This window comes from Macaca fascicularis, chromosome 20 (assembly GCF_037993035.2).
Source record: "Macaca fascicularis isolate 582-1 chromosome 20, T2T-MFA8v1.1".
Classification (NCBI taxonomy): domain Eukaryota; kingdom Metazoa; phylum Chordata; class Mammalia; order Primates; family Cercopithecidae; genus Macaca; species Macaca fascicularis.
The window spans coordinates 82,414,037-82,484,421 of NC_088394.1; the positions used below are offsets into that span (position 1 = coordinate 82,414,037).

General features: G+C 49.1%; 3 protein-coding genes across 52 annotated transcripts; 2 read left to right on the plus strand and 1 right to left on the minus strand.

The window, feature by feature from the left end:
- Positions 1-231: 231 nt before the first annotated feature.
- MTHFSD (methenyltetrahydrofolate synthetase domain containing) lies at positions 232-26,306 on the minus strand. Of its 50 annotated transcripts, none has more exons than XM_074027547.1 (9): positions 26,279-26,306; positions 24,215-24,318; positions 22,753-22,866; positions 18,986-19,099; positions 17,076-17,166; positions 13,156-13,597; positions 12,646-12,758; positions 12,211-12,336; positions 232-3,104 (listed from the first exon to the last, which is right to left on the minus strand). In XM_074027547.1, exons 7-9 carry the CDS (start codon positions 12,709-12,711, stop codon positions 2,634-2,636), a joined length of 663 nt encoding a protein of 220 aa, XP_073883648.1. In that variant the 5' UTR covers positions 12,712-12,758; positions 13,156-13,597; positions 17,076-17,166; positions 18,986-19,099; positions 22,753-22,866; positions 24,215-24,318; positions 26,279-26,306; the 3' UTR covers positions 232-2,633. The 50 variants fall into 50 exon arrangements, with proteins under 50 accessions (XP_073883648.1, XP_073883651.1, XP_073883649.1 ...); XM_074027550.1 differs by lacking the exon at positions 22,753-22,866 and adding an exon at positions 22,899-23,012; XM_074027548.1 differs by lacking the exon at positions 22,753-22,866 and adding an exon at positions 22,899-23,012 and having other exon boundaries at positions 24,215-24,321.
- Positions 26,307-37,671: 11,365 nt separating this feature from the next.
- Positions 37,672-40,573, plus strand: FOXC2 (forkhead box C2). The gene has a single exon (XM_045381713.3). It carries the CDS (start codon positions 38,179-38,181, stop codon positions 39,682-39,684), a length of 1,506 nt encoding a protein of 501 aa, XP_045237648.2. The 5' UTR covers positions 37,672-38,178; the 3' UTR covers positions 39,685-40,573.
- A 6,604-nt stretch (positions 40,574-47,177) lies between these two features.
- Positions 47,178-52,440, plus strand: FOXL1 (forkhead box L1). The gene has a single exon (XM_015443265.4). It carries the CDS (start codon positions 49,554-49,556, stop codon positions 50,589-50,591), a length of 1,038 nt encoding a protein of 345 aa, XP_015298751.2. The 5' UTR covers positions 47,178-49,553; the 3' UTR covers positions 50,592-52,440.
- The last annotated feature ends 17,945 nt before the right edge of the window (positions 52,441-70,385 follow it).

A 70,385-nucleotide genomic window follows, 5' to 3' on the forward strand; every position in this document is an offset into this window, starting at 1 on the left:
CCACAGCCCGGCTTCTAATACAAATGTCAATGTTGTGAATAGGGATTTGTACTCTTGAAAGTGTCACCAGCTTTCCTGCTGGGCTTTTCATTCCTGCTCGCTGTCCACAGGCTGTTTAGGATCCTCACCCACCTCACAGGACTTCTATTTTTAGAGCGCATGTTTTCCTGTATATTGTAAGATCAGAGCAGACACGAGCAAAAATTGACACATTTTCCTTTTTAAAAAACATTTTTCTTAATAAAGTTTCGAGGACACTTCATCGACACAACTTTTTTTCGTGCAAAACCGTATCAAATGTCTCAGGACTAAGGAGCGGATGGTGCCTGAGATTTTCTCGATTCCTGCAGTGAAGCTTTTTCACGATGTGGTTCCTTCACTTTGAGTCCCTCAAAGGCCCACGTTGATTTGTTTTCTGTTTATTCAATTGTATCATCCTAGCTACTTGGAGGCTGAGGCGGGAGAATGGTTTGAGCCTGGGGGTTCAAGGTTGCAGTGAGCAGTGATCATGCCACTGCACTCCAGCCTGGGTGACAGAGTGAGACCCTGTCTCAAAAAATAATAATAGATATAAAAACAAAAGGGATGGTCTCAGCACTTGTCAAGTGACTGTCTTCCATTCATTCTCCCCTTATCACATGTGAGTGACACAATCCCGATGCTGATGAGCACGCAACAACCGTGGGAACAAGAAGTTGGGTAGCTGAGTACCTGCCTCACTACCACCTGTCACCACAGTCCTTGGGAACTGTACCCACAGTTCTCCCTGAAAAGGACAGGGCAGTCAAAGGTGTGCAGGCTGATACATGTGGGGGATTTTATTTCACGCACTTGCTCTTTGGTTTTTCTTACACGATGTTCCACAAATATAAAAATGAGAAACTCCTTCAGATTATCTGTGTATCCATACACCTGGATTATTCTGGCTAAAGTGTCAGGGAACCCCAGCAGTCTGGCTTCCCTGAGTGAGCCTGTAGTGACTGGTTTAATCCCGCCGTCTGAGGGTGGGGTGGTCATCAGGCATGGCTGGACACAGGAGTTTCAGTGGTGGGCTCAGAATCCAGCTTCTCCCTCTCCCGGCTCCAGTGGGTCTATTCCCAGAAGCCCTTGCTCCTGTCGGCAGGGCTGTGCCCACTGCTGGCCGGACAGGGAGCGGACAAGGCAGGGATGACTCACTTGCTGTTCTCCTCGAGTTGCTATTCTAATGGCAGCAAATCCACAGAAAAAAGGTAAACAAAAAAACAAACGAGAATCTTTCAAAAAGAGAAGTGTTCTTTAAAAAAAGAGAGAAAAGAAGGTGAGGACTTCAGTGTAACCAGGTGACTACTCTGAACTGGGGGCTGAGTCGGCCTCTGACACTGAGCTGAATGCCCAGTGACAAATGTGACCAGCCGTGCGGGTGGCGGGGAGGCCAAGGACACAGTGGGCCCAGGGCCCAGGGCCCAGGGCCAGGTGTGGTGCTTCCAGACGTTTCTACTCCCCCATTTTATTCATGGCGGCTTGGGAAGGAAATCAGTCTTTAATGAGCAAATCTAAGGCCGCGTTTTCTTTCCAAAGTCTCCACGGGATTTTCACGGGAAAACCAGTGAGAAAATGCCCTTTCAAAGAGAAGACTGAGTGTCCTGAAAACATTTTCTTTAAAGTGCGTGCAAGGGCTGCCCTCTTGAGGCATAATAATGTGCTTAAAATAACACTTGGTAAAACCCTCTGGCTAAAAAATCAAAATTTCTAAAGCATATACATTTGAAGAAAATAAAATCTCCACTTAAAAGCTTATTTTGACTTGTTGCCCGGGATCAATTGCAAAAGCGCTTCTGTTGAGAAAGGACAGTTCAGCCAAACTCCAGCTGGTTTTTAGAAACAGAACTGGAGGGAAAAAACCAGAAAACGTAAGGCACTGGGCAAATATGACGTAGGCTGGGATGAAACCCGTTCTCCCAGAGCCGGTCTCTCCCACAACACCAAGTTGCTCCCCGTGCAGCCAGCTGGCTGAGGGCCCGGAGTGTGTGTCCGCAGAGGGAGGAGTGGGCTGGGGAGGGGAAGAAGGGATGCTGGCTCCCCAAAGTGTGACCTGAGGACTGATCTGAGCTGCAGTGAGCACTTTTTATCCAGGGGCTGAGCTCCCTGGGCTCCTGTGACGTGGATGGAGCTCTCTCTGCCATGCTGCCAGCTCAGGACCCTAAAGTCCAAGGGCGCTCTCTGTACCCGGCATGCAGTCCCGGCCAGGGCCTCTTGAGAGCCGGATCCTTTGTCCATCTTCTCCCGTTCAGCCCACCCCTGGCAAACCCGAGATCATCTTCACATCACCCACCCCTGCTTCGCCACTCACTCAGTCCCCGGCCCCTCTGCTCTGTCCCTCCAGAGAAACACAAACTGGCTCAAGGCCTGAGCCTGCACGAACGGGAGGCTGAAGTCTGCGTGTGCTGTGAGATGGACTGTGGGCTCGCTTCCCCACTCACAGGAGGCCCTGGGCGTTCACTGAGTGGTGACTTCTGGAAAGAACCGAGACCCGAGCAGCTCACGCGGTGGCTCTGCCACGTCTTGCCACACAGGCCTCTCGAGTGCCATGGGAACTGGAGCAGCAGGGGATGGGGATGGTGAGTCTGCAGTGAGCTCTGTGGCTCTCCACAAGGTCACTTGTCCCTCTGCTGCCTGGCCAGCGCCACCCTCAGGGTGTCGGTCCCCAGGCGCAGGCCCTGCAAGCAGGAGACGGCCTGCTGGGCTGCGGCTGAGTCTGGGTAACGGAGGAAGGCTCTGCGCTGTGGGCCCTGCCAGGTGAGCCGCAGGGGCACGGAGCCGAGTTCACGCAGGGCTCTCTTCAGGTCACTCACACGGGCGTCCCGGGGGAGGTTCCCAACATAAACGTCGGCTGCAAGCGGGGCACCCTCCCCTGCTGGGGAGCCACGGGCTGCCTCCATGGAATTGGCTTCTGGCCCGGGTGTGTCCGGGGGCCTTCTGCCAGCACTCAGGGGCACTGCCTGCTGGCGGCCTGGTTCCGGAAGGTGCTGGTGCTCACCCTGGAGGGTGACGTCCTTCCCAGCCTGCTGCTCTCGGGCGCGGAGGCTCCTCAATACTGGGATTTTCTCCATCATCTCCCGGCTGATCTGAAAAGCAAAGCAGTTGCAGCTGTTCTCAGGGACAGACTCACAGGGCGCCTGCCACACACGCGTCCACACCTCTGACTACCGGCTGTGCTACACACGTGGGCTGGATGCTGAGGTCTAACTCAGCCCTAGGGACGGGACTCCCACTGTCCCACCCACTGTCTCACACAGACGATGTCACCAGTCTGTAGCTCTGCCCCTTGCCCCTGGCTTAAGGGAAATCAGCGCTCATGGGGGCTCTCTGGAGCGTTTGCCCACACGCTGTGGAGGTTGCAAGGTTGGGCCTCCATTTTCCTGCAGGCCCAGAAGCAGGAAAGTAAAGCTAGGGCTCTCTGCTCAGGCCTCCTACCCAGAAGAGGCACTTAAGGTTGCTACTAATGGGATTACAGGGTTACCAAAGGCAGCTCCCCTAATGACTTCCCCCTCGCCCGAGAATAACGGGGAGCTGCCTCTGTATCTGCCCCCTATCTGTGCCTTTGGGTGGGATGAGGACTTTAATAGGATCACAGGGGTCTCCTCTCCACTGAGGGAACATCTGTCAGGGATCATCCCCTTCAATGCAGAGCCAAAAATGCAGAAAACAAGGCAAGTCTGAAACACAGCTTTGAAAACACTTCCTAGTGACGGGTCACCAAACTATGAAATCAGTAATACTACGCAAAAGCTTAAGTCTCAATTGTATGGGATTTGTAGACAAAGGACATCTTTGGCTTTATCCAGATTTTTCTAATCAATCAGCTACTGCAGCGGGCCCCTTGGAACAGACTTGAACTGGCTTGAGGCAGCCTAAACAGTGAAGGCCTGTTGGCTCCGTCCTGTGGGGCAGTTTGCACTGGGGGCTGCCTGTGGGTCAGGACAAGTCAGGTGACACCTGGACCACCGTGCCCTGTGCAGAAAAGAAACAGACACTGTGTAGTCCTTTTTGACAATTCTCATTCTTTAGAGATGTTTTTTATTTTTCTTTTGGGCACCAAGCTTTCACATGAGCATGGTCACCAAGAGGCAAGCCGTGGTCACCTGCAGGCCTCTAACAGAAGTGAGTATGTCACAGTATGAGGCAGCACATGAGCTAGACAACTATAAATTGTTCTACAAGATGAAACAGTTCAACTAGTATCAATGCTCTCATTACATTCAGAATAATATGTAATTTCGAGCAATGGTTCTTATCCTTGGCAGGGTGAGAGAGGAACCTTTGTGAGGAGCTGGGGTTCCCTCCCAGGAATGACTCACCCACAATTTTCTGTACAATTTCCCAGGGTCAATAAAGGCTATTCATGGGCCTCCAAGCTACAAGAGGTGCACAGGCCCCAAGTTAAGCATCAATAAATTAGAGTAATAGTTAAAGATAAACACCTAAGAACAGCCAAGTGCGTTCCTGCAAACCTAGAGGCTCTCAGTCCTCTCTCATCTAGTACTAGTACCTGGCTCTGTCTCCCAGTGCTGGGTGGAAAGTAACCTCCCCTCCCGGCGAAACCTTCTCTTTGGTCAGAGTCCTCTGTGGTGGGATGCCACTCTGCTCCCTGGCACTGCCACATCAGAAGCCTTGGCAGGTGGCAGGCACAAGGCCTCATTTTGGTCTTGAATGGCAAACAGACTCTTGGCTGTCATAGAAAGACTCTGCAAAGACTTGCTTCAACATTTCCCATTGTTCAGACACAAAGGAAAACAACTCACGTCTATGTCATGAACATATCCGCGATGTGCTCTTTTCTAATTACAAGGCATTTCCCTTCCACTGGGCCCTCAGCCATCCTTCTCAACTGACTGACTGCGAGGAGACGTAACTCATAGAGCAGTATCATACAAGCTCTGGGGCCCAGGGAATCTCAAAAAGGACTGAAGTCCAACCAACCCAACCTCTTTCCACACCTCTACTCCACCTTCTCAGAAAGTTCAGGCTTTTGTGTTCTTCTGAAGTATTTAAAAATAGATATAAACTGGTCATCATTTGATTTTGAAGGATCTTTTAAATGACCAGATTTAGTACTGAGAACAGATGATAAAATTTAAAACTGCAATTACAATGAGAGAAAAAGTGTGACTATGCATTTATCTGGAAGAACTGAAAGTTACTTGGCTCTGAGGACAGCACCAGAAGCCTTGAGGTGAGAGCATCAAGTGGGCTGGGGGTGGGGGTGAGGTAAGGAGTGCAGTAAGGGGTAGGGGTGTGGGGGCAGGCTGCACCCTCCGGGTAAACACTGCTCTTCTGATGGGGTCTATCGGGAGCTGCGCCAGCCCAGTTTCCTGCCCCCCGAGTTACTTCCCCTCCCATCTGTGTCCAGTAGCACCTCAAGGTTCCCTATGGCAGAAGCAAGCATTCTCGGGCGAGGCTTCACACTTGGGGTTTTACAGCAGAAATCTGTTTTGAAACACGCGGTGGGAAAGACAAATATATCCTTCCATGCACATCACAGGGAGCTCCTCCATTCTGAGCCAGCAAACATACAATCGGCTGAAGAATAATGAAAACATCTTAACCACACATTATGAGCTGACTGGACGGCCAGGGCACCGACACACTGGCATCCGCAGGGGGGCCGTTAGAATGGAAATGCGCAAGTGTGTTCCACTGAAGTAAAATCGCTCTTTTCACGAGCAGTGTTTTTGGGTAAAGGATGACAAGGCTTCGCATCAGCTCCCTCCTCCTCAAGCTCTAATGGAAACATCTTCCTGGCTGTGGGGCGGCTCTGCCACTCTGCCAGCTGCTGGAGGACTGGGCCGATCCCTGCCACAGCTGACAAGAAAGCCTCCTGTGCACCAGCCAGCAGGGTGGCTGGACGCCACGGTCGGGACGAGCGCATGGCAGTGCTACTGTTTCCCGGCTGGCAACGGGGAACAGCTGTTACATTCTGCCAATGTGGCACGTGAAGTGAAACATTTTGCTTGTTAATCAAACATGAGAAAACATTTTTGCCTTTTTATAACTAATTCTATTCTCAAAAAAATAGAACTTGTATTTATATTAAATATTATTATATTATCATATTAAAATAAAGTTTAAAAACCTGTCCCCTAGACATGCTAAGTCAAATATGAATCTGAAATCTGACTTTTAAGATATCTGATTGAGAGTCAGAAATTGCTCAAAAAGCAGAGACTTGGGCTCTAATCCTAAGGCAGCTACATGCTGCTTTTACCATTTTGGATAAACTGCTTTTCTTTCTGACTCCTGCATTACCTGACCTGGAGATAAGGAAACTGGATGATCTTTGAATCCCTCCCCCTTTTCTTTTTTCTTTTTGAGAGACAGGGTCTCACCATGTCACCCAGGCTGGAGTACAGTGGCACAACTCATAGCTCACTGCAGCCTTAAATACCCAACTCCAAGCAATCCTTCTGCCTTAGCCTCCCAAGCAGCTGGCACTCCATGTAGGCACTCACCACCACACCCAGCTAAGTCCTCTATTTTCAGTAGAGATGGGGTCTTGCTATGTTTCTCAGGCTGGTCTTGAACTCCTGGGCTCACGTGATCCTCCTGCCACGGTCTCCCAAAGTGCTGGGATTATAGGCGTGAGCCATGCTGGCCAAGATAAGCAGACATCAGAAGTATTTCTAATACTAAGTTCAACCTCCATAAATAGTGAGTTCTCTTGCCCGAGACTAAATGTGATTGTTCACTGATGAAAATGCCTTAAGATACTTCCAAATGGCCACAGTGAAATAACCATATGGAAGGTATGGTCAGAGGAGAGCACAGGGAAGGCCAACGGAATGTGCTGCCTTCCGTAAACATAAACGCCAGGTAGGCCTGGAAGCCTCTGCTGGCTCTCTAAAGGCAGAATCTCTTCAACATGGCTCACGGAAAACCCTTTTGTTCATAGTTGTTTGATCAACTATGCCAGTTGGTAGAAAAAGACTCAATAGGGCCACCGCTTTACAATCACGCTTCTACTGGGAGTGCTGGCGGACAGCAGGGGCGAGGCCTGGATCTCCCAACAGGGGCCTGACCACAGGCAGCACCGCGTTCGACTGTACCCCAACATCGGGAAGGGATGGCTCAGCTTGGGAGGGGTATGGAAGTCACTAAGAACTATTTAGTAAAAAAACATTTCTGTTTTCCGGTATACATGATCACCTCAAAACTGATGCTGCGAGATGCCAGCTTCCATCTGCACACCCTGGCTCCTGCCTGGCCGTCATTGCAAGGCCCGTGGGAGTGACATGCCTCCCTCCGCCTGCTCTGCACAGAGTCCTGCATGGGACCAGCAGCTCCTGTCTCACTTTCACACTTGGAGTTTGGGCCCTGGGAGAAGAGCAGCCGCATGGTTCCCCTCACACAGACGTGCTTGAGCTTTCCGTGTTGGCTGTTCCAGTGTCACCCTACCCACGTGTGTGCGTTGAGTTTTAAGGACTGGCGCATCTTTAACTATTTTTGTTTCTAAATTCTCATTTATACCAACTGAGTACACTGGGAACAGATACCTACCTTATTGCTGTGTGACTGGGTTCAAATGCACCTGGGCACAATGTCTACCTTGGAAAATGTTGAACAAATTTACTGTTTTTTTCCTAAATATTGTTGATTATAAAATTAGGATATGCTTGTTGTGGGAAATTTGGGAAAAAAGTAGAAACATTTGAAATCCTATCTCCCAGAGATACATACTGTTAATATTCTGTTGTATTTCCTCCCTGTCTTTTCTCTCTGCCTTTTAACATGAGCAGAATATGAAATTCATTATCAAGCATGTATAATATCATATTGTACCTTTTCTACTTTATACCACATGCATTTTCTCATGCCACTAAATATTCTTTAAAAAGCTGTATGCACTTAAATGGACTCCCCCCATCCCCATTTTAAGGCACTGCAAGTCTTCTATAGAAATTCAATAAATCCTTATCTGAATTTCTACATATTTCTCTAGAACTGATTCCTAGAAGGTAAATTATTAGGTCAAATATAGTAATTCTTTTTCAATGAAAGCCTCTCTCAGCCCTCTAAACGTACTGGCCCAGTTGTGGGTAGGGGTTGGTTCACAGTTAGCTGCATTATTTGCAGAGAACAATTTCGTCTTATGTGGGATCTGAAATTGGGCTTTGCTGTCCCAGGACTGCTGTCACAGAGGAGACTGTCCTCAAATCCTTTTTCTTGAAGTGTCTATAGATCAGGCAGCATACTGTGGCCATCTGAAGACCACTCTCCCAGCAGGCTGTGTGGGGAAGAACGGGCCATGCTTTGAAAGCTACAGAATTGTTTCCTTCAGTATAAGCACGAGAGTGGCTCTGGAAGAATCCAGTTTCCTTCATTAAGGAGCAAATGAGTTGACCCGGGAAAGTCAGACGCACAGACCTTGGTCTATGGTATCCTCGCCACCCCCGTGGTAATCAGGAGCCATACGCTGATGGGAGTTCCAATGAAGAGCACAGGACGGGTGAGAAGATGTGTGTGACTGACAGTCCTTCCACCTGGCAAAGGCCAAAAGGTCCTCTGGCTTGTGGGTCTGATGACAGGGACCATAGGCTTGTGGGTGCCCGAGTGGCTTCTCCTAAGCCCTCAGTCTCCTAGAGTCAGGCTGGCCTTGCCTTCGGCGCAGGTGAGGTTCTGGAGTCTGTAGCCATGCCCTACCATTCCTCTCCGTCTCCGAGGTATTCTAACATGTATCTTTCTGGCTCCCCAGCTCAGGCCAGCTCTAGGGAAACACTACAATGGTGTGGCGCGTCTCCACTGCCCAGGTGCGGCTTGGGCAGAACGGGGCTTCCAGGGTGGTGGCAGACCCGGGTCTCCCCAGAGAGGCTCCACCCGCTGCTGCTGTCCAGGTGCTCACTTGGGTCCAGCAGGTGACCATGGGTCTCAACAGGAAGTTCCGTTCTTCTGTTGCCAGTGACTCACAGGACACCACTCAGTCCTGGAAGCTGGCTGGGACTCTGCCCCACAAGGGCAGGCACTGGTCAGTGGCCGGGGCTGCTCGACACTAGCGGGTCCGGGAATTCAGCCATTTTCGGTTTGCTACTGCACAGAGCTGAGGCAGCCAAATGGCTCTCAGCCCACTGCAGATCACCTGACACATGGCTGTCACAGGGAGTGACATCGCATGACTGTCTCCAAGATCAGAAGATCACCGGAGCTGGACGAACTGCCCAGAGGTTCAGGACCACATTCCAGCTTCAGGCCCAGGTCTCTGGTACCATCTCCAGCCTGGCAGAGATCCTTGGTGTAGCTGGGGTTTCAGGGAGTCCTGGGTTCTCAGGGTGCGGTGACTGGGAGATGGAGCAGCAGTGGCTATGCATCTTGTGGCTTGGATGTGGCCAAGTCACCCTGAGTTTCACGGGTCTGTGGGTGAGGCAATCGCCCCCAGAGACAGAAGAGCCCACGAGGACAGAGCAGACAATGTGCCTTCTAGAAAGGAGGAGTAAAAGCAGAGCCTTCTGGGGAACGTCTCTGTGCCTCTCTCTTCCTGCCAGAAAGTTTCTGATGAGGGTGCAGAGCGCCGGAATGCACTTTCAGCCCCTTTCCCAACCCTACCAGGCTTCCTTTGTCGAAGAGGAGATGGAGGAGGAACAATGGCTCCTCGTGGGGGGTCTCTGCAAAGCACCTGCACGGTCACAGGCGGTATGGAGCAGCCGAAGGGCTGGAGAGCCGGGTCAGTGCCTTTCTCTCCTTGTCCTCCACTGAGAGGTAGTAAAGGGCATACCAGGGCACCACGTGACAACCCGTGGCCACAGGGAGACATGTGAAGGACCCCATCTTGGCTCAGTGAGCTACCCAGAAGGACCATCCTAAGGATTCTACCAGCAGCACAGAGAAAGAAGAAACATGCATGACGTCCAGGAAGATTTCTCAACTTTACCAACCAACCTCCCATTTGTGACAATGATGAAGACTGTGGCCATGCTCGCAAGCATCGTCCTGGGCATTCTACGTGCACTGCCGCGCACCCTCCTATTTCAAAGACAAACGAGGGGCTCGGAGGGTGTGCTGGAGGTTACAGACAGAGCTACGAAGTGGGAAACTCTTGACTGCTAAACTGAGCAATACGCTCACTGGCCACTTGGTCTCCTTTCTTCAAAATCATGAGACACAGGCTGAGAAGAGTCCACGTGTATGTTGGCGGTGAATCAAGGAGATGCGCTGTTTACAGTAACTGCACTCAAACGGAGCGTGTATTAGACTGCTCTGTAAGACAGGGCAGGACGTCAACTATTGGAAAGGTGGAACAAAGGCCAGGGAATCAGATGCTGAACTATCTTTGTGTTTTGAAAATGAGTAAAGGCAAGGCAGTTTGTGCTTCCTTCACATCCTTCCACAAGCGATCGACAGTGCATCGCAGATATCCCAGTGAGATGGCCAAGAGGTAAATTCTTGGATTCTAAGACTATACAAACCTATAGTGATAAATCATTACCACTATAATATCATGGAGGGGTATACCAAATATTTGCCAAAAAGTCCATTTGAAATGATATCATAACTTAGCACTGAACAGTCCCCCCTTCCACATCCAAAATCTTTCCTGGAATTTAGGGATTTCTTTTTTCTCCCAACAAATGTTGATAAAAACTCATTTGAGCTGCATGGTTAGTGAGACTAAAACAGAAACGCTGGGGGATGGAGAAAGTGACTGATTTCCTCTGACCATGCAAAGGGATTACCAGGTGGTGAAACTGAGAACACAGGACCCAAAATGAGAGACATGTTTTTAAAAGTTTGAGATTCTTGCTGAGGCCTCATAAACAGTGACCATTTTCCTGGAAGAGGGTCTGGACAAACAGTGACACCCCCAATGCCCTCCCTCCCCCACAGTGCTGACCCTGTTTCAGGAACCTTGGTTTGCTTTTCTGTAAGAGCATATATTCACCTAACATGTCCGATGACTTCATTTGTTGCTACTTTTCTACTTTTCTTGTTAAAATCTTCAGAAAGTAACCAGGCTGTTCCTAGCTCTCTTCCGGGAGAGGCTGTCCAGGCTCCCCCTAATATGGCTGCAATGGGCCCCTTCTCTAACGTGCTGGCCTGGAGGGACTGCCAGCAGCCTCACTGTGGCTAATGCCCTTGTGCAACTTTCCCACCATCCCTGTTCTTGGCTCTGAGGAGCCACCAGCCTCGCACTCTGTCTAGTGCATTGGCTTCCACTTACAAGGAAGCTGTGGACCAGAGTTCCCAGGTGAAAGACTCTGAAGAAAGACACCAAGGGATATTTTCATTTCCTGGCAGAGCAGTGACCGCCTTCTCCCCAGTGCTCCTGGTGCGCTTGGAGGGCCGCCCATCCACTCTGGGTCACACAGGCTATTCCCTCTGCTTTCATCAGCAACCAACTGAGGAGTGCACACCTGAGAGGCCCCAACAGTGCCTGCCCGGGACGCCTGCAGGGAAAGTCCCTGCTGGGCTGTGGCGAAAGTAGCAGGTATTTTGTGTTCATCCTTAGAGGTGGATGCTGTTGATTTTCTATGCCCAAAGGAAGGATACTTTCAAACACTGAATGACTTGGGTTTAAATGGGAGACGTGGACACATATGCTTATTTGACCAATAGTTTTGTCCACACGAAGCACAAATGTCTTCTCAGTAATTCTGGCTGTTTGCCAGCAGACACAGCATCATAGCCTACAGGCTGCCTCAGGGTCAAACTCCTACTGCAGACTAATTTGCAACATGTGCCATTACCTAATCTGGAGATAAAAACCACACATGTATAAAATGTACAAAAGCTTGGTACTGCCTTCTACTCAGGCTAGATCTGCTTGAAGATCGAGATCTTCAGTTAAAAAAAAAAATCCGGATTTAAAAAGGGAAGACCAATGAGATAATGCCAGGCAGAGTTTGCTGCACCTGGGATGGCAGAAAACAACTCTTAAAAATGAAAAACAGTGGGCAAGTAAAGCTTCAAGGCATTCGCCCTCCTAGCCCATGTGGCCATTTCTGCCATCCACAGAGGTGGATTTTAAACCCAGCTGCTTTTTAGAATGCCAGAGATCTGTAAGCAGATTCTTGGGCCTGGGCCTGGAGATTGTCATTCAGGAGCCAAATTGTTCAAAAGCTCCTTGGGTAATTCTAACGTATAGCCACGCTGGGATTGCCAACAGCTCCCATGCCAGACAGAAAACACTTAAAAGAGGAGGGGCCGCTAAGCTACAGGCCAGAGCTGGCCACGGCCGTGACCCACCTTGGACCAGGTGATTCCCATTGGCTGTGGGCGCTCACAGCCTGTGGTGATGACTCTGGTTGGAGTGAGGATGTAGTCAACGGCGATGTCGTGCTCCTCAAGGAGCTCTTCAGGGATGTCCACGACCTGGGGGAACGGAGGTGGGATAAAGGGGCTGGTGGGAACGCCACTGCAGGATAAAGGGGCTGGTAGGAATGCCACTGCAGTCGTGCACACTGCCCCACCCAGTGGGAATGTGAGGCTGGCTAGAGAAGCACCCCCACATTCACTCTGGTGCTGAGGCTTAGCCACTGCACCACTAGCAAGTCCAGCCCTGGCTGATCCACACCACTCATGACACAGCATGGTTCAGAAGCAGACGAGTCCCTTTCCCCACCCCCTGCTCCCTCAGAAGAGAGTGGCAGTGGCTCTGCTCAGCCCACTCATAAGGAGCACCTGGCAGTCGTGGACGATGGTGACCACCGGCGTCTCCTTGCTGACGGCACCTATGGAAACCATCATGGCATATTCCAGATCAGCGTAGCCTTCTCCCTTCCCGATTCTCCAGCCTGAGAGACAACCGAGAATCAGTGTCGCTGTGTGGTCCGGGGCATCGCTGAGAAGTGGATTTTCCATCAGGTCCAGTGGAAGGAGAAGCTTGAACTCAATATCCCGAGCTAATCTATAGAAATTTTCACAGAAATGCCCACCAAATGCCCACAAGCAGCCCTCCATGAAGATGGACTTCTGGGCATTAAACAGGAATAACAACACAGCAAATGTCAGGTGGTGAAAATACAATGATGTGAACACTGGACCGTTTAACCGTGTCACAAAGGGAAACAGCTCACATTCATGTCAGCTTTATGTTAGCAAGACTCATACTTAAAAAGAATGAAAAGAGCAGTTCTCAAAAAGACTAAAAACAAATTCCTACTGAAAGCAAAATAGGTTTAATCAACTTACCTCGGGGGAGAATTGCCGCTGTGAAGTCAGGAGCCCGTGACGGCACGGCCTTGTTTCTTTAAAAACACTGAATAGTCACCACTGGACACCAGGTCCCGAGGGACGGTTTAAGCAGTACTAATGTGTTTTGCAAATTTGTAATGAGTGGCACCACAAAAGGATTATCTGAGCCTAAAAGAGCAGCTAAGATGAAATCGAGGTTTAACAGCCTCTCTAGCCAAATCAGCTATTCAGAGACAAAAATGCAGGAAGACAGGAAACATCAAATGCCTTCTGACCCTCACGGAGAAGCTACAATTCCTCTTGTGAGAAGCCTGAGGCCCTTCAGAAACGGAGGCCTGCGTGTGGCACCACCAGCATCACCCGCAGAACACCTGCATTACTGCCGCTGTGCCTGAGACTCACATCTGATCGTGCTACTTTGACACTTCAAAACCTCCAACTGTGCATGCAAAGAAACAAGAGAAAGAAAATTCAACAGAAAAAATAGCAAAGGATATGAACAGTTCACAGAAAATGACAGGCAGATAAGCAGCAAACATACAAAATTCTTGACTGACTCCTAATTAGGTACAAATCAAAGGCAAAGGAGATACTATTCACTGCTCACTAGCAGACTGCAAAAAGTCAAAGCTGACTCATTCCAGCTAGGAACACGGAAGCAGAGACAGAGGCCGGGCACCACTGTTGGGGCCGAAAGTGAGCGGCCCTTCTGGTGGCAACATCGAGGCTGACAAAATCCATCCTTCAGTTCAGCAACTCCCCTCCGAGGCCCTGGCCCATGGAGAGCCTCAAACACGCACCTAGACTATCCCCCAGAACATACTTCACTCTAGCATGATCTGTGAGGGAAAAGACCAAAGCCAAATCTGGAAATAACTCATAAAGTATACATCCATCGGCCGGGGTGGGCTTCAGTTATTGAGGGGCAGTCACGAGAGAACACCATGCAGTTCCTCAACACCAGCCGAGGAGGCCGGCCTGCTGTGCTGACAGGAGGGGCTCTAAGACACATTCTCCAGCGAGGCACGGAGCTCTGTGTGTGCCACTGTCCCTTCTGTGAATGTGGAAAAGGGATGTCTATGAATCTAGACCTATAAACTATAAGACAGGGGTTCCCAACTCCCGGGCCACAGACCAGTGCCAGTCCGTGGCCTGTGAGGAACCAGGCCACACAGCACGAGGTGGGCAGGGAGTGAGAAAAGCTCCATCTCTATCTACAGCCGCTCCCCGTCATTCTCATTACTGTCTGAGCTCCGCCTCCTGTCCGATCAGCCGCGGCATTAGATTCTCATAGGCGTGCAAACCCGCGTATGAACTGTGCGTGCCAGGGATCTAGGTGGCATGCTCCTGATGAGAATCTAATGCCTGCTGATCTGTCACTGTCTCTCATCACCCTGAGATGGGACCGTCTAGTTGAAGGAAAACAAGCTTAGGGCTCCCACTGATTCTACATTATGAGTTGTGTAATTACTTCATTATTTATTACGATGTAGGAATAACAGAACTAAAGTACACAATAAATGTAATGTGCTTAAATTATGCTGAAACCATCCCCTCCGTGGACCATGGAAAAATTGTCTCCCATGAAACCAGTCCCTGGTGCCAAGAAGTTGGGGACCATTGCTATAAGATATCTGTGTTTCAGCAAAACAAACTGTCATCAGAGTGAACAGAGAACCTACAGAATGGGAGAAAATTCTGCAACCTATCTGTCTGACAAAAGTCTAATATCCAGAGTCTGTAAGAAACTGAAACAAATTTACAAGAAAAAAACCCAAACAACCCCATTAAAAAGTGGGCAAAGGGCCTGCACAGACAGTTCTCAAAAGGAGACATTTATACGGCCCACAAACATGAGAAAAAGCTCAACATTGCTGATCACTAGAGAAATGCACATCAAAACCACAATGAGATACCATCTCACACCAGTCAGAATGGCGATTATTAAAAAGTCAAGAAACGACAGATGCTGGCAAGGCTGTGGAGGGATAGGAAGCTTTCACACTGTTGGTGGGAACGTAAATTAATTCAACCATTATGGAAGACAGTGTGCTGATTTCTAAAGGACCTAGAACCAGAAATACCATTTGACCCAGCAATCCCATTACTGGGTATATACCCAAAGGAATATAAATCATTCTTCTATAATGACACACGCACATGTATGTTCACTGCAGCACTATTCACAATAACAAGGACATGGAATCAACCCCAATGCCCATCAACGATAGGCTGGATAAAGAAAATGTGGTACATATACACTATGGAATACTATGCAGCCATTAAAAGGAACGAGATCATGTCCTTTGCAGGGACATGGATGAAGCTGGAAGCCATTATCCTCAGCAAACTAACACAGGAACAGAAAACCAAGCGCCACATGTTCTCACTCATAAGTGGGAGCTGAACAATGAGAACACATGGACACAGGGAGGGGAACAACCCACACTGGGGCCTGTCAGGGCAGGGGCAGAGGGAGGGAGAATATCAGGGAAAATAGCTAATGCATGCTGGGTTTAATACTTAGGTGATGGCTTGGTAGGTGCAGCAACGCACCACGGAACACGTTTACCTATGTAACACACCTGCACATCCTGCACATGCACCCCGGAACTTAAAAAAAAAAGAGATCTGTGTCTCACACGCATGCTACTATGTACGACATCTACACTAGGAACTCCTAATGGGGCAGCTGGGAAAGGAACAGGGAAGACGTATGGTAGAGCTTTCTGTGCTGTTCAATTTTCGAAGCAGACACATGACTACTTCACTACTTTACACAGGGGGTCCGGTGAACAATGAAACTTACAAAGCATTGCTTTCTTCTTATACATCCCTGAACCTGATGATCTTTTTCAAGAGGTCCGGGACCTCTGCTGATTTCCCACCACCTAGAGCCCAAGTCCCATCATCTGGCCTCAAGGCTTCTGAGAAGGGGCCGCAACCTAGTAAAGGCCTGCTGCCTGAGGACCCTTCAGCCCTCTCTGCCTGGACAGTGGCCAGCATGCAGGAGCCAGCCCTGAGGCCACTACTGAGGAGATGCCCCCTCCAGGCCGGCAGGTCCCTCCTCAGACTCCCCCTCCCACTCCCGTCAGTCCTGACTTGTGTCAAGCACTGATCATGTCAAGTCCTGTCCTGGTCCAGCTCTCGTGTCTGCCCCACCCACACACCGTGTACTAAGGTAGACCACCCAGTGCCTGCCTGGCACACAGCAGGTGCAGCAGGTACACCAGAGCAGTGTGTTCCTGAGTCCCCAGCCTTGATGACACAGACAAAGCACCGGAAACGGGAATGCAATGAAAGCAAAGAATAATGTCCCCACATCAGCTCCAGTGGTGGCTGGGAAAAGAGGGTGTCCTGAAGCTGGAGATAGCGAGGAGTGGTGCGGTGACCCTGCCCTCTTGGCAAGGGCCCCCTGGACTTGGGGACCGAGAGCAGCCTGCCTCGCACGCAGCACGGCAAAGCACCAGGCCTCAGAAGTCTCAGCGACACACCACGTTGTTCAGGAGTCTGCTGCTTCATCATAAAAACAAAGCTTGGAAGGTACTGTTTTTCCGCTTGCTGGAGTCCCTCCAAAACCAAGTATTTACTGACATACTGAAAAGAAATTCAGCTCCAGCTCACTTAAGAACAGACAGAAAACATTTCACCACCTGAAGAGAGAGCTATCTCACTTTGTTTTCCCCGCTAAGAAAAGTGAAAATGCTGTACATGTGTGGGGCTGGGGCCAGGAGTGGGGGCGCTGAGCCAATTCACCACTGAAAAATGCAGTGGCTTCGGAGACCAGGTAAGCGCATCCAGAAAGCAGAAATCACCGGCGACTTTTGAAAGACAAACAGCCTGGCACTGACAGCCTGGCACACAGCCGCCTTCAGGCAGAGCTGTCACACTCAAGAGTTCCCATTTGCTAGTCTTACCTTTTTCAGAAACGGCGACGGATCCCACCACAACTAAATCCACAAGGACCCTGGAATCCAAGCCAATGGGGACACTGTAGTTCCTCACACCCTGCACACCGAGACATGGATTGGAAAACTTCAACGCCAGCTGCTTCCTCATTTTGTAATTCATGATCAAAGTGCGCTCAGGGTTTGAATCAACCTCTCGGACAACACCGATGCAGGCACACACAGCACCGCGCATGTGGCGTTTCAGGAGAAGCCGCATTCCAGAAACCGCTTTAGGGCAGTTCCCGTCTCTTTCCCAGAAAGGTTGCCAAGGGGAACTCACAGCACAAATTCATAGGCTGCCAATTTCATAACATTTAACAAATCGTTTCTCCCCATAAGGCAGAAAAGTACAGTGGTGAGAACACAGGGGCAGAGTCCCAGGGCACTGGGTTCAGGGCCTCTGAGCCACAGGACCCCAGCAGGCTGGAGCTCTCTGAGCCTCAGTTTCTTCCCCTGTAAGACAGGGACACCACCCTCTGCCTTGTCAGGCCAGTGTTGGAATTAAATAACAAAACATATGCATTTAGCACATAAGACATGGTCAGTAAACACTGTATGACATATTTATTCAATATAAAATCCTGAAAGGCACTATTTTTATGTACGATATACTCACTTCTAAAAAATTATCCCTTCACCCAAAATGTTCCAAAAGTGTATCGCTTTATATTAATGTAGTTCTGCATGTAAAGAATAGGGAAGTTGAATACATTCATGATTCTCATAACATGGTTTATGTAAATCTCAGGAAAAAGCCATTTTCAGTCCTGTATCCAGCAGTAACTGATCATTCAATGTGGCAGTGGGCTCTGTCTGTCAGTGCAGAGCTATGACAAGTTCCGTAAGGATCAGTGCATACGGGTGGCTTGGGGTTTCCCGACAGTCACACAGGGGCCTAGTCCAGGAAACCCTCCACTGCAGGCAACCCTGTGTTCTCATCATCTCACAGGAGCCATAGGGGGCAGGCACTGACCGACTGCAGAGGAGCAGACGGCTTGCATTTGTGAATGCTGACCATCACCATGGTTTTATCCCATTTTTCTACCTTTATTTTTCCTTTGCTCCTTTCTCTCTCTCTCTATATATATATTTTTACTTTATCGTATGTATTTTTATAAATCATACCAAATTCTATTTTTGGAATAAGCAGGGTGCTAATAAGTAAACAATAAAACATTCCAGTTTTATACATTAGGCTTAAGTGGCGAATCCCATAAAAAAGGGTATCTTGAATTGCCTTATTTTTTATTCTCAGTAGATTAGAAATTAAATGACTTGGAGTTTACTTTAGGATTCTTAAAAAAGCCACCAAATTCGACTTCCTTAACTGTAAAATACATGACCAATTGTATTATAATGCACCCTAAAGTCATACTTGTACACTTGGTTTTACTAAATTGCGAGGCATTCAAGAAAATCTTAAATTTATAATTGTCAGCAATTACTCATTCAGAACTGGTGAGGCAATTTCCAGTGGAGCACGTTTTGGAAATTCTATCCCATCTCCCCAGTCGCTCTGGCGGCATCTGACGAACAGGCTGGGGATAAGAAAAAGCTCCACAATACTAAACATCGCAGGTTAACACTGGGCAGCGCCGAGAACCAGATCACTCGTCTTCCCTTTTCTTACAATAAGGAATTTATAATTTGCCAATTTGGTGCAAAATAGAAATTGAATTACAGAAATAGAATCTGTTTACTCAGTCTTCCTACTTGGCTCCGTTAATGACAGAATTCTTGAATACTTTAATATCTCTGTTCTTTTGGCCCTGTTAAAAATGAATTCCAACTGCGTGATGCTATCTTATGCTAACTTGTGAGAAGCCTTCACAGGGTACAGTTCTTTCCTAGGTGGGGACGGTGCTTCTGGCGCTTACCTGAGAGGTGGCACATTTTCTCAAGATGTCTTTAGTTGCCCCAGGGGGTGGTGTGATCTTATTAAACAACCCCGTTCTCAGTCGTGGTGTTGGAACCAACAATGTTTTATTGCTCTTTTAAAGAAAAGACAATCAATAAATTACAAAATTAAATTATTCCATAGGACTTTCTTATATGTGCTTTTACCATTTCAGGAGGAGAGGCAAATTACTATTATCTGCATTCTTTTTTGGTGTGTGCCAAGGAAATTACTTATTTGAAAACCTAATTAAATAATATGTGGGGTCGATTTTTCTTAGAATCACCACTCGGCACCTCCTTACCCTGAAGAGCCACAGTGTTTACTAAACTTGCTAATTTGACTTCACTTGCCATTCAAAATCGTTACAGGTAAAAATTGACAACAGAAATCCAAACTGCCGGGCGCGGTGGCTCAAGCCTGTAATCCCAGCACTTTGGGAGGCCGAGACGGGCGGATCACGAGGTCAGGAGATCGAGACCAGCCTGGCTAACGCGGTGAAACCCCGTCTCTACTAAAAAATACAAAAAACTAGCCGGGCGAGGTGGCGGGCGCCTGTAGTCCCAACTACTTGGGAGGCTGAGGCAGGAGAATGGCGTAGACCCGGGAGGCGGAGCTGCAGTGAGCTGAGATCCGGCCACTGCACTCCAGCCTGGGCGACAGAGTGAGACTCCGTCTCAAAAAAAAAAAAAAAGAAAAAGAAATCCAAACTAAGGCTGGTTCTGACAAAATCCCAACCTCAACTTTCCTGCGCCCTCTCTGCGCTCAGCACCAAGTGCAACAGAGTTACAATAATGTTGTCATTGGAAACTGGCAAGGCATAGCTACCTTACTCAAACATTTCTATGCAGTTTGGCTGTTCAGCAAATCACAGTCAAAGAGACCAGTAGTCATGATAATCAATACACCGACACATGCCAATAGCCCTTTACTTCTACTTAGTTCTCAAATGCCTATTGTGAGAACCTCTACAACAGGGCTTCTCAAAGGGAGGGCCCTGGGCCAGCGCATCAGTGCTTCTGGCACCTGTTCGAAATGAATCAGCCCCTCTGGGGGAGCTCTGATGAGCCTTCCAGTGACTCTCATACACACGGAAGTTTGAAAACCGCTGGCTGAGATGTCTCATAGATTATGCAAGGGTAAGCCACAAGGCAATCACAAGATCTGTGAAATCTTTCATGTAAATAATAGTATATTTTAGTTTTTGAGCAGGAGATGACATCGCAAGACCAATAAAAGACCCATAACATCTGTTTGGCCTATTTCAACAAAGGCTTGTCAACCACGAGAGCAAAGGACTTCAACACAGCACTCTAACTGCCACGTGCTGCTTTTCTGTGAGTGGTGGAGTGTGGCTCCCCTCATTGGCAGTGTTGGAGTCCTGTGCACCACATTATGGGGATCACTCTCTCTTTTCTAGAAGCTGCTCATCCTCTGGCTCAGTGGATCTCAGCCTTTAGTGTGCATTAGAATCACCAGCAAGCTTTAAGAATTACCGAGGTCTAGACCTCACTCCAGAGACCAATTGGAACCTGGCATGGCCAACAGACAGTCTTCAAACCTCCTTGAGTGACACCACCATGTGGCTAGAGCTGGCAAGTGGCACCTAAGCCAGTGGTCCTGAAGCCTGCGTGCTTGGAGCACCCCCAGAGTATTGATGAAGCAGAGTCTGATGCCACTCTAGAGACTCACAGGTCTGGGGTTGAGCCTGGGAAGCTGTGCATGCCTCCCACACTGGGGACTGTGCGGTCAGATACTGGCCGCTGTGCCTCTAGGTGTGGCCTGAGGCTGTGCATGTCACCATTGCCTGCCCACACACAGCTGGGGCTCAGGAACCTGGATTTTTACCTGCATCCCAGCTGATCCTTAAGTCCCTAAAGTTTCCAAAAACCACTGAGGACCCTGTAAGCACCAGAACTCAGGGACCACATGTGTGTTGGTGTCTTTCACCACTACATCCTATGCCCAGCAGGCAGCCTGGGAGATAGCTCAGTTATTTATGCAGTTGTTTCTCCAGCCTGAATAAACGATGGCATCAAGCAACAGGGATTTGCGCAGGTCTGCATCCCTCTTTCAGGCCGTCTTGGCTAAGGCTGACCTCCACACGGTCAAGGTTTCTGATTTTTGCTCTGAGGGGCTGACAGCTGAGAACACCCTGAACTTCACACCTGCAAGGACTGGCTCTGGAGTCAGGTGGCTGGGTCAGAATCCTGGCTGTACCGAGACTGACGTGTGGTAACCTGAGGTGGAGCCTCTCTGCATGTGGTTTCAAGTGTCACAGAGGAGAAGAGATGGCTCCCACAGGACTACTGGAGAGCTAAACCACATAACACAGGGAAAACATTTAGACAGAACTGTGCCTCGAATGCAGCGACTGCTGACTACTGTCCTTCCTTGCTACTGCTGCTATTCCTACTTCTAGCTTATTCAAATGATTCATTAACTGAGAAAATAAGGCTGACAGGAAGCTACGCTTCCGGAAGAGCCTACATAGAAGTCTCTCTTGGGACTGAACCGCCATCAGCAGACAAAACGATGTCCCACACGAGCCGGGACCCAGGGCAGGCCCCTTCTCTCAGCTCCAGCAAGAATACACTCTGCCATTCCCCTTTCTTTGCCACGCAGTGTGGAAAGCGCTCCTCTCGCCAGGGCTTCTCAGGAATTTGACTTGACCACTTGGGTGGGAGAATGGTGTCAGCACACAACGCATGGCAGCGTAAGGCAGAATGTCGACGATGCTGCCGTGAGATGGCCAGTACTATACTCATGTTATCAGCTGTGATTTGCTTCAGCAAAACCACACTAACCATTACATTACATTAATGGGGTGATTTGAATGTTACTGATTTTATAGTTTTGTTTGTATTTAACTTATATGCTTATTTTGTTTTATAGTTGTATAAAAGCTATCTGCGTTAAAATGTATATCAAGTTTTATGTTTATCATATTGAATTAGATTATAATAAACTAATTTAAACCAACCCTGGGGGAGTTTTCTTTTTTTCCTTGAAAAGGGGCCTCTATGTTTTCCGTCGAGAAACAGTGCTCTAATGGATACATTTTGAGGGCACATCAGGCTTCTTACTAGTGATGGATCATGTTTCAAAGAATTATAACACTACACCTATGGCAAAAAGAACTAAATATGTTGTAATCTCCCTCCTCTGATGAAGCACATCAAAACTGAGAATGTTTCCACGCCATAGTTTCTGTGTTTGGTTGGATAGGAAGAAAAAAAATAAAAATTATAAGAGCATGCCTGAATTTAAAAAGTTCAACAGTGTTGAGAAGAAACTTCTCCAGTTCTTATCCCTGGTCTTCATAGTCTCAGAACATGACAAGTGACGTCTGTCATCCAGAGGCAAATGATTCTGTGTTCAGCCAGCTTGTCAGCGTGCTCATTTCAAATGGCAAAGTGGTGTCACCGTTTCAGCGCCGGCTCCTCAATTCTGGACCATCACAGGTTCTGCCTGCGTTCCCTCTCTTGTGCGGAAGCCATTGTTTTGAACATCCTTTATCTCTGAATTTAGACACACTTGGGACTCCCGACTGACTGAATGCTAAACAGCTAAAGGGCTTCTGAACTATTCTTGGAAAAATCACCACCAAGGACACTTTCTCTACTGGAGGGAATCAGAAGCACCGACTTTCTAAATACAAGACAGACGTGTGCGCTGACCAGCGACCTGGAAAAGGTGTCCCCCTTGGCGGCCAGGTCTCGGCTCGGCTCAGGGAAGCGGAATTACCTGCAGCGCCAGCAGCCGAACGCCTTCCAGTGGTTTATCAGGGTCCACTTTAACTTCCTGTGTTCTGGCAAAAACGTCTAGGTCTTTGATGTTTTGGCAGGCCAGATAAGACCCCTAGTTAGGCAAATAGACAGAGGTGCACTTACTTCAAGGACGAAGAAGCGAGCATTTTTCTGGGGGGCGTCAGGATTTACTTTAATGGTCCTGGCCGTTTTGAACGCCTGCAAGCGTGGGAGTTGCTCAGCAGCATGAGAAGCGCCCTGTTTCCAATGCAATCGCACGTTACTGAAATGACAGCACGCTCTCAGGCCAACTGCAGCCCAAGCAGCTTGGCCCAGAATCTCACCCAGACAGGCATTAACAGTCACTCAAAGAAACATCTAAGGAAGTAGTCTAAGTAAGGAAAGGGATTTGAGAAAAGGAGCCTAATCCCACTTGAGTTTTAACTGAAATAAAACACGCACTCCAAAAAGAATACGAATCACGAGTGCAAAATGTGATGATTTTTCACAAAATGAAGACTGCTGTGTAACCACCACCAAAATCAAGCAACAGCATGACCTGGAAGCCCCACCTCTCTCCTGTTTCATTCATTTTTAAAGATTTCTACATGATTCTCTACATCCTTCATCTTTTCCTCTGCCAAGACACCTTTCTCTCTCTGGGGTCAGAAGTATTAAAACAAAACACAGTAACAACAGAAAATCATCAAAAGAGCAGTTTTTCAAAGGGACAGGACAGTCTTGGAACCACCTCAGCTGAGGACCAGAGAAGGTGGAGCTTGTTGTGGAGAAGCCAGGCTTGGGGAGAGACAGTCCCGACAAAATGGGGTGAAGCAAGCAAACAGCTAAGTCCTTCAGGCCAGAGAGAGCATTTTTGACAAGCGCTGTCTTTTTCTCTTGGAAAACAGGCATGCCAAAGACTATGAACTGTTGCACTGCCTCTTTCAACTAACCTTTTTTTTTCTGTCAACCCTGTTAGGAACAGCCATCTTTGATTGTCTTACATTTTGATTAGCTGGGAAACTGAGGCCCAGCATCATTAGGCTGGCAAGGCATTCATTTCTTTCCAAAGGCGCTAGAGCCTGGACTTCCAGTTCAGTACCCTTCACTCCCTAACGCTCTTAGCAGGGTCAATTTTGTGAAAAGCCATCACAACAATAACATGCTTCTGGCCAGGATAAATATTTTACTTTGTATCATATAGAAAATAGCAAGTAGCACCACTTCACCTAGAGACAACCAAGCCGCCCTGCACAGAGAGGCAAGAGGCCCCAGGTGAAGGGTAAACAATGTCTCCAAACGCTAAGGACGCCCTGGCCAAATGGTTTTGATTTCACACCACTGCTCACTGCTCACCACATTCTAATCCACCATGATGCAGTACGAGAATTTTATTACGAGTGTTAGTCATTTCGGAATATCTTGTTTTCCTTTTCCAGACTCCAGAAATGTGTCAGTACCTTAAAGTTGGGAATCCTGTGATGAACAGGTCGGGGAAAGTCAGCTAAATTTTGTGATTCCATGTGGTCCCAAATTTGCTCACGAATGTCCTGTTTGGAGACACCTACTGCAACAGAAGAGTCCCACTTAATAACAAACAAAGGAATTCCACAGCCCATGCTGAAAGCCTGCTCCAGTTACACGCTCAGCTCCCCACATAGGAGTTCATGACTATGCCAGACCAGATTGAGAGGGTTTTTGGTCTCTACATTGAAAAATGTAGTAAGTTTTTTTTTTTTTTTTTTTTTTTTTTTTTGAGATGGAGTTTCGCTCTCGTTGCCCAGGCTGGAGTGCAACGGTGTGATTTCGGCTTACCGCAACCTCCACCTCTGCCTCCCGGGTTCAAGCGATTCTCCTGCCTCAGCCTCCTGAGTAGCTGGGATTACAGGCATGTGTCACCACATACTCACGAACAATTATTAAAGTTCACAGTAAATTAAACATAGCTCTAATATTTAATCCAGTTATACTAACCTTGAAGCAGTAGGGGAGCCAAATACAACTCAAGCCTTGTAACCAAGCCCTCCTAGAGTCCCTGCTTGGGGACTCAGGTTCTGCTGATGCAGAGAAACTGTCCTCTCAGTCTGTTCAGTCTTGACATAACTATGATTCCCTTATTCTTGCCGTAAGTCAGGTAAGCTTGCCTTTAAACTAAGTGATCTCTAAGACAGCTATTATTTTGGATAACTGACTGCAATCCCCTTTATTAGTGTGGGCTTAATAATTAGATGACCATGTTGGCCTCATCTCCTGTCATTCCTCACTCTGAATCCAAAAAGTGGCTCAAGGACTGTTCTTCCCTGGCCCCAACATACCTGCCTACCTCCCTCTCCCTTTCAGGCCTGTACCTCCTCTGCTCTCCCTCAGGTCTAGCTTAGATTCGACCTCCCCCAGGAAACACTCTTTGAGTGCTGTCTCAGGCAGATGACCCTCCTTTAGAAATCTAAGGAGTACCCATACCATTTGGGTTTTTTTTTTCCCCAAACTGGAACAATTACTACAAGGTTACCGCATGCCTCACTTTCACTAACAGCCCAGAGGGCCTGGAATATCCCCAGCCCTGCGCAGGGTACCCTGTGGGACACAAGAAATGTAACACTGTGGCCCCTGCTCTGGAGTCAATTAATCCCATAACAGTGATTCCCCCTAATAAAGCAATGGGCTAACTGGTAAGGGGAGGGGTCATTGCAAAAGAAAAGGGCAGGGCCTTTCCTTTGGAAAGTTACAAAAACATGAGAAATAATTAAAATAATAAAAGGTGACACATAGTAATGTGTGAAATGCCTGAACCCTATTCTGTAATTGTCTGTTTGCTCCCCCAGCAGGCTGTGGACCCTGCTGGGTCAGCGTGGGTCTCATTCACCCTTAAGTCTCCAGTCCCAGCTCAGTCCTGGCACAGGACAGGCATCCCAAAAGGTCACTCTAACCATGACGGCATATGATCACCCTCCGTCTATGTATTGTGTGCATCCTGCACACGTAGTATGGGTGGGAGTGGACCTGTTCACAGTTGGGGTTCCGGCATTTAACAGACCCTGGCACACCTTTTGTACTAGTAGTATGGGTATCTGCCAGGCAATCCTGCGAGCAATCATCCACCCCTTCCCCCACTAGCGAGTGACTTCCTACAGGCCAGGGGCTCTACCGGAGGAAGCCTCGCCAGTGCCCAGAGAGGGCCGCGCGGACAAGGCTTCCACAACCATCTGTTAAGACCACAGCAGTTAAGCGACCCCCGCGTGTAAGTCAAACCAGCTTCCGATCCTGCCCCTGAGCCTCAGTTTCCCCGACCTCACGGGGCCCACAGGCTCCCCGACGTGAACGGCAGGTGTCCCTCCCGCCTTGTCTTCCCGTTATCTTTATTTGGTTGGACCCGAACCCAGCACAGACCCTCTCCGATCCCCTCGCCCGCCTCCGGTGATTCTGCGCCATCCTCTGCCAGCCCCCGTGGCCCCGCCTCGACCCTCACCGGTCCCGGCCGTCCCTCCCCATTCCCAGCCGCCCGGGCGCCGCGCAGCGCCCCTCACCCGCCCTTGGCTCCATGGCGACGCAGTCACCGCGCGACATCTCCCGGCGCCGAGTCTGGCGCGTAGTGACGTCACCCGCTTCGCGCCTGCGCGACGGCGGGAGGGGCGGAGGTTGAGCAGGCGTGGCCCGGGCGCGCATGCGCGGGCGGGTAAAACCCGTGCCGGGGACCGTCAGGGACGCTCCCGGGCATGTCGTTCATGCTGTTAGCTGGTCATTGTCGAGCGCCGCCCGTGACAGGCGTTTTGCCAAGCCTTGGAGTTACTGAAAGAACAAGTCCCTGGCCTCTCGGGGCCCATTGCCGGTTGAAACACATCCCACCTCCTCTTCCAGTCCTAGAGGCCGCCTCCTCCGGAAAGCCGGCCTTGATTGCTCCTCCTGCAGGACGCGGTTCCCTCCTTTGAGACCCTGCAGACCCTCGTGTGCTCACACTTGGACTCAGCCGGCAGCTCTTTAAAGGGTCAGGCAGATGGAGATTCGAAGCCAGCCCAGCCCCAGCGACTGCGCTGCGGACGGCCAGAGGCCATCCTTTGAGAAACGCCCGAGAGGTCAGGGATTCTTACCCTGACCTCTGCATACCCTGAGAAAGAACGAACGTGGCAGCTTGCGTCTGCTCGTCTATGTCTTTCGTGTTTGCCAACCTAAGGGTCGGGAAGACCCTAAGGGTCGAGGAGACCAGGCTGCACAGACCATCACGTCCATGCCCTCCCAGGACCCAGTCCAGCGGGAAGAAAACGAGGGCGTTCAGCCTGGCGGTGCATTCACTTATTAGGAAGAAGACATCCCCCAGCCCCACCCAGCACACACACACGTCAGGGACCAGCCACTAGGAACCGCTCCCTGAGCGAATGAAGGCATCCCCGTAGCCACGTGCCTGGCACATCACAAGCACTCAAAACGTGGCTGCCACCTTTCGAAATTACATGCCCAAAACTTTATGAGACCCTCACAACACGCTTGTGAGACAGACAAAAGCGTCTGAATGCCTGCCCACTTGACCAATACAGAAAATGGTGTTCCGTGTTCAAGCGACTTACTCACGTCTGCTGGTAACTGGTACTGTGCCGTTTGACCTCCTTAGGACATAATTAATGATGGTAATTAGCAGTGCTACGATATGCCAGGCATTGAGCTTAGCGCCTTAAAAGTCATAGCTAAATATGTTTCACAACAAACCGTCAGAGGCAAATGTGACCCGCCTTCTACGGAGGAGGCAACAGAAGCTCAGACACGTTCAAGAAGCTTGGCCTGAGTCTCCCAGCTGGGAAGGAACAGAGCAGTGATGTAGCCCTGACAACGTGCTTATTTGCAACTCCTGTGGGTCCCATCATCACTCTGTCTCTCTCTTTCTGTGTGGTGTCCGCAACATTAATATATAGAGACACCGAGGACCCTTAGTTCTGCTTGTGGGTGGGTCTGTCTTTCACCAGGCTGGCAAAAGGAGTGCAAACATCATTTTGGAGGTGATAAAATCTCTCAAAGAGGTTGGATGTCCTTTCCCCCTTTCATGGAAGCACGGATCTGCAGAGAGTGTTTTAATGCAAGTAGCCTTGGTCCCAGCGGTGGAAGTGTGTGCAGGATTCCGTTCCCCAGATGGACAGCCTGGCACGGCCCCCAGAGGGAAACAAGACGCCAGGGACATTCTGCCAGTGGCAATTTTAGAAAGCAGGCGGTGCTAGGAAGGACATTCTCTTCAGTTCCTCCGTACCATGTTTTCAAGTTAGAAGTGCCTCAAAAAGCATTTACACCCAGCTCCTTGAGGGGGTGAGGCAGAAGGTCACTTGAGCCCAGGAGTTTGAGGCTGCAGTTAGCTATGATGGCACCACTGTACTCCACTTGGGTGACACAGCGAGAACTCCTCTCTGAAAAACGTAATAATAAATAAAAACAATAAATAGTAATAAAAGACCCCTTAGAAAAAATCAACGGGCTCTTTTATGCAAGGAAGATGCTCTCAGGATAAATAGCTAATGCGTGTGTGGCTTAATACCTAGGTGATGGGTTGACAGGAGCAGCAAACCACCATGGCACGCATTTACCTATGTAACAAACCTGCACATCCTGCGCATGTATCCTGGAACTTAAAATAAATTTTTTTAAAAAAGAAGGCGCAATTGAACTTTAACTTAAATACTTAAAACTCAGTCACATATGTAAATTTGCATTTGGGCACTTCAGGATTTTTTTTTTTTTTTCGGTAGATTTTATCATTTAGAAAAGTTTTGGTTCGGCCGGGAGTGGTGGCTCACACCTGTAATCGCAGCACTTTGGGAGGCCGAGGTGGGCAGATCACTTGAGGTCAGGAGTTCGTGACCAGCATGGACAACATGGTGAAATCCCATCTCTACTAAAAATTCAAAAAATTAGCTGGGGGTGGTGGCTCGCGCCTGTAATCCCAGCTACTCGAGAGGCTGAGGCAGGAGAATCACTTGAACCCAAGAGGCAGAGGTTGCAGTGAGCCAAGATTGCGCCACTACACTCCAGCCTGAGTGACAGAGCGAGACTCTGTTTCAAAAAAAAGAAAAAAGAAAAGTTTTACTTCACAGCAAAATTGAGCAGAAAGTACAGAGAGTTTCCATATACCACCCCTGCCACTGCATTTATACACAGCCTCCCCCACTATCAACATCCTGCAGTGGAATGGTACATTTGTTACAATCAATGAACTTACACTGATACATTGTTGCCATCCAACAGCCATAGTTTACATTAGAGCTCAGGCTTTATGTATGTTCTGGGGTTTTGACAAATGCATAATGGCATGTGCCCATCCCTGGAGTATCATGCAGAATATTTTTACTGCCCTACAGATCCTGTGTGCTCTGCCTCTTCTTCCCTCCCTCCCTCCCTCCCTCCCTCCCTCCCTCCCTCCCTGCTAACCCCTGGCAGTTACTGGTCTTTTTTCTTTCTCCATAGCTTTTTCTTTTCCCGAAAGTCATATAATTGGAATCATACACTGTGTAGCCTTTTCAAACAGGCTTTTTCCACTTAGTAATATGCATTTAAGGTTCCTCCATGTCTTTCCATGGCCGGACAGTCCTCTCTTTTTAGTGCTGAATAATCTCCATCGTTTCGGTGTCCCACGGTTTATTTATCCATTCATCCACTGCAGGACCCCTCAGTTGCCCCTATGTTTTAGCAAATACACATAAACCCGCTATAACTATTCCTGTGCAGGTTCATGGAGGATTGCAAAGCTTGTCACAGGCATCTGATGAATCCTCAGCCCTCTTTTAGAACCTGGCTGGAAGGAATAGCGTGGAAATGGGGAGTCTCCCTAGGCATGAAGAGCGTGCCTGTGAATCTCCAAGCTGTGTTCCCTTATACGGTCTACTTTAAACATCACAGTTCTCCAAAACTACATCTAGTGCCTTCAATTGTACTTTCAATCTACATTCAAAGTCATGGCAAAAACCGCAATTACTTTTGCACCAACCAACTTAACAAAATGTAAGATTGTTTAATAAGCTAATAACTGAAAAGATATTCGAAGAATTTTTTCAAATTAGAGGTTGCCAGATGAAATACAGGTTTGCCAGTTAAACTTGAACTTCAGATAAAGTGATTTTTTTTTTTTTTCATTTTTAGTGTAAGCATGTTCCATGCAATCTGTGGGTATTGTTATTTTCATTTGCTCAAGCTGGAACCTGAAAGGGCCTCCAGTCTGTTACTAACTTCTTCCAGAAACTCACACAGCCTCTGCCTCCCCTTTCTGATTCTTCTGGGCTTGCTCAGCCCGGCCCCTCCCTCCCTGCACCGTCCTGCGGCAGGGACTGCACCGCGGTAGAGGTTTGACCCTGCTGCCTGAGTGGTTCAAATCTCAGGTCTGCAGCTCTCCAGCTGCGTGAGGCTGGGGGAGTAACTGAACGTCTCCGTGCCTTGCTTTTCATTTGTGGGGTGGAGATAGAAGCACCGTTGGCATCCGCCTCTCCACATTGGTGATGGTGAAGTGCCGGATCCGTGCAGCCCAGAGAACAGCACGTGGAACGCAGGGAGAGCTTTCTATGTGCAATGGCCTAAAATAAAGTTTCAGCCTGTCATCACCCGTGCGCCTGACACAGCTTGGGAGCCAGGGAGCACTTGACGATGAGTCCCCATTTCTTATGCAGTGTCTGCCTTTATAAAATAAGTGCCGGTAAATGTTTGAAACAAATTCTGGGGTTGAACCACAAATGGGAGACAAGGCCTGTGAGTTCCGGTTCTGGAGGCAGTGAAGCCGGGGAGGGGGTGCCTATCTCTGAAGTCCCATTTGTTCAGTGTATAATTAAGAACATGGAGTCTGTGTCAAGCAGAGCCATGCACAGGGCGGACCAGGCCCCTGCCTGTCTTCCCTGTATGGGCGTGGTGAGCCGAACAACAGACAGAAGACCGAATGAGACCACACCAGGCAGGGGGGCCTGTGCCACCGAGAACATGAGCGAGGAGAAGTGGGGAGGTCGTGGGGGCAAGGTGAGCGGGTGGCTGGGGGAGGCCTCGGAGGAGGGGGCAAGGGGGCAAAGAACTGAGATGAGGGACCAGGCCCAGGGCACAGCAGGCACAAAGGCCCTGCAGTGGGTCCAGGCTGGGCTGGCCATGCAGGCGCCGTGTCGGGGTGCACACAGGCAGAGGTGGGTCCCGGCTGGGCCGGCCACGTGGGCCCCGTGTTGGGGTGCACACAGGCAGAGGTGGGTCCAGGCTGGGCCCCGCGTCGGGATGCACACAGGCAGAGGTGGGGGCCGGGGCCAGGCGTCTTCTTGGCTTTCACGGGCTCCTGAAGGTGGACAGCACCCAGTGACAGTGGTGGTTGGACTCCCCTGGGGCAGCGCTCTGCATTCTTGGCTTTATTCAGTGAGACCCACTGGGGTCCCACTCAGTTATGCCACTGTGAGCCCCAGCCCTAGTCCCAGTGGTTACTGGAGGCACTGGCTGAAGCTGTCCCAGACTATGGCTTTTGAGCCTGGCTTATTCCCTGGGGCTCAGAACACCCATCCTACAGGCTGCGCATTTGGTGAAAATTAAATCGTCCTCCTCCCCTCTTTCTCACCCTGTCCCTGTCCAAACAGTGAAGTCCTGTCTGACCGCCCCAGGGGCAGCCTGCTTTCCACAGGCCTTTACAGTGAGTCCATGTACCCCACAAGGTTAATCACAGGGGTTCAAGTGAGTGATATAAAAAACTCAGACCTCATACACATTAAGTTGTGTGTGGTCAGAAGTCATGGCTTCATGGATACACCATTGACTGTGTCTATATAGTTACAAGGTTTCCGTATAGATTGTGTTTATTTATATAGAAGTTTTTCTTTTAACTTTTTAAATCTCCTCTAATTTCCAAGTCCCTAACTCTCTCTCTCTCACTCTCTTTTTTTTTTTTTTGAGATGGAGTTTTGCTCTTGTTGCCCAGGCTGGAGTGCAATGGCATGATCTCAGCTCACTGCAACCTCCGCCTCCCAGGTTCAAGCAATTCTCCTGCCTCAGCCTCACGAGTAGCTGGGGCTACAGGCATGCACCACCATGCCCGGCTAATTTTGTATTTTTAGTGGAGACAGGGTTTCTCCATGTTGGTCAGTCTGGTCTTGAACTCCCGACCTCAGGTGATCCGCCCGCCTCGGCCTCCCACAGTGCTGGGATTATAGGCGTGAGCCACTGTGCCTGGGCCCAAGTCCCTAATTCTTAATCTCAAAGAAGCAACAAAGGAGTGGGTTAAGAGATCCCGATCTCATCACTTGGCAGCGGCAACACTTAGTTTATTATTTAAGATCTCAGTTTCCTCACCTGCAAAATGATGGTATTAATAGTACCTACCTTAAAAGAGGAGTAAATGAGAAGTCGTGGCCAAAATGCTTAGCACAGTGCATGGCACATGGTTTGTATACATCACTTTCCCCCTTATCTACTAAGGAGAGAAATCTTGGAAATGGTCGTACACTCAGTCAATAAGCACTTCTTGCACATACATCTTGTACTGAGGTACTGGGCAGTGCACTGGGGCTCCAGAGAACAGAGGACAGTGGTTACCCACCTGGAAAGACAGGATATGAGGCTGCCGAGCAGATGCCTGGGCCCAGGGAAGACTGATCTTCCTGTCCCCTGGGTGTGTTGGGGACATATGACCAGCTCTGCTATGAGCTGTGAATAGAGGTGATACATGTCACTCCCAGGCTGGAAGACTTAATTTCCAGGGCCAGATCACCTCTCTCCCCTGCCAGAATGACAGGAACCGATATGATGAGCGGTGGTCTTTGAAAACTCAGGCTCCTGAATGACTTTGATGAGCAGAGCCCCCTGCTAAGCTGGGGTTGGCTCAGGATGAAGTCACTGAGACTAACTTTCTTTAAAAAGAAACATATATGTATCTTTAATATTATGATTGCTTGAGGCTAAGAGTTCAGGCTACCGTGAGCCATGAGCCATGAGCCATTACACTCCAGCCTGGGTGACACAGTGAGGCTCTGTCTCAAAAAACACAAAAACAAAAACAAAAAATCCTATAACATCTATAATACTGAATGTCTGGCATCTTTGGTTAATTGTGGCAATGCCTGAATTATAAAACAGATAAGTTCCTCAGAGAATGTGCTTTTTTTTTTAAACCACGAATCATTGTGATAAACTCCATAGCTATTGATGGTAGTTTTCCAGAAACTTCGAGGAAAGGAGGAGAGCAGACACTGGACTAAGTTAGGCCCTCGCTAAACATTTTGCAAATTCCTTCCATGGAAAGACCTTCCTTTACTGTCACATTTCTTTTCAAGTGTTCAGAGTAAGAAAGGTATTTTACTCCCATTTTTTATTTTGAAAAATTTCAAATTTACAGAATTGCAAGAACAATACAATGAATACCCAGGCACCATGGGTTCAACAACTGCTCTCATCTTACTACCTTTTCATGGCCTTCTGCCCTCCTTCTCCCCTTGACCCCACCTTGGTTGAATCTTTTGAATCTTCTCCTTCTCCTTCTTTTTATTTTTTTTATTTTTTTTTATTTTGAGACAGAGTCTTGCTCTGTCCCAGGCAGGAATGTAGTGGTGCAATCATGGCTTACTGCAGCCTCCACCTCCCAGGCCCAAGTAATTCTCTGCCTCAGCTTCCCACATAACTGGCACTACAGATGCTCACCACCATGCCCGGCTAATTTTTTTCTTTTTTTGTAGAGACAGGGTCTCACCATTTTGCCTAGGCTGGTCTCGAAACCCTGAGCTCAAGCAATCCTCCCACCTCAGCCTCCCCAAGTGCTGGGATTACAGGCATGAGCCACCACGCCCAGCAGGGTAAATTTTTTAAAGGTTGCAGAGATGATGAATATCAGTCCCAAATATTTTGACACATACCTTCTAAAAGCAAGGACACGCTCTTACTTGACCATGTATAATTATCGCACGCAAGAATCTTACCCTTGATACAAGATTATTATCTCATACACACCCCAGATGCAAATTTCCCCAAGTATCCTCAAACCTGTCCTTGATCGCTGTTTAAAACTTTCTTCCACCTAGGATTGAGGATTGTGTTTAGTTGTTGAGTTTCTTTAATCCTTTTAACCAAGAGTGGTCCTCATTACCCACCCGCTTTTGTAGTCCTTTCTGGCCCTGCCATTTGTCGATGGGACCATGTGGCTTTCACTCACCAGAAAACTCACGCACAGTAAAATGAGCTTGAACTGAGTTTTAGAAAAGACACTTTTTTTTTTTTTTTTTTTGTCCCACAAAAGAGAATCTCCAGAAGCCGGATTGCGATGGATTTTTAGGAGGTGGCGCTGACTTTATGTAACCCAAGGGCTCCTCCCAAGCAGCTTCTGGAAGCCTGGGACTCCTCTGCCACGCGATCCCTTTCCCTAAAACCAAGGCACCTCGTGACCCCAGAAAAGAAACGTTTGAAGGATATTGAAATGAATGAATGGGAAATCGTGAGAGAAGAAACAAAACTCCTTTCACTTGTCCCCTCTTTGGGTTCTCTGCTGTGCCTCAAAAGCGGAAGTGGCCTGCTGCCAGTTTCAAAGTCTTCCTCTTGTTCAAGACAACCCTCTAAACACACGCCCAGCACAAATAGCTTTCTGATGAATTCCCTGACGCTCACGCCACACCTCGGGCAGAAGGACAGCTGCAGCAGGAAAACGAGGACGAGGCAATTTGTTCAACAGCTCTGGGGGAAAAACATGCACATTTCTAGCCACCTAAGAGGCATAGGTTTGATTTGCTGAAAACCTCAGCAAGTTTCCCTAGAGAAAATTTCTTGCTCCCCGAGCAGTTGCAAAGACATTTTTGTTTCCCAACAGATCGTGTTCTTGACAGATTGCAAAGCTATGGGAAATAGTTTTAATCGACGCGGCGCAGTTTATCCCGTTTCCTTGCTTTTACGGATTTTTGAAGGCTCCATTCCTGCCGTGCAATGCCCAGGGGTATCCACAAGGTGTCAGCACCTTCATGATAAGCAGGGAGGACCGGGCGGTCTTTTTCTTTTTCCTTTTATCGTTGTAGTTCCCTGGTTGGCCTCAAGATGACGCCAACACCCATGGAGTCCGCCCAGCCGCTCCAGGTGCAGCGGCCACGGGCCGGGAGGAGCGCAGCGCGGTGGGGGTGGAAGGCGAATTAAATACCTTTCGTCTTTATCGCCGCTTATTATTCCAGGAACACGCGAGGCCCTCTGGGACCCGATTCCGCATTCGGCTCACTGACTTGTGAGGTCAAGAAGGGGGAAAGTCAGCCAGAAAGTAGCAATCCCCCATGCAAAATACTTTGGCAGGTTAAAGAAAAGCTCGGAAATACGGTTTTTGCAAAGTCCAGGTGTGTGAAAGGCGTTGTTTTAATAACCTGAACAAACATCTTTCCCGGAGTCCCTCTGAGCAGGGAAGAAACCTAATTCCAGGGGCAAAGGGAAGTGTCTCTCTCACCTTTTCAGTCTTGATTATACGAATTTCTTTCCTCTCCCCTTTTCATTTCTCTGGGGCAGGGGAGGATGGTTAATATATTGGGCGACTCGATTCAGGCGGGTTTTTTGGTTTGTTTCCCCAGATGACATTGTTTTAAACCTGGACATCCTTGTAAATACAAACGCAGGCAGCAACTGCCATTTTGGAATTTATTTTTTCATAGTCCTTAGCTATTTTAGGTTTTGCTGTGATAAAGCTGTTTCTCTCTCTCTCACACACACACACACATACACACACACACACATACACACACACACACACACACACAAACACACACACACATACACACACACACAAACACACACACACATACACACACACACACACAAACACACACACACACACACACACACACAAACACACACACACACACACACCTCGTAAAAGCAGAGTAAATAATATTCCTGCAGGAAGCCTACAGGCTGAGGAGTGTTTCTTGATCAATAGTTTGCATTTCCAGTAAAATCGTGACACGAACTCAGTATGCCTGTCGTACGCTGCAGGAGAAGGGCACTTTTTACTGGAGTCCTTTTTTTTTTTTTTTAAGCTAGATGCGGAAATACTAGCGGTATTAAAAAATAATAAAGTCATGGTGGGAGTTTAGGGTTGGGGCAGAAAGCTCAAATCATTTGCCTCTGAGCTGAGAACTGGGCAGCTTTATTTCACTTTGTTTCAAAGAAAGAAGAAAAAGCATCAGGTTAGAAAAAAAGCCCAGAATACTCATAAAAACAATGTTTCTAGAAGTGGAATATTCAAGGTAAAGGAACCTGATTTGTAGCTTCCCTTTGGCTTTGAATTGATCAGGAGACAAAGATAATGCGTATACATTTTTGTCTTCTGTTCTTTTATTTGAAATGACTAGCACACCCCGATTGCCTTCTAGTCACCTCCCCGAAGCGAAGAGGCCTGGTGGGTTCTCTTAACATCCTTTTGCTGAGAATCGAATACGCAGCCGATGAACAGCCAGGAAGGGACAAGGAAACCCGAAATACAAATGTTCTGTCTGAAGCCCTCTTCACTGCCCAACCAGACAAGCAAATTCCAAAATTCTGCCCGTATTTAGCCCTTTTAAAGGAGTGTCTCACTCCTTCAGGGGAAGTGGGAAAAGGGGATCTGATTATTGAGGTGTGGAAGAAATAAACAATCAGTCCACAAATAAACAAACTGTCCGGGATTCCTAGAGGGAAGGAGAAATCCTTGAAGGAGATCCAAGTCGCTCCAGGTCTGCCTCCCGAATAATATTATCCCCAAGAGATCTTGAACCGTTTGCAATCAATCGCTCACCCAGTCTCCCCACGGAGCGCGCTCCCCAACTCAGCCTACCCAAACCCAACAAAACAAAAAAAGGCTAACATATAGAAAATCAACTTGGAGACTCCCGGGGGAAGTTGCCAGGAGCAGGAGGCAGGGACAGCGCCCTGGGGTCGGTGTTAGCGGCCGGCGCCGGCCTGGGCCGGGGAAAGCGTCCACGCTTGGTGCCCGCGGCGCGCGGCGCTCATTGCGCGCGTCTTCGAGCGAAGCCCCCGCGGAAAGCAGGCTCGGGTTTCTCCTCGCAGGGCCCAGGAACTCGGCTCTGCCTGGCCCCCGTGGGTCGCTGCATTGTCCCGGTCTTCTGGGAGCGCGGGGTCAGCTTGTTAGAGGGAATTTCTATCTGGGAAAAGGGAGAGGAGCTTCGAAGCTGAAGTCGGTGGGCTGCGAGTGTCCACGCGGGAGACGAAAGGGGGAAATAGCAGAGTCACTTCACCCTTTTCCCCAAACCCCACAAAACTGCTCGCAGTGAAGCGGATGATTTACCGAATTCACAGCGAATTCAGAGGATTAGATTGTCAGCACGTTGCTACCTTCCCCTCTATCCACCCCGCGGCCTGGCTCCTCGGCGGGGGGCGAGAGAAACTTAGTTTCTAGGGTTTGCCTCTAAAACCTTGAAAGGTTATCCTTGACGACCTCGAGCCTGGAAACTCCCTGCTGATGATTAATTATTTGATTAAATAAGTATAACATCCAGGGGAGGCCCTGCCATTCCAAACCAGCGCGTTTGCTTCGAATCCATTACACCTGGGCCCCCATAATTAGGAAATCTAATTATTCGCTTCATCACTCATTAATAAGAAAAATGTCCCAGGATCATTGCTACTTACAAGGTCTTTGGGGGAGATATTTTACTCAATTAATCCATTCTATTTTATATTTCAAAGTTATTTTTTTTAACAGAGGAAAGTGGCTATTTTTTGTTCTGGGCATGTGGGTCCATTCACCAAAATGTGATCATAAAATAAATTTTAATAAGATATAACTTTTTAAAAAGTCTTTTCAAGTGAAGACGGAGTCGCAGCGGAGGTATAGGCGGCCGGGTCTTAGAGCCGACGGATTCCTGCGCTCCTCGCCCTGATTGGCGCCGACTCCCTTCAGCTGCCGGGTGATTGGCTCAAAGTTCCGGGAGGGGGCGTGGCCCGAGGAAAGTAAAAACTCGCTTTCAGCAAGAAGACTTTTGAAACTTTTCCCAATCCCTAAAAGGGACTTGGCCTCTTTTTCCGGGCTCGGCGGGGCCGCCGCTCGGACCCCGGCGCGCTGACCCTCGGGGCTGCCGATTCGCTGGGGGCTTGGAGAGCCTCCTGCGCCCCTCGTCGCGCGGGCCGAGGGTCCACCTGGGTCCCCCGGCCGCGGCATCTCCGCTGGGTCCGCGGCCGCCCGACTGCCCGCGCTGCCGCCGCCGGGTCCTGGAGCCAACGAGGAGCGGGGCTGGCGCTGCGCTCGCCCGGGGCGCGCCCTCCAGGATGCCGATCTGCCCGGTCCGCTGAAAGCGCGCGCCCCTGCTCGGCTCAAGCGCCGCCGCCCGCGCCCCCTCGCCCAGGAGGCTGCCAGGAGCCCAGGGCCGCCCCTCCCGCTCCCCTCCTCTCCCCCTCTGACTCTCTCGCGCTCTCTCGCTCTCGGGGCCCCCCTCGCTCCCCCGGCCGCAGTCCGTGCGCGCGGGCGCCGGCGAGCCGTCTCGGAAGCAGCATGCAGGCGCGCTACTCCGTGTCCGACCCCAACGCCCTGGGAGTGGTGCCCTACCTGAGCGAGCAGAACTACTACCGGGCTGCGGGCAGCTACGGCGGCATGGCCAGCCCCATGGGCGTCTACTCGGGCCACCCGGAGCAGTACAGCGCGGGGATGGGCCGCTCCTACGCACCCTACCACCACCACCAGCCCGCGGCGCCTAAGGACCTGGTGAAGCCGCCCTACAGCTACATCGCGCTCATCACCATGGCCATCCAGAACGCGCCCGAGAAGAAGATCACCCTGAACGGCATCTACCAGTTCATCATGGACCGCTTCCCCTTCTACCGGGAGAACAAGCAGGGCTGGCAGAACAGCATCCGCCACAACCTCTCGCTCAACGAGTGCTTCGTCAAGGTGCCCCGCGACGACAAGAAGCCCGGCAAGGGCAGCTACTGGACCCTGGACCCGGACTCCTACAACATGTTCGAGAACGGCAGCTTCCTGCGGCGCCGGCGGCGCTTCAAAAAGAAGGACGTGTCCAAGGAGAAGGAGGAGCGGGCCCACCTCAAGGAGCCGCCCCCGGCGGCGTCCAAGGGCGCCCCGGCCGCCCCCCACCTAGCGGACGCTCCCAAGGAAGCCGAGAAGAAGGTGGTGATCAAGAGCGAGGCAGCGTCTCCGGCGCTGCCGGTCATCACCAAGGTGGAGACGCTGAGCCCCGAGAGCGCGCTGCAGGGCAGCCCGCGCAGCGCGGCCTCCACGCCCGCCGGTTCCCCCGACGGCTCGCTGCCCGAGCACCACGCCGCGGCGCCCAACGGGCTGCCTGGCTTCAGCGTGGAGAACATCATGACCCTGCGAACATCGCCGCCGGGTGGAGAGCTGAGCCCGGGGGCCGGACGCGCGGGCCTGGTGGTGCCGCCGCTGGCGCTGCCCTACGCCGCCGCGCCGCCCGCCGCCTACGGCCAGCCGTGCGCTCAGGGCCTGGAGGCCGGGGCCGCCGGGGGTTACCAGTGCAGCATGCGAGCCATGAGCCTGTACACCGGGGCCGAGCGGCCGGCGCACATGTGTGTCCCGCCCGCCCTGGACGAGGCCCTCTCGGACCACCCGAGCGGCCCCACGTCGCCCCTGAGCGCTCTCAACCTCGCCGCCGGCCAGGAGGGCGCGCTCGCCGCCGCGGGCCACCACCACCAGCACCACGGCCACCACCACCCGCAGGCGCCGCCGCCCCCGCCGGCTCCCCAGCCCCAGCAGACGCCGCAGCCCGGGGCCGCCGCGGCCCAGGCGGCCTCCTGGTATCTCAACCACAGCGGGGAGCTGAACCACCTCCCCGGCCACACGTTCGCGGCCCAGCAGCAAACTTTCCCCAACGTGAGGGAGATGTTCAACTCCCACCGGCTAGGGATTGAGAACTCGACCCTCGGGGAGTCCCAGGTGAGTGGCAATGCCAGCTGTCAGCTACCCTACAGATCCACGCCGTCTCTCTACCGCCACGCAGCCCCCTACTCCTATGACTGCACGAAATACTGACCTGTCCCGGAACCTCCCCTCCCCGGCCCGCTCCGGCTTCGCTTCTCAGCCCCGACCCAACCAGACAATTAAGGGGTTGCAGACACGCAAAAAAGAAACAAAACATGTCCTCCAACTTTTTCTCAGACCCGGGAGCAGAGAGCGGGCACGCTAGCCCCCAGCCATCTGTGAAGCGCGCAGGTAACTTTAATTCGCCGCCCCGTTTCTGGGATCCCAGAAAACCCCCTCCAAAGGGACGCAGCCCAACCAAAATGAGTATTGGTCTTAAAATCCCCCTCCCCTACCAGGACGGCTGTGCTGTGCTCTATCTGAGCTTTCAAAAGTTAAGTTATGGACCAAATCCCACAGCGAGCCCCTGGGGACTCTCTGTAGGGGTCCCCATAGGTGTATGGGGGTGTCTATAGATAATGTATGTGCTGTGTGTAATTTTAAATTTCTCCAACCGTGCTGTACAAATGTGTGGATTTGTAATCAGGCTATTTTGTTGTTGTTGTTGTTGTTCAGAGCCATTAATATAATATTTAAAGTTGAGTTCACTGGATAATTTTTTCATCTTGCCCAATCATTTCTAACTGCCAAATTGAATTCAAGAAACCGATGTGGGTTTTGTTTCCTGTACAATTATGAGATATAATTCTTTTTCCCATTGTAGGTCTTTTACAAAACAAGAAAATAATTTATTTTTTTGTTGGTGGATAAAGAAGTCAAGTATCTGATACTTTTTATTTACAAAGTGTGATGGTTTTGTATAGTAGGTTCCACCCTGAGTATTCCTAAAAGAAAAAAAAAAAAAACACTTAGAAAATCTAACTTCATCTATGTTTGTCTTATGTGGTCTTAATTGTTGTACTTACCTTAAAATAAACCCATGTTGTTTTTTCTGCCCAAAGTTTGGACAGTGTTTGTGTTGTTGCATTTTTTAAAAACGAGGTGTGTTTGCAAACCCGCCTGCTTTGATTATTTTTGTTACACAGGTGGGTATATATGTAGACACATAAAAATGACCAGAGAATAGGAGCACACACCTGCTGTCTTGTTTAGTGACAGAAAAAGGCTTTTGATTAATTTTAAAATCCCACTCTAGGATTTTTTTCTTTTCGAGAAACTGCCCAGTTGGAGGGGGCTGCCTGAAGGACCGGACCGTGAGCTTGCTGTGATGCATTTTGTTAAATGCAGAAAAACATGCTAACTGTCAAAACAGTGCCACTCCATCTCAGTGTCCAGCCGTCCCCAATTTAAGAGGTGAAGGAGGGGAAGAATAAACATTTCCCATTTGCTAACTGCAAACCAGGGTGAGTCCTGCTTTCCCCCGATTTTATAAAATTTGAGCTTCTTTGCCTGCTTTAATGGTGTTCCAGAGAATTTGAACTGGGCCAATGAAGGTCTGAAGGGGATGGATTTTCCAGCATTTAATATCCGTCCCTCTTAGCAGCCAGATCAGAGGGGAATTTCAGACTTCGTTACTTCTCAATGTCATGTCTAAATCTATACCCTCATCGCAGTGAAAAATTTTGAAATCTCATTACCCTTCAAAAATAATTGATGATGCCTTTAGAGTTCTAAATTCAAGTTTTTCAATATGTTAAATAATAGAGACTATTTTTCTTTTCAATGTTAATATCTCATCTTTTACATTTTTAATAGCAACATAGATTTTGTGAAAAGTAGCTGAGGAAATGGCTTTATTATCTATTTCAATGGCTGAAGCCCACCACTCCCCTGCTGGCCTGTATGTGTGAATTTGGGGACCAAAGCTTCATCAATTCCCACCCCGGCAGGTGAGCTGTACCTTGCCAATGCTGAAGTTCTTTGTGAGCTTAACGTTTCAAGACCTGATGATTTTGCTAAAGGCGATTTTGCTCGATGCCGTGGCGCTGAACATAGCCCGGGTGTTGTTCTTGTTGTTGTTTTAAGCATGGTACTTTATCTCTACGCTGTGTTGAAACAGAATTAGGGGAAGCTTAAAGCATAATAATTTTCCCCATATGTGCAACACAGACTCTTTCAATGTGTGGCCCCAGAGGTGGCACACAGTTAAAACTTGGAGGCTGTTTCATTCCTTTTCATAATGTGCGGGTGCCCGGGCGTCCGGGTGCTAGACTTTCAGCAGGCCCCAGGCCAGGCGGGCTTTGGTTGAGTGAACAGGAGGAGGAAGTTAAGGAAGTAGGGGTGGGGAGAGACCCTCTCCAAGCTGCAGAAGAAGGTGGCCCAAGCTTCTTGCCCGCGTCTACCGTGACGGTTTCATTTTACTTCTGCTCGCTTCATGCTATTTGCCCCAGGAGAAGAGGAGCGTATTCCAGACCCTAAGCGAGCTGGCTTTTTCCCTTCCCCAGACGTTTTAAAGAAGTCTTTCTGAAAGCTTGCCCTCCTCGTAAGCTTTGAAACCGTTGGTGTCCTGTTAGTGGCAAGGCCTGAGAGACACACGGAAAATAAAGGAGAGCGACGGTGTGGCTGAGAGCCCCCAGCCCTGCTGTTGAAACCACGCGGGGCTTTTGCACCTTTAGGAAGCCTTTTTAAAGAAGTCCTGCTGTGTGGGGGCCGGAAACCCAAGTGAGTGGCCCTTGTGGAGGTTATCGGGAGGGGGCTTTTCCGTTCCTTGGGGAACGTGGGCAGCTGGAGGACTGTATCTGGAGCTTTATTCAGGTCTTCAGCGGCAGCAGAGTGGAGAACCAGGCCCTTAGTGTGTAGCGGCCTGGGGACTGTGGGACTCATCTGAGGACCCTGTCACTCAAGGCTTCCTCCGTCTCAGTGGGGACAGGCATAGGTGCGGTAAGTGCTAGAAGGCCGGCAGCCCCTTGTGCTGTGAGCTGGCTCAGAGCTCTGTGCAGCCCCGGTCTCCTGCAACTCCAGCCTCCTGCAGTGCCTGTGTGGACCTCAGGCCTGGGGGCTTAGCGGCTCCTGGGGCATCTGTTGCTCCCAGCAGAGTGGGAAGATTCCACAGCACATGCTGTGAACAGCCAACGTTCTCACCAACAGTTTTGCGTCTTGGCAGCCACCCTGCTCGTCTGCTGCCCAGTGTACAAAAAGCACGTGCCCAGGACATTGGCTGTTCTTGATCCACTCATCTGCCACCTTTTCTTTTCCTATTGCCTTCTGGTCCTCAGGAGGTTCTGGGCCTTTCAAGGGAAGGGAAAAGGAGGTTGAGGATGGAAGGGTCAGAGTGTCTGCCACAGGCTGCAGGGACTCTGGGCTGGGGCGGCTCTGCAGACCACGCAAATGCAGTTTGCACGAAGTCTGTCTGATAACCCTGTACCTTCCTGACCCAGTCAGAAGATATCACAGGGCCAATCACAAAGATGTCGCAAATAAAATGAAAGCGCCCGAATACCATGGCAGACACCTTCCCATTGAATTAGCGCTGCATCCCTGGCGGGTTTTGGCTGAGTGGCCTCTGACTCTAAGCACAGTCCAGTTATGACAGATATGGGCTACCCGGAGAGACCCCCATGGCCTCTGAGCGTCCCATACATTCTCAGCCCCAGAGAGGCTGCAGCCAGAGTGGCCTCCTTGAATGGGCCATCTTGTGTAGCCTCTGAGGCTCCACCGCACGTTCACAGCTTCCAGGTAGAGAGACTGCCTGCCTCCTGCCGGCCGTGCCGGGGCCTCTCGAAGGCTGGGCTTGGGTCTGTGGTCGAAAGGCCATCACTGCTCTGGAATAGGTGACCTATCCCTGAAGATGCAAATCTTCCTGTAACTTTTGTCCAGGAATTGCTGGAGCACTGGGCTGGGAATGAGAAAGTCACATCTTTCTGTGTGAACAAACTGCTTCCCCTCCCTGGCCTTGGTCTCTTTATCTGTAAAATGACCAGGCGGCCAGGGCTACGCTGCACTCCCCTGCTGGGCATAGCCAGGGCTGCTGCCATGGGGCCTCACTTATGCTGCTGACCCTCCTGCCACCAAGACATGAAGATCAGAAGCCAGACACAGAAGAAAACACAGGGTCCTGGGAACTTCTGAGCTTGGCTCATAAATCTTTCGGGGGTCCGTCCCCTTCCCTTTACCCAGTGACTGCGTGGGGGTTGCTGCTGGTGCAGGGGGAGGCTTGTGAACAGAGCTCCCAGCTCACCGGTGAAAATGAACCCTGTGTGCTAGTGAAGGTCTCCTCACTCCTCCTCCCCACCCCCATCCAAAAAAGGGGTTGGGGGTGTTGGGCAAGGTTGGTTGATGGGGACCTATTGTTAACTGAAAACATGAGCTGGGGGGAGATAGACACACCAAGATAAAGCACCCGTTGAAGGGTGGGCAGAGCCACATGTCTTGAGAAGGTGCTGGGGTCTCGGAGCCTGTGGTTGGCATCTTGGGAACTTGTGTTCGCCTGGGTCGCTATCTGACTCTCAGTGGGATGAAGGTGGGTAAGTAAAGACCTGAGGTTTTATGCCTTAGGTGCCAGTAGGCTGAGGCTGGTTGGGGGTCTGGGGTCCGGTGCCTTTGTTCCAGGTGAGTGGGACAGGCCGGGTCACAGCCACCCAGAGAGCCCGCCCCTTGCCTCCCAGTGAGCGCTTTCTTGCACCGCATATTTGAAATGCTTTCCCAAACTTTGAGAAGCGTTCCCTGCCTGCCTCTTGCATGGCCTCAGCTCGCCAAGGCGTTTGAAATGTTTGCTTTTTGACATAGGCATGTAAGGAAGGGGGCGGACGGTTTCAGGGGAGATTGGAAGGCTGGCAGCTGCTCTTCAGGGACAGCCACTGGGTCTGGGAAGACACCACCCACCTGTAATTTGTGCCAGGCTTTCTCTTCCCTTTTCAACCTTCCTGCTGTAGACCAAAAGCAGAGGGCTAGGTTTGTCTGAGTGTCAGCCTTGTGGGGACTTCATCCTGGGCGGTGGGTGTGTGAAGAGGGAAGGGGGGATGGTTGGTAAAGCTGCTGGCATCCCAGACCCATTTAGGGGGGATGGAGCTGGGAGGCTTCCACCCCCTTTGTGTCCTGAGGTGCAGCTTCATGCTCTGGAACCCCAGTCTATGCCCACCCAGGCTGCGAGATCATGGAGACACTGGGCCTCGCCTGTCTCAGCGGCCCTCTGGCCCTGGGTCTCCATCTGTCTTGTGTTATTTTCACAGGTGGCCTCCCCAGTGGAATCACTCTCTCTAAGGCTGAATCCACATGCACCAACTCAGGCCCTTACAAAGATTCAGGTGACATCAGACAGATCACCTTAAGCACTCTGGGGCAGTCTCTTGGCTGAAAACAGTAATAGGATTGAGAGGGTTATCTCCAGGATTCATGAACCTCACATACGTTGGCAAGGTGCTTCCATAGTGTCCTGTTCATAGTAAACACTCATGACCAGCCATTAAGGTTTACCTGGAACACAGAAAAGAAAAAGAGAAAGGAATCTTTGGGCTGAGTGACGCGCATTTATCACAGGGTACTGTGCAGCCCTGGCAGGGAAAGCCACCGTGTCTGGGAAGATGCCGCTCACCTTTAATTCTGCCAGGCGTTTTCCTTCCTTTTTCAACCTTCCTGCTCTACAGGGAAAGCAGAGGGTTGGGCTATTCAAAAACCCAGAGAGAGCATGTGCACCAACTGCCTCTCTTTAGAGCCTTTCCATCATTTCTGGGAAAAAGGTGCGCTATAAATAAGTGCATCATTTGGGAAATCCTGCCCTGCTTTTGGGTCTCCTGCATTCACTGACCCAGTCGGACTACCATTACCTTCATGTCCCGTTCACTGCCTCCCAAGAGAAGGGAGGCCCTGGGCCCTGCTCCCCCAGCTCTGGAAATCTTCCACTCTTTTCAAAGTGGGAGGGGAGGGAAGGAGGAAGAGGTCTTCCGGGTTTTGGTGGAATGTAAGCAGGGACTCTGGGATTTTCTACTTATAATGTCCTGAATCTCCCAGCGCCAGGGGTGCTGCACACCCTCTCTGCTCTGGAGGGCCCCTCTCCCACTCTCTACTCCAGACAATCTCTGCCTCTGAGTCCTTCCAGATACCTGAGCATGTCAGACCCTAGAGCACCCACTTTTGGAGGACACTCACATGGGCTGTGGTCCCTGTGCCGCCATTTCCTACTTTTAGGGTCTTAGGGTATTCTGTGCCGAGCCTCAGTTTCATCATCTGTCAAATGGGTGAGTCTGCCACGCCTGCCTTTCACAGAGGTAGTAAGGGTTGGCAAGACAACTTCCATGGAGCCCTGAGTGTCCACACCTGGTGCTATTATAAGATTGTTTTTCTGTCTTTGGAGCACTTCCCCATGGGACACCTGAGGCAGGTTAACTTACAGAGCTTCGGTCGGTTTCCTGGTTTGCAAAATGGGAACGACAAAGGTTTCTATTAGGGCTGCTGTGAGGACGAAATGGCTCAATACATTTTAGTTATTCATATTATTATCATCTATGTCTCCAGTGTTTTTAGGTTGTCAGTAAGGTGAGGGGCTAAGCCCTTCATCTTTCCACCACAGCTCTTCTCAAACATGCTACACATGCGGTTGAATCACACATACGTGTAAAACACACACACACATTGTATATGTGTTAACTGTCTTTACATTTGGAAAAGTGATGCAGACATTTGGAAAGGCGACACAGATTACTGTTAACTCAGGTTTCTGCTTTTGACTTCCCAGTGAGGAAGGTTGAGTGGATGGGTTGGGGCACAGTGGGAGGAGCTCTTGTCTCTCACCCCTCGGCCTTTTTATCTGAGGCAGTTTTCATCACCAGTGCCTGGGTTCCGATCTGCCTGCCTAAGGATCGCACATGCGCTTTGTCCCAGGACTGGCAGCGAGGCTGTCTACCCTCATCCCACGCTGAACCCCGTTTCTGCTCAAGCCTCAGAGCTGGAGACTCCAGTCCTTCCGGAGCATCCGGGCAGGCCAGAGATCTCAGGCTTTTCTTGCAGGCTGGGAGGCGAACCCTCACCAAGTGACTTCTCAGATGACGCTCTTTTCTGGGATCCGAGGCTTATGAATCTGCAGGGAACGTTCAGTGTCCCCATCTGGCTCTCTAGGACACTCGTTCTAGAGGCCCGCCAGGCCGTCTCCCAGGCTCCGCTGCCCCCCGCAGGCCCTTCGCTCAGTCCTCAGCCAGCAGAGCATCCGCACGAGGGCGCATCCGCTCTCGGACTCCCGGGGCTTGAGCCTGCACTCCCCGGAAATATGGAAATTGCCCCAGCGCGGGGTTCCTTCTAACAGAGGCCCCTCCTAGGCTCAGGTTACAAACTCATCAATCACCCAGGAGCCCGGGATTCAAACCCGCTCCGGAGCCGGGCTGGGGCGCAATGCCGGAGTTCTACAGCTGAAACCTCCCAGAGACTGCACACTTCTGCAAAAGCGCGGGGCTGGCTGTGCGTCTCTAAAGCGCAACTGGAGCATGGGCATTTGTTTTTTGTTTTGTTTTGTTTTTTCTCTCTCTCCCAATCTCTCGCGCTCTCTCTCTCTCTTTTTTTTTTTTTTTTGCTTTACTATCGATGCCCCGCCCACCAGCCGAGCGTGTCTCCGCCCGCGTCCCGCCCATTACCAAATCGGGCAGTGTTTATCACTGTACAAATTCAAGCTCGGATTTGTCTTAGAGTTTGGAAGTCGCGCCAGGACGGCAGGCGTTTCCGTAGAGGCAGGGATGTGCGTGCTGGACTTCGGGTGCCGCGTGGGGAGCTCCAGGACGGGCTGTGGGATAGGAAGGTGGGGAAAGGGTTGCATAGCGACACTGGTTTAGCTCTCGGTCTGGGTGTGTTGGAGCGAGCGCCGAGGCTAGAGAAGGAACTGGATCCAAACTTGAGCTTGTTGGGGGCGCGCCGCCCGGGAGAGGTTGGGTGACCCCAGAGACTGTGGGGCCTGCGGGTTGCAAAGGCGCTGGCATTGAAGTTTCTTCGTCCCAAGGTTGAAAGGTGTGCGCGAGTGAGAGCGAGCGGTCACGAAACGACAACGCCCCGCCCCTGCTGGCCAGGGGTTCACCCCCAGGACCTAGGCGGGTCGGGCTGAGCGCTGGACCCACGTTAAAGGAGTAGGGCCGCGGAGGGAGGAGGCCCGAGGTGTCCCAGGGACTGGCCTGTCACTCCCGCAGGCAGTGTCGGCACCCAGACCGGTTTTTCCACCATTCCTGCGACTTCCTTTTTGATATTTTAAATTTACCCGCTCCCCTGCGGTCTACTTATTCTATGGGCTGGGTACCCGGGAACCCCAAACACACCGGTTATTTCTGTTTTTCTCATTTTGAAAAAGGATGCCCGCCACCTTTCCTTGTTCAGAGGCTACCTGGGCACTCACATCCCCAGCCGGGTGTGGCAGCAGCGGACACTCCCCCTACCGCTGTGAGTGCCCTCGGTGCCTCTCCCTCCTTCTTGGCCCACATGTAGTGGGCCATTTCTACACCCACCTGCCATCATCCCCCTTCCCTCGTCTCTTTGACATGCTCACACGGTTTACTCAGTGAGACGCCAGTTATCCGAATGCGTGTGCGTGCGTGTGAGAGTGTGTGTGTTTTCATATTCAGGGGGTGATCATAAACAGGAAGTAGTCACACTAGGTGCCCTCTACCCCTACCCTAAGGAGTGGAGTGGGGAAGAGAGGCCGCCTTCGAAATCAGCATGATTCAGGATCTTTTATTCAAACAGTGACGTGGGAAAATGTAAAATGAGATGGGGGTGGGTAGCAGCGTACACCCCAGGGGGGGTGGATGCAGGGAGAGCAAGCAGGCTTCCCAAATGCCTAATGTAATCACGGGCCAGCTGCATGCACTTGTAAAGTTGTTATAACCCCCTCCTTGTTATAAACAGGAAAGCCCAGAATATAAAGCTGGAGACCCACATTCACAAATACCAGGCCTCCCGCGCCAGCTGCCACAGCCTCCTTTTATGGTGTTCCTCCCTTGCAACCTTGGCCCCATCAGGAGGACCTTACTTTTGCCCCCAGTTCTCTAAATGGGTTTATTTTGAAACCTTCCTCGATGGAGCTGTGGACCAGGTGCTCTTCCCCAGGCCTCCAGTGCCCGAGACCTTCCCTTCCAGAGAGGCTGGGCTCCCAGAGTCTAATTTCCCTCCGATTTCCAAAGAGCCCTGGAAGGGAGGGTGTGGGAGAGCAGGTCCCTAGAGAGTGCCACCTCCTATTGGGTCCGCCACCTGTTTTTTCAGAGAGGGCTGAATCCCCTTCTCAGCAGACACTCAGGCTTCTTAGACACCCTCCCTGCCCCGATCTAAAAGGTTCCTAGGACCTCAGAAAGCGTTTTACTAGACTCGACGTTTTACATCTTGACATGTCCGGTTAAGCCTGGGAGAAGAAAAGGCCTTTTGTGGGAGGCCCTGGGGTTGTGGGGCTCCCCCAGGCCAGCGTAAAACTTACCCCTGCACACCCACCCCCATCTCCACCTCTCTTTCCTGGCTCAGCAGACCCTGCTCCGAGCCACCGCGGTCTACATCCTGCCTCACTGACTGTGTGTGCTTACAGCGTCAAGGGGTGGACGTGATATTTCAAACATCAGATCAGTGCGTTTATATATTGGGTGCCCGGAAATTTTTCCAAATAAACACAGCTTGATTCAACTTGGGTGGGCGGACTTATCAACAGACTAATTCTATAAACAAATGAAGGAATAGCCCCAAAACCGATTGGCTGGTATCAAAAAGACACGTGGAGGAAAAAGCTTGGAGTTTTTCAGCAATGAAATTTTAATTAATGTGGGTGGGCTGAGAACACAAGGACTGTTTATCATAGACAATTTATTTTCCAGGGCTAAGTCAACATATAACAGCAAACTTACAACAATTATTTAACATTTTTAAAGCCATGAAGAAGGGACAGAGCACGGAGCTGCCGGGGAGAGCGGCAGAGCCAGAGGCAGAGGCACGGCTGGCTCCCCGGGAGGGCCCTTGCGGCGCGGGGCGCAGTGCCTAGGTCCCCCGGGTCGCCTGCGTTGCGGGGAGCGCAGCGCAGGCTCTCGCTTGCCATGAGCCACCTCTTCGATCCCCGGTTGTCTGCCCTGGCGGCCTCGCCCATGCTCTATCTGTACGGTCCCGAGAGACCCGGGCTGCCTCTGGCCTTCGCCCCCGCGGCTGCTCTGGCTGCCTCGGGCCGGGCCGAGACCCCGCAGAAGCCTCCCTACAGCTACATCGCGCTCATCGCCATGGCGATCCAGGACGCGCCCGAGCAGAGGGTCACGCTCAACGGCATCTACCAGTTCATCATGGACCGCTTCCCCTTCTACCACGACAACCGGCAGGGCTGGCAAAACAGCATCCGCCACAACCTCTCGCTCAACGACTGCTTCGTCAAGGTGCCCCGCGAGAAAGGGCGGCCGGGCAAGGGCAGCTACTGGACGTTGGACCCCCGCTGCCTGGACATGTTTGAGAACGGCAACTACCGGCGCCGAAAGAGGAAGCCCAAGCCGGGCCCTGGGGCCCCGGAGGCCAAGAGGCCCCGCGCCGAGACGCACGAGCGCAGCGCGGAGGGGCAACCTGAGGCAGGGAGCGGGGCAGGGGGCTCGGGCCCCGCAATCCCACGCCTGGAGGGAACGCCTGCGGGCCCCTCGTCCCTCCTGGACGGCCCCTTTCCGCCGGCGCCCCTCCACTGGCCGGGGACCGCGTCCCCAGACGAGGACGCCGGTGACGCTGTCCAGGGCGCAGCGGCCGTGGCCGTCGGCCAGCCAGCGCGCACGGGGGACGGCCCGGGGTCCCCTCTGCGCCCCGCCTCCCGCAGCTCTCCGAAGAGCTCCGACAAGTCCAAGAGCTTCAGCATAGACAGCATCCTGGCGGGAAGGCAGGGCCAGAAGCCGCCTGCAGGGGACGAGCTCCTGGGGGGCGCCAAGCCCGGGCCCGGCGGCCGTCTGGGTGCCTCGCTCCTGGCCGCCTCCTCCAGCCTCCGTCCGCCTTTCAACGCTTCCCTGATGCTCGACCCGCACGTCCAGGGCGGTTTTTACCAGCTCGGGATCCCCTTCCTCTCCTATTTCCCCCTGCAGCTTCCCGACACGGTGCTCCACTTCCAGTAAAGCAAACGATGGCGCGGTTCTTCTCCCGGCCCGGCCTGCGCCTCCGCTGAGCGAAAGGCCACAGCTCCCACCTGCGGAGGATTCTAAAATGATCTTTGCCTGGGACGGCCTATGGGTTCAGGGAAGTGTCACCAACCATTGCGCGCAGGTGGGCGAGCTGGCCTGCCTTCTCCGAAGCAAACTTTTCCCAGCAACCGGGCGCAGCTACGGAGACTTAAAAGATCCCTGCGGGGTCATGGGCACCCGCGGGGACGGACCTCTACCGCGGGAGATTCCTTGACTTTTGACCTGTCTAATGGAGTGGTCTTCAGCCGCCCACCGCAGGTCCTGCGCGTCCCGGGCATGCGAGGGTCCGCAGACTACCCAAGACAGGCCTTACAGGTGCAGTGTGGTCCTTTCGACTGGGGACCCCCATATGACCGTCGCCTGCTTCGCTGTTGCTGTGTGGGTCAGGCCTTGGTTATGAGCCCATCTGGGTGTGGGGTGGTCACAGCTGGGTTTGTTCCCGACTTGAAGTTGTGGAGGTGCCGGGGGTGACCCCGGGTTTTCAGGTTTTCTGGAAGATGTAGGGCCTGATTAGGATTTATGATCAATGTTCAGGTACAGAAGCTGATAAACCACCCAGAGCAGTAACACTTTTATTTTAAACAGAGAAGTTTTCTCTTAATTTCTTTCTGGGTAGTAAAAGGAACATGTTTTATTATTTGCATAAATACTTGACTCTAAGCATTGACCTTTGAAAACGCGTGTATTAACAACTTTTATTAAGAAAGTGCACTCTATATAACATCTTCTTGCATTATGATATCTCATTAGCCAATACACATGCAGCTATGTAACCCACAACAGCAGATGGCCTATCCTTTTGCTTTTGTTTTTAAGGGATCAAAATATTTCAAGGCATACCATGAGGAAGGGTGTGAGGGGGAGGGGATATGCCTCAGACAATGTTGGAGTTTTGATTTCCATGTTTTTTCAAGATCCAGGCTTGTGGTCGCTATATTTTTCAGAAACAGATAATGAAGGACTACGTTTAATTTAAAAAGTTGGGTGAAACAAGCAAAAGCAAATGCAGAGAGAGAGAGATGAATGCGGGGGAAGAATATGGGGATGTGCTGGTATCAGCTGGAAGGGGCCTCTCCAGGCCCCAGAGGACCTGAGGCTTGATGGCAGGACACTCCCGGCCCCGCACCCCCAGCAGCTTAAAGAGGTGACTGACAGTCTGGGGAGGGGAGCAGAGGTCTGCAACAAAAATCTAATTAAGAATATTGAGATGTTCACAACCAAGTTAGGCTTGGAACTTCGGGGAAATGCACCCAACCTCTATGCCATCTCTAGCTGGGTTATCTTCGAGGTCGTGAAATGCAATTTTCTGAACCTCTAAGTCACTTATTTTATGTCATGTGATAAAGACACAAGTAGTCACGCATTCTTGGAAATAGGCTGGGAGGGAGGTCTTTAAGATAGCTTTTAAAATAGTTTCCGGGACTTCTCTAAAAATGATGACAAACTTTGAATCCAGAGGGCCTGCTGGTCAATGTGTTGGAAAGGACATTTCAGGCCAGCAGAGTAATTGGATAATTCATAGGCATAGAGGTGACTTTTGGAAAATTCATTCTCATATCCATGTTGAACCAGGCTTCCGTGACTGGTTTCCACCCAGGCCAGTGGGAAGACTCTGGGAAACTGCAGCCCAGCCTTGATTGGAAGAACTTCCAGGAGGAACCATTGCTGAGATCCAGGCTCACTGTGTTTAACTGAAAATGTGGTGGAATGGCTGTCACTGGATATTTTGTTATCCCAAACTCTCAGCCTCTGTGAATAAAGTTGTTTTTTCATTAACCTCTCAGTGACTGGTTCGTGGATTACTGGAGGGAAATAAACAAACAGTGTAATAAGAAAGAGGAGACTGGGATTATATCTGGGAGTCGTGTTAGCATCTCAGGAGGCTCTGGCTTCGGAGGGGTAAACACACAGACAGACGGGAAGGAGTGAAGAGGATGCCGGGCCCGGGAAGTTGCCTCCATATCAGAAAGCACAATGAGTTAATTCTGCCATATTGAATTGGTTTTTAATCTTTGCTTTTTCTTTTTTGTGTTTGGTATGCTGTCTTGGGAGGTTTTGTTAATTTGTGATGGCTATGTTTTGAAGAAGCAAATAATTTGATACTGCAATTTTAAAAGGATCATATTTTAAAGTTACCATTCCAAAAAGTATTGTACAAATGTTACTTTTATGACACAGAAAAAATGCAAATGTATCCACTTTGTGTGTTTATACATGATAAAGATAAATTCTATTTAATCCCCACTTTCATCTGGTTTAGAAAAGCTAAGACAAATGGATAGTGAGGTCATTTTTATGTAATCTATATAATTTCATGTGTATTCCTTCCTCCCGAACCAAAAAGAGGAACTTGGGGTCTTACCAATCTGAACAACTGTTCTATTGATCCAGATTTCATCGTTGGCTCAAAATTATGGCTCAATAAGGTCAATAGTTTCTGCTCTTAATTAAAACAAAATCTCAGCTATAATTAGGGTGAGCCAGAAGCAAGCTTATCATTGTACTCTTATGCCATCTGAAGGAATACCTCTCTGCTCTCAACTAAACAAAGGGAACAGATCTGTCTTCTGTAAATGAGTTTTGGTTCAAGCCCTGATTACACACATACACACAAACACATACCCCCACACATATGAGTGCACTGATCGTAATGAGGATATGGCAGGCACATGTAGGAAACTGTGTATACATATGTATATGTTTATATAGGTGTATATACATATATATATACACATGAATGTGTAGGGGGTGTGTGTGTGTATTTGTTCTGTGTACATGAATGTTCATAAATTTATCTTTTTTGAATATACCTGAGACTCAGATCAAGTACTGAGTCCTTTCACTTTAACCCAAGTATTGATACTATTTGAAAGATTTTGTTTTTCTATATAGTTTTGAAAAGTAGATATAATTTCTATATAGCTTTAATAGTTTTGTTTCTCTGTGTAGTGTGAACCAGGGATAACTTTATTGTTCTGTGTTATTATAGTGAAACTAACAGATTTTATTCAAACGTCGTAGAAGACACCCGCTTTGAGAACTTTTCCCTCCGTTCACAACGACAGAGAACTTTACAAAGGACTCTTGCTCTGCCTGGCCTCATCTAGTTACTGGCTCTTCTAGAAGCGAATGGCCTCCTGGGCTTCCAATGAACCATACGAGTTTTGAGAACCTGAACAGGACCTGCTTAGCCATTTTCAGATTTAATTGTGCCCGTTTGAATGGTGGTCTTCACCATTTCACTCAAAGTGGTGAGTGTATACCCGTGTGTGTGTTAAAGAATTAGCCACATATAATTATTGTTATAGCTGAAAGCCAGAGCCAGCCTGCCCAGACACTGGCAGGTTAATGTTAACATCACAAAAGTGGGTGACATTTCCAGTGACCAGCTGCACCTGGAGTGAGAAAATCGGGGAAGAGTCGTGATTTTGTGCATTTCCTGGCTCCATGGTGGCTGGAGTTTTGCTTCCATGAAATAAAGATTGTTTCTTAGAATGAAAAACATAAATGATAAAAGCAAAGTTTTTCCATTAAGAATAAAGAGCGTGAGTTTGTGGAAAAGTAAGATTCTTTTGACTCCCATTTAAAGCAGTTTTAAAAATATGCCTGAATAGCCACATGGCAAGCTCTCTCCTCTGCTGGTCCTTATCTAGAGGCCCCAGTGCTGAGTTCTTCAGGGCTCAGACAGGGGCCACAGGTGTTTACAGTGACCTGGAGTCGGGCCTGATCACTGGAGCGGGCAGTGGTGGGGCTTGGGCTGAACTGGGGGGGGGAAGTTCTGTCCCTTCAGATGGCATCCAAATGCCAATTGCACTGGGCAAATCAAATGTGTGGCTTATAGGCCAGATGTAGAGTCAAGCTCAGGCTCTCCACCATGGGGTGCAAATGAAATCTAGGGGGACACAGTCAACTCAGGTGTCTTTACACTAGTAGTGGGGGTGGAGGGAGGCAATGGGACAAAGATTTGGTCCCAACCTGTTTTTTCCATTAAGTACAAGAATGAGGGTCCTGGCAGGAAATAGAAACCCACTTAGATGGCTCCATAGAAAGGATCAGGGTGGAAGGACTATTTATGGAGGAGTGAGCTGGGTAAAGGAAACCATCAGTGATTAGCAAGGGTGAGAATGGCTCCATCCTGCCTCTGCCTCCCTCAGCCCGCAGCAGGTACCACCTTCAGAGCTGGAGTGGAAAGGAGCCAAGTGCTGGAGCAGACAGGAGGGAAGGGAAATACCCCACTTCTCCTCTTCCTCCCATCCTCATCCGATGCCTCTGATGGGCTGAAACCTGTCAGAAGCCCAACCTACAATGGAGCCCAGGTAATGCTGTCCACAGGGGTCAACCTGAAGAGGAGGTGAAGAAGGGCTGAGAGTGGACCAGGGAAGGGTTGGGCAGGCTGACTGTGACCAGCACACTGGGGGTTCTTCTGCTGGGATCAGGAAGTTGCCACTGCCCTCACCACACCTTGATGTACAAGAGCCAAGGTTGGGATGTCCCAGTTCAATGCCTGTGGCTGCATCTGGAGTTCCAGAAGATTGCAATCTCCTATCTGGCAAGCTTCCAAGAGAAGCAGGCTGTCGATACTAATCTGGGTCCCTCTTAGGTGGGCAGGGCCTCGGCCTGAACTGAGCTCCAGAGAAGGCTTGCCCTGGCCATGCATCTCTGCCTGGATGTCTTGGAGCCTGAGAAGTTGCTGGAGTGCCTGTGATTGTGCATGGTAGTAGTGTTTTTTGTTTTGTTTTTGTTTTTTTTTGAAGGCAGAGTCTCACTCTGTTGCCCAGGTTGGATTGCAGTGCAGTGGTGTAATGATAGCTCACTAGCCTCAAACTCCTGGGCTCAAGCCAGCCTCCTGCCTCAGCCTCCTGAGTTGCTGGGACTATACGTGCACATTCTTACACTTGGCTTATTTTACAATTTTTATGTTTGCAGAGAGGGGTCTGGCATGTTGCCCAGGCTGGTCTCGAACTCTTGACCTCAAGTGACTCTCCCACCTCAGCCTCCCAAAGCACTGGGATTACAGGCGTGAGCCACGGCATCTAACCTTCACTGGGTTGTGTGACTGATGCTGTCCTGCCCTTCTAGAATGTGTGGACCACATGTTGGCGAGGGCATCCTCCAGCCCAATCCAGAAGAAGTTGGGATGAAAAAAAGGTCTCCACTCCAGGGCGGTGACTGTGTTAAGCCCACTTGGAAGGGTGACGAAGAACATCCTGGAGTTCCTGAGGTCATGTGAACTTCAACAGCATGAACTTTAAGGAACAGCTCATGCCTTTGCAATGTGCAGCAGAAAGTATTATGAACCTCATGCCACCCAGAGCTCTTGGCTTCTCATTTCTCCCAGGTAGTTGGTCACCATCTCCTATCCACCTCTTCCAGGTCTGCCCCTACACACCCAACAATGGGAACAATTGCTGTAATTGCATCTTACTGATGCCTTACACCTCAGTAATTGATCTAGTCGGGGTGGGGTGGCCCCGGAAGAGGGTTCCTTAACCTGGAGAAGAGTGTGGTCTCAGTGCCCATCAGATAGAGGCTAAAAAAGCAGCTGAGCTTTCACTTGCTATTGACATTGGCACAGTGACCTAACTCTTTTGTCCCTTAACTCCTGGCATGGGCACAAATAACATTAGTAACTGCTTCATAGAGCTGTCATGGGGCATAAATTAAATGATGGTTATACGTTCATGACAACAGCCCGCCCTGGTTCTCATCTGTAAAATAGGAAGAATAATCTCTCCTTCTCCATGGGACCTCATCAGAGTTAAATGAGTAGATGTCTATAAAATATCTGGCGTACAGAAAACACTCAAAACATGCTAGGTCTTACGGCTGTATACAGATGTAACCTCTAGTCTCCATTTGTGACTTCTCTATTCAGCAACAAAATCACAAACCAACAGCACTGCTCATGTTAGAGAATTCTGTCGAGAACAGAAGGCTCCTGGGGCTGATTCCTCCAGTCCTCCTGCCCGGGCAGGCTGGGATCCATTTCATCTTTTTGTTGCCATGTTTCCTCTCTTGAGATGATCCAACCGTTTGAACACGAAACCAAAAGCAAAATAAGCTGCTACACACGGCAGGGAATCTTAGGAAAACCATAGGAGAGATGATTTTCACAGACTGGAGGAGGGCAACATTCTTTTGGTGCTTCTTTGCTTTGCCCGGGCGGTACAAGGAGCCTAGAGGAGACTTCCCAGGGCTGACTGTCTAGCCACTGTGAACTCAAGGGCCTTGGGAATGAATACAAGTCTTTATTTCTGCCCCCCCAGCACGGAGACCATTCCTATAAGCCAAAACAGAGGCTCCACCCCTCTCCTGGGGAGAAAGGGCCTAGCCTGGAGGAACAGTTTTCCCTAAACTCACGCATTTCATAGCCCGCCTTATAAAGTGTAAAGAGTATTTCTTTTCAATGCTGTAGCTAAATATAGCAGGGCTTGGTCAGCTAGAACATTTTTAGAAAGCACATTACAAATCAGGAATGTTTTGGAGAAATAAATAAACTTTCCCACATTTTTGGACTTTGAGTCGGTCCTGCAGCTTCCATCTTGAGGGCATGACTGGTGGGGAAATGATGAATAATTCATCAATGGCGCTGCCCAGGGCTCTTTTTGGAACCCTGAGTGTACTGGATATTCTGCATTGACTGAAGTTGTGGGACAAGAATGGACGTGCAGGGAGACACTCTTGGGGGAGGGCAGCCCCCTGTCTCCATAAGGGCCACTCAGTGACATAAGAAAGAGAAACAAATGTATCTCCAATGTGTTGCATTTCTGACCCAGCCATTTTGGGAGGTGTTCACTGAAGCATCTGAATGTGATGAGAAGAAACCCATGAGGCTGTGGTTCCCACCTGCTCTGCACCAAGGATGACCTGGGAGTTTTGGATGTGCAGCACCTGTGTCCTGACCTCAGACCATGGTTCACTTGGCCTCTGGTGAAACCAGACAGGTGTATTTTTATAAGTTCCTCAGGCAATTCTATTGATTCTGCAACCAGAGCTGACAGCCCCTGCAGTGAGGTATAGATGTCACTGGGTGCATTTGTAGGGGTGGAGAGAAGACGTACTCAACATTAGCTATCATTTCTTTCTTTTCATCTATGCATATTTATATACAAGTTTTGTTTGTTCAGAGTAGACTCTCACCATCTCTCTATAACCTCAACTACTCTTTCCCTTTATTCTGTGTAGATTTGTCTTTCAATAAAATACCACTGTAGAAGTTATATGTGTTCATACAGGAAGTACGTAATATTCAGAAAAGTAGTAAAATGGGAACAAACCAGTAGCCGCACAATTACTTGTAATAATCCTACCTCCAAGAGTGTATGCTTGGTATTTCCAATGTATTTTGGTATTTCTTTTGGTATATCATCATTCTCTAAGTTGTTTTTATTTCATTAATACTACCACAATTACCACCACCACCACCACAATTATCACCATCATCATTATCACCACCACCATCATCATCATCATCACTATCACCACCACCACCATCATTATCATTATCACCATCATCACCATTATCACCACCATCACCATTATCATCACCACCAAGGTTTCAGAAACCTTGTATAATCCCTCTTTGTGAGGTCTTGACTCTAAAGAATGGTAATGGTATAAGTCACGTTTCTATTACCTTCTCATCCTTCTGTGAGAAGTTCATAGAGCTCTGGGATTTTGAAGCTAAAGGGCATAGAATACCTCTTAAGCAGGGCTGCCTTTTATGACCTTTTAGACCAGTGAACAAAAAAAGGAGTAATTTAACAATGTTTAATGGCCACATTAAAAAAAAGTAATAAGAAACAAGTGAATAAATTTTAGTAATATGTTTTATTTAACCCTACATATCCAAAATACTATCAGCCGGGCATGGTGGCTCATGCCTGTAATCCCAGCACTTTGGGAGGCCACGGTGGGTGGATCACCTAAGGTCAGGAGTTCAAGGCAAGCCTGACTAATATGGCGAAACCCTGTCTCTACTAAAAATACAAAAATTAGCCCGTGTGGTGGCAATCGCCTGGAGTCCCAGCTACGCAGGAGGCTGAGAGAGGAGAATTGCTTGAACCCAGGAGGCGGAGGTTGCAGTGAGCCAAGTTCGCGCCACTGCACTCCAGCCTGGACGACAGAGTGAGACTCTGTCTCAGACAAATAAACAAACCAACAAACAACAAAATACTGTCATTTCATCATGTAATTTAATTGAATAAATTATGGCTACTTTACTTTTTTTGGTTTAAGTCTTCAAAATCCGGTTCATCATTTGTGCTCACAGCACATCTTGGGTTAGACTGGCCGCAGGTCGTGTGCCCAAGATGCACCTCCAGTGGTCCTTGCATTGGACAGTGAGGCTTCTGTCTCCCTTGGATTGCCTCTCATGCACTGTTATAGAATTCTGCAGCTCTTTATGGACTTGTCATGCTGGCAATAAGGTAATTATTTGCTTATTAGTATGTTTTGTGTCTGTCTCCCCCCACTACTCATAAGCTCTAGGGAGGCAGAAGTTTATTCTCTTTGCTGCTCCCACTTTTTTCTAGAGCGTCTAGCCTAGTGTCTGCCACACAGTGGGTGCCCCAAAACTACTTGCTAAAGGATGAATTTTTCCCTTATTGCTGATTCTCTTGCTGGAGTGAAAGTCCCCAGCTCATTAAACCAAGTGCTTGGAGTATAATAGACAATAAATGCTTGTGGCACGGATGTAACATCTTGTGAAGGTGCCGTCTTCCTCTCCATGTTTCCTTCCTGCTTCTGAAGGCTCCTTCCGTCCAGAGGCGCCCCCACCCCTTTACTCACTCACCTCTGGAAGGAGGGGGTGGGAGGGCTGATCTGATTCATAAACAACAGTAGAATTAATGGGATATTGAGACCCAGCCTGGCTCTTCTTTCCCCTGGCAGTGGGGAAATTCTATGTTGTTCCTTTGCGCACTGAGTTTTAGAAGGGGCTGCCCACATCCGCCCTAATAATGGATGGGGGCTTCAGCGGTCCCAGGCTGCCGTAGCTGCATGGGTGGTTCTGTTGCTCACTGTGAATCTAAGCAAGCCACCGGCTCCCAACTGACCTTTCATAGCAAAAGTTTTGGCTTCTCTTTGCCCAAGTCTGTAAGTGGTTCAGAATTCAGACAACTTCCTAGTTTTACTGGAGAGAACTTCACTGAGGGATAGTGGGGGGAAATGAACTCCCCCAAGACACAAAATCTGATAGTCAGGGCTGACGGAGGGCTCCCAGTGCCCAGTCTGGGAGTGCAGTGGGTTTCGGCTGTACCTCATATGAGAATGCTAACCGGATGGCAATGCTCAACTCTGGAGGACCTCCCTGAAGAATGAAAGAGCAGGGTAGTATTGATGCCACCATGGACAAGACCCAAGGGCTTGGTTTTTTTTTTTATCTCCACAACTTCCTGGAGGGACAGGGAAAACTTTCAAACTGCAGATTCAAACTCTGGATTTATAGGATTTCCAGGGAGTTGTGTCCCCTTCCCTTTTGGTGAGAAGGATGCCCTCGGGGAACTGGAGTTGTGATGAAGGGGGCTGGGGAATGGAATAGGAACAAGGAGAGGGGGTGGCCCCTGGGGACTGGGAGAAACAGCGAAAGTCCTTCGAGCTCCATTAAGAGCAAGTGGCTGCCCTTCCCGGCAACAGAAATTCTCCATGGGGCCCGTAATGTATATGGCAGAGCTGAGCTTGAAGTCAGGCCAGAGAGGCTGTACTCTGCATGGGCACATGATTATGACGTATGTGGGGGGGGGGTGTGTGTGTGTGTGTCTGTGTGTGGCAAAACTGGGGGCAGAAAGAGGCTTTTGGGGGGATTTAGAACCTCTACCTTTGACTCAATCTATCCTCAAATGGAGGGAGATCCCTGCCAGCCTCCCGGCACCCTCCCTTCCTCTCCGTTTTAAAACTATCCTCTCAGTTCTTGAGTCAGTGTCTCCAAGGGCTTCCCAAGCCTTTGTTTTCATTAGCAAAGCAATATGTAATAATAGTTGTTAAAATAATTGTATTTCTGTTTTTACATCTGTAAAGATTAAGTTAAACAGTATGAAGCCCATTAAACTATTTCATGACACGCTGCTGTAAATTGCCCTTCATTCCCACTGCTACTATTATTCCAGAGTAAACTTCAGAGATCGGGCGGCTGCCATGAAGGGTTATTTATAGCGGTTCATTCATCAATAAAAAACTTCAAAAGGAATCTGTTATTCTTCTATTGAGAAGCCAAAGAAAACTCACATAAAGAGAACCCCGTTAAGAAACAAAGTGGAGGCAACCGCAAGACATTTAGTTAAGTAAAATCCTGATTTCTAACAAATACCATGTTGCAAAAAGAGATTGCCGGCAACGTGAATCTATTTAAACAACTCGATTCCCGTTGGATAGTTAAAAGACGCTGTTAAGCAGTTGTATTTACGTTGGCTTCAAAGGGCCAAGGACCCCTCTTTGGGTTTAAACATGTACTAGGTTTATGATCTCCATGTAGCAAAGCGATTCTTGTCATCCTCGGGGAGCCCAGGGGATGGACTCATCCCAGTGCCGACTGCTCATGGTCTGAACCTGCGGTGTCCTTGGCTTTTCGTGGGAGGCTGCATTGTGGATTGAGGGAGAGTGTCCAGCCGTGGGAATGGAAGGCACTGGGTACTTGCTAAATTTTTGGTGCCATCCTTTAGAAGTAGGTATTATTGGCTCTGTTTTGCAGGTGAAAAAACCGAGGTTGAGGTGGGCTAAGTGTATCCATCAGACTGGACAGAAAACATGACCCACCAATGTGGCCCCATCTAAGATGGTGACATCTTAGAATGGCAGTGATTCATTTGGTCTCAGATCTTGAAGTGTGACTAGCTGCAGCCACCCGCACATTCATAGACATAACAACCGCCAGACACCTGGCACGCCCATGAAGACACACCCTAAGATGTCTGTGGAGATCCCCAGATGACAAGAACACTGGCATTTCTTTGCATCTCCGTGCCCCAGTCCCAGACCTGTTCTGGCACACAGGAAGCTGGTTACGAAGGTATGCAGTGGAGACGGTTTGCAGAAAGAACACTGAGTTTGCCAGACTCCGTGTTATGGAGATATTTTGTACTTGTAGGGGTGGGGGGCGGAGGCTGGAGCATGCCCCAGAGATCACATAGTTATGAGTATTCACAATTATCCAGCAATTAGCATGTGCTGGGAACCCAGCAGTGAGAGCTGACAGATCTTCCGTCATTTATTTTTCCCAAGGCTGTGAGTTAAGCACTAACATTAGGCCCATTCTACAGATGAGGGAACTGAGGCTCAGTGAAGTCACTGGCTCCAGGTTACATGGCTGAGAGGACACAGAAACAGGGCTCTTGCCTGTGTGCTTGGTGGGGACTCTCCCCTCCTCTCGTCCCTGTGCCTGTGGTTAGCTAAGAGGAGCCCAGGGCTCTGGAGTGGGACAGGGGATAGTGTTTGGCTGTGTTGCTTGCTCACTGCTCTGAGAACCAGCAGAGGGGCTGAGGTGAGAACTTCACTCCTCCTTGCCAAGCTGTGTACCTTGAAGAAGATATGCCTTTGGGGTTTGAAGTGGCCCTGGAGCCAGCCCTACCTGGCAGTCCTGCTTTGCTACTTGCTAGTAAGTTATTCAGCCTCTTGGAGCCTCAGATTTCTCATCCCTTAAACGAGCTAGTAACACTGAGGTAGTGGTGAGGGTTAAATGGGATGAGATCATGTATCTGCAGTGCCTGGAACATCATCGGAAAAACAGCAAGCACCAACTGAGCGCTCAGAGCCTGACAAGTACAAACTCCTGCAATTCTTCCTGCAAGCCTCTGGCGGGAACTGCTACCATCCTCGTTTTACAGGTGGGGCAACTGGGCCACAGAGAGGTGGAGTAGTTTGCCCAACCTCATGCAGCTCTAGTGGTAGAGCTGGGAGGCAGACCCAGGCAGTTTGGCACCAGAGTCCATTCTCCAGGCACCATTCCATTCTCATCTGTCGCAGTGGCAGGTTCTCAGCAATAGGGTTAGATGGCTGCTGGCATTCAGATAGCACAGACAAGACAGAGGTGAGAGTCGGCACTGGATTCTAGAAAAGCGTTGGCCATCCGTGCGTTTTTGGTACAACCCCAGGCATGCCATCCACAGGGATTCTCAGAGTCGTGCTCTAGAGTGTTGCACTGGAGTTGTGTAGCATGTGCGGCCTGGGAAATGGGCGTCATGAATCCAGTCGCTGGCATGGCTGCCGTTCATCTGGCTGAGTGACCCCCAGCAGGTCCCCATGTTCTCTGGGCTTTATTTCCTCACCTACTAAATGGGAGTTGGCTTCAGTGATGACCAAGCTGTTCGGTCACTGCATGCTGTGGATCTCTGCCATCTGAACCTAGAGACAGTGAAACATGCCTGACCACACAACCTCTTCAAGAGTCCAAACTTTGATTCTAAAAGGGCATATGCTTTGCTTTCGTTAGAGGCTGAGTCGGGGCCTCATCTCTGGTGCACAGAGCATGAAGATGCTACTTTTGTTTTTTGGTGGAAGCCATTTTGGTTCCCCATACACGGCTACAGGAAGAATGTTGGAGGGAGTCTCTCATTGCAGGTGGAGGCCAGAGCTACATGGAAATGCTGCCTTTTGCAATTTCCTGCAATGCAGTTACGTGCCTCCAAGAAGAACAACGGTGACTACAAAGACCAGAACGACTTCATGGCACTGTTAGCTGTAGTTTTCAGTTCCGGCTTTTGGCATGTTGGAGGGAGACCCGTGCTTGTTGCAGGGAGTGAGAAACTAATACCCATCCAGGCATGGTGTTCCAAACTTGTTCTGTTGGATCTTTTCCTTAGCCCTGTGATTAGCACTGGATGAATTCATCTGCTTTTTGGACTCACTGACCATCTCACACTGTTTTTAACATGCTTGGGGTTTGATAAAACTGGAAAGATATTTGCCAAGCCCCTTTTCCCTTCATTTTTAAACCCATGTGGATTTTAGGAGGAATTTAATCCATATGTTTCTGATCCATGTGCTCTTAACTCATCAGAACCTTGTTTCAAAAGCTATTTGATGTCCAACGAGTTTTTGGGGTTGGGTTTTAAATCTTTTAAAGTCTTCCCTTCCCAGCTTTGAAATGAGATGTTGCCTTTTGCCAAGCATAAATGAGCTCCCAAGTCGAAAAGAGGTTCATGTTTGGTTCACAATTAGAGAAATGTGAATTCTCAGTGGGCTGTGATATGAGCAAGACCTGCTCTCTTTTCAAGACCTGTCAGGGCACTCCCCCAAATCATGACCACAGCCTTTGGGGCCAGGAGCCTTCTCATTGGCTGGGTGAACAGTCTTTGGGGCTAGAAGCCATCTCATTGGCTGGGTGAAAAGCCTTCCAGCCAGGAGCCATCTCATTGGCTGGGTGAACAGTCTTTGGGGCTAGAAGCCATCTCATTGGCTGGGTGAAAAGCCTTCCAGCCAGGAGCCACCTCATTGGCTGGGTGAGACAGGACTCAGGGAGCTCCTTTACAGGGAACCAGTTTGACTCTGTCCAGAGAATTGGAGCTTGGAAAACATTTTTGAGGACTAGACTCCCCACATTTTAGAGGAATGTAACTTAGGCAGGACTTCTAATAAAACATATTTTATTTGTTCGTAAAATCTGAGTTATTTTGAACTTTTTATGATGAAAAGTTTAAAACACAGGAGTAGAGAGTGCCTCCCTGAGCTCATGGAGCTTTAGCACGTATCAGTGCAGTGCTAATCCTGGTGATTCCAAAATGAATTTGGACCTCAGATCAGTTCCTCCTTACAATATTTCAGGGTCTATCTCTAAGACGTTAGGAAGGATTCTTAAAAATTCCACAATACCCTTATCACAAACTGACGAGAAATCTCCAGTGTCATACAATATCCGCCAGAGATTAAATTTCCTCTATTTTCTCTTAATTTTTTTTTATTTTTATTTTTACAATTGGATTATTTGAATCAAGGGCTGTATATTGCATTTGGTTGCTGTCTCTCTGAGACTGCTTTTTTGTTTGTTTGTTTGTTTGTTTATTTGTCAGGAATACATTTTATTCTGAGTTTATTAAATCTAACCTCTAATCTTATTCACCAAGGTGATGATGCTTCAATGTCATCCGTAGACGCTCATCCCTAATTCATTTGAAAATCCAAGGGCTTGTGCCAGCCAAACAGATGAGTAGGTACTCTGATCATCTATTCACGTAGGTCACTGCTGATGGGCTCGTTGTCCAGTGAAGCAGGATTCCGTGGCTGCTGCAGTGGGGCCAAGGTTGGATTCTGGAATTTTGTTCAAGGCTCAGTGGTACAGTCATTCTCTTGAGATCTATTCTCTTCCAGGTCTTCCCCTTTCCCTTCCTTACGATCACGAGGTCCCACAATAGGCCATTTGCAAGCTGGGGAGCAAGGAAGCCAGTCCAACTCCCAAAACTGAAGAACTTGGAGTCTGATGTTTGAGGGCAGGAAGCATCCAGCACAGGGAAAAGATGGAGGCTGGGAGGAGGTTGCTTCTAATCCATAGTTCCTCTCCTCTCCTTTCCTACTCCTCCTTCCCATCCTTCTCCTTCCTCTCTTCTTTTCTTCTTCTCCATACCCCTCCCCAACCCCACTCTCTCTCTCATTGCAATTTATTTGATAAGGAAACAAGCCATTTATCATGTGGCATAGCCCATACTTTGAATTTTTCTGACTGCATTCTTGCATTTAACAAGTTCTTCCCCTACAAAATATGAATTTTTTTTTTTTTTTTTTTTTTTTTTTGAGATGGAGTCTCACGCTGTTGCCCAGGCTGGAGTGCAGTGGCGCGATCTCGGCTCACTGCAAGCTCCGCCTCCCGGGTTCCCGCCATTCTCCTGCCTCAGCCTCCTGAGTAGCTGGGACTACAGGCGCCCGCCACCGCGCCCGGCTAATTTTTTGTATTTTTTAGTAGAGACGGGGTTTCACTGTGGTCTCGATCTCCTGACCTTGTGATCCGCCCGCCTCGGCCTCCCAAAGTGCTGGGATTACAGGCTTGAGCCACCGCGCCCGGCCCAAAATATGAATTCTTAAGGCTTATGTAGGAAAAATATTTCATACAATGAAGTCTATTAGAACAATTTATTTTAAATTTTGATAGGCTTACTATCTCCCTTTTTCCTACCTTGGAATACATCCTCTCAGCCCTGCACATTCTCTGGGCATACCTGATACCCACATGCATTTTCTGTCTGGATCCGTGGTTACAAGGCACAGATGTTGCAGGGTGGGGAGCCAGTTTTATCGTGACCAAGCCTCGGCAGGAAGGAGGGGCAAGAACAGCCAGGGAGGGAGATGCTTTTCCAGGGACGCCCTCGCTCCTGGTCAGAGGGGAACCCCAATCATCTTTCCCTCTTGTCCAGCTCCCTCCTGTGAGTCAGCAGCCAAAAACTCTCTTTTCTTCACTCACACGATGCATTGGTTACTAGGGTATGAACCAGGGGAGCCCATTTCCAGGTGAGAGGAAAGCTGCCTTGCTCCTTCCTGCCTCCACCTGCTTTTGAGAAATGCAAGCTGTTGCCAGACTGACTTCATTCAGCTCCTCACACTGGCTGGTCCTGCCCTAACCTCGAACATTTTGCACGGCTCGCCCCTTTGCCCAGAACACCCGCTGCCATCACTGCCACCCATTTGTACGCACACATTCATCACTCACGTAGGACTTTTCCCAAACTTTCCCATGTGGTCCTTGATACGGCTTGGCTCTGTGTCCCCACCCAAATCTCATCTCAAGTTGTAATCCCCACGTGTCGAGGGGTGGGGGGATCTCCTAGGAGGTGATGGATCATAGGGACAGTTTCCTCATGCTGTTCTTGGGGTAATGAGTGAGTTCTCACGAGATCCAGTGGTTTAAAAGTGTTTGGAAGTTCCCCCCGCCCCCTCTCTCTCTCCTACCACCCAGTGAAGAAGCTTCTTGCTTCCTGTTTGCCTTCTGCCGTGATTGAAGTTTCCTGAGGCCTCCCCAGCCAAGTGGAACTGTGAGTCAATTAAACCTTTTTTCTTCAAAAATTACCCAGTCTCAAATAGTTCTTTATAGCAGTGCGAAAATGGACTAATACAGTCATGTTACTTGTACACTTATTTACTTATTATTTTTCATTAAATCTACTTTTTTCCCAAAAGAAAATTTTAATATCTTTAAGAAAATATATGTGTGTGTGTATATATATATATATATATATATATATATATATTTTTTTTTTTTTTTTTTTTTTTTTTTGAGATGGAGTGTCACTCTGTTGCCCAGGCTGGAGTGCTGTGGCATGATCTTGGCTCATTGCAACCTCCTCCTCCCAGGTACAAGTGATTCTCCTGCCTCAGCCTCCTGAGTAGCTGGGATTACAGATGCCCACCACCATGCCTGGCTAATTTTTGTAGTTTTAGTAGAGACAGGATTTCACCATATTGGCCAGGCTGGTCTCAAACTCATGACCTCAAGTGATCAGCCCGCCTTAGCCTCCCAAAGTGCTGGGATTACAGGCATGAGCCACCGCACTCAGCCTATTTTACTTTTAAAAAGTAAAAATCAGAATTACACGTATTAAATAGTATTAACATTTTGGTTTATAAAAATAGCTTTTAAAAAAAGAAAAGTTAAAAAAATAAAAAAGTAAAAGCAAACGAGCAAACAAAAAACAGATAAAAAAGAACTAGAGGCAACTATTAGGTCCAGGAAAAGAAAAAAATTATACAAAAAGGAAATAAAATGATAGTACACTACTTGTCTCAGATTAAATAATATTTTTATGGTCATAAGAAGAAAAACACTGGCTGCCAATTTTATGGAAAATTACAATATAGTTCTATTAGGAGAGTGTGGGAAAGAGAGGTGGATACATGAACTATTTCCTTTAATAAAAGTCAGTAGTTAAGGCCTGAAACTGATGAATCAAGAAACAGTAACACATACATATTAGAAGAGAGAGCTAAGGGAATTAAAAGTGGTTGTCTTGAGAGCAAGGCATGATGGAAGTAGGGGACGTAGCAACAGGGATCCTCTTTTTTTTTTTTTTTTAATGTTTGACATGTTTGCTGTGGTGTTTTCTCTTGTGCTGGGACACTAGTGCTCTTTTCAATCTGGAGATGCATGTTCTTAGATTATGGGAACTTTTCTTACCTTACTTCTTTGACTATTTCTTTATTGTTCTCTTGTTCTATCTTTCTGGAATGTCTATTAATGGAATATTGGACCTGAAGGATTGATTCTCTAAATTTTGAATTTTCTCTCCCATTATCCTTCTTATTACTACCCCCGAACCCCTCCACTTACTTTCTGGGAGCATTTTCTCTCCTTTATTTTTCAACACTTACTGAATTTTTGATTTATGCTGTCATACTTGTCTAAAAATCTATTTTCATTCTAGGTGAGCCTTAAAAATAGCATTCTATTCTTGCTGTCTTTGATAGATACTGTAGCTTCTCTTTTTTCTAAGGCAGGGGTTGGCAAACTTGTTTCGTAAAGGTCTGGATAGTAAATATTTTCAACTCTGTGGGCCTTATGGTCTCTGTTGCATTGACTCTCATCTGCCACTGGTATGTGAAAGCAGCCCGGGGCCACACATAAGTGAATGACTGTGGCTATGTGCCAATAAAACTTTATCAATCCTGAAATATGAATTTCATATAATTTTCATGTGTCACAAAATGTTATCCTTCATCTGACCTTTCCCAGTCATTTAATAAAGTAAAAACGGTTCTTAGCTCACAGGCCCAGCTCGATTTGGCCTAGGGGCCATAGTTTGTTCAAATTTGCTCTAAGGTTAATATATTAATAGTATCTCTAACTGTATTATTTTTTCCCCAATGCTCTGGATTTTCTCATGTTTGTGAGGATTTTTTGTTTTAAATGTTTGCTTGTGTTCTCTGACTTTCACATTGCAGACCCCTGAATTGGCAGTCATGTTTTGAAGCCAGGCACACAGAGTCATATGGCAGGTTTATGAGCACAGAGGAGATATGTACATGGGTGGGCTTCCCTCCAGGGGATGGAGGGTTCTGCAGTCCTCCAAAGGTTCTCTCTCTGTACATTCTGTTTCTCCTGGCATGGATCTTGCTGCCTCTTGTCTTGGAACACGAGCCTGGTGACTGGCACGCTGGGGCTGAGCAGGGCAGGAGGTGGTAGGAGCTTACATTTTAGGATGCTGACTTTTGTCATTATGTTTGCAGTGCAGCATTGCTCCATATCTCTGGGGACGCTTTGCTGGGCTCTTCAGTTTAATATATCCAGAGAAAATGGTGATGACCTCTGAAAAGGGATGAGGTGGACAGATATCCTCTCTGCATGACATGGGACTGAGGTCTGGTTCAGGGACCTATATAGTCTAATTGCCCCCACGCGGCCTCTTCGTTCAGCCCCTGCCTCAGTTCACCTTCTGAGGTAAAGGGGGCTTCCAACTCCCAAGCGTTCCCAGGGGTCTGCAGGAGTATAGTGAACGAATAGGGGGGCTTAGGGCTTGTGGGGATACCCTCCTCAACACATCGCTTTGGAGGTATCTTCCAGCTGCTTCCCAGCTTCATGTACAACACCTTAGAGCCATTCAGGGTCACAGATGTCTTCTCATTTCATTGAAAGGAGACTTTGGGTTTACTTTTTTCAATTTTTTTTCCTTGCAGAGGGAGCTGATTTTTTTTTAAAGCATAGAGGGATTATTCTGCTTTCTTAAAACTGCAAATCCAAACACATTTATTTCACAAAGGAACTTTATGTCCCTAAGGAGGAGGAAAGCCAGGCATCCCTGCCACAAATAAAGGATAACTCTGAAAATGAGCACTTAACTACAATGAACAAGCTGTTCCCTATTTGATTTTTAGGTGGTGCACAGATGCAGTGTTGCTTATCTTTGAGGCACCCAGTGGGAAAGCTCTTCCCTTTTCCATTCTCTTCCACACCACCTGATTGTATCAAGGAGAGTCTCAGCTTGGTGTGGGCCTGTCCAGCACCTGCTAATCTTCTCATTTAACAGACAGATCCAGGCCTGCAGCACAGAGCCCTGGGCAGGTAGTGATGTCTAGCTAGAGTTTAATCACATTGCTTTGTTTTTATTGTGTTTATTCTTAGTTACATTCTCCTTATCAAGAGATACTAACTTTCCATTTGCAGCAGTGCTGTAAAGTTGGCTTTTAAAAATTATTGAAGTAAAAAATATGATTCGACTTAAAGGAAAATCTTAACAAAATAATGGAACAGTGGCATGTGCTCCGGTAAGCACCATGCTCACTAGAATGGTTAATGTTTTGGAAGCAGTGCTGGGCAGGATGGGGTTCTGCAGGAGGCAGTGGGAACGCTTGGGGCTTTTCCTCTTCTCCATAATCTAACAAGGCACACGACTACAGGCAAGCCACTTCACCTATCTGAAATCTGTTTGTCTCATCTGTAGAGTGGAGACAATAATCTTGGCCCAGAACCCCTGTCTCACCTTGCAGTTGCGGTTAAGGAGCAGAAAGATGATGAATGTGAAAGTGCCTTGTAAACAATAATTATTATGCATAATTTAATGGTCATTTCTGTACTTGTCTAGCTTCCCTTTTTCTCTCCTCTTTCCCTTTCTCCTCCTTTCTCTTCCTCCCCCCTTCTTCCCCTCTTCTTCCTCCTCCTCTTTTCTCCTTCCCCCTTCTTACTCCTCCTCCTTCCCCGTCCTCCTTCTTGCTCCTCCTGCTCTTCCTCCTCCTTCGTCTTCCTCCTACTCTTTCCTCCTCCTCCTCCTTCCTCCTTCAACCCCCCACATCTCCTCCTTTTCTTTCTTCTCCCTTCTCCTC

What these genes read in the sequence shown, in the direction of transcription:
- FOXL1 (XM_015443265.4), top strand. Translation starts at nt 49,554, where the DNA reads ATGAGCCACCTCTTCGATCCCCGGTTGTCTGCCCTGGCGGCCTCGCCC.
- FOXC2 (XM_045381713.3), top strand. Translation starts at nt 38,179, where the DNA reads ATGCAGGCGCGCTACTCCGTGTCCGACCCCAACGCCCTGGGAGTGGTG.
- MTHFSD (XM_005592717.5), bottom strand. An exon ending in TTCGGCTGCTGGCGCTGCAG is followed by an intron (nt 19,100 to 22,752) that starts GTAATTCCGCTT and finishes TTTCTTTAAAAG; the next exon opens with AGCAATAAAACATTGTTGGT. An exon ending in CGTCGCCGTTTCTGAAAAAG is followed by an intron (nt 12,759 to 17,075) that starts GTAAGACTAGCA and finishes GTTGTCTCTCAG; the next exon opens with GCTGGAGAATCGGGAAGGGA.